General features: G+C 34.8%; 4 protein-coding genes, 1 long non-coding RNA gene and 1 pseudogene across 9 annotated transcripts in view; 2 read left to right on the top strand and 4 right to left on the bottom strand.

Annotated features, from left to right (window-relative positions):
• Positions 1-842: 842 nt before the first annotated feature.
• On the bottom strand, positions 843-11,012 carry LOC114318046 (BEL1-like homeodomain protein 4). The gene is made up of 5 exons (XM_082922138.1): positions 10,699-11,012; positions 9,438-10,583; positions 7,805-8,193; positions 5,599-5,659; positions 843-1,659 (listed from the first exon to the last, which is right to left on the bottom strand). The coding sequence occupies exons 2-5, from the start codon at positions 10,458-10,460 to the stop codon at positions 1,087-1,089; spliced, it is 2,046 nt and encodes a 681-aa protein (XP_082778264.1). The 5' UTR covers positions 10,461-10,583; positions 10,699-11,012; the 3' UTR covers positions 843-1,086.
• A 4,395-nt stretch (positions 11,013-15,407) lies between these two features.
• On the bottom strand, positions 15,408-16,804 carry LOC145822205 (uncharacterized). The gene is made up of 4 exons (XM_082918810.1): positions 16,530-16,804; positions 16,182-16,362; positions 15,780-16,022; positions 15,408-15,683 (listed from the first exon to the last, which is right to left on the bottom strand). The coding sequence occupies exons 1-4, from the start codon at positions 16,802-16,804 to the stop codon at positions 15,408-15,410; spliced, it is 975 nt and encodes a 324-aa protein (XP_082774936.1).
• Positions 16,805-23,618: 6,814 nt separating this feature from the next.
• LOC145821267 (uncharacterized) lies at positions 23,619-24,955 on the bottom strand. The gene is made up of 2 exons (XR_014363292.1): positions 24,793-24,955; positions 23,619-24,503 (listed from the first exon to the last, which is right to left on the bottom strand). It is a non-coding gene; the product is annotated as an uncharacterized LOC145821267 (long non-coding RNA).
• A 1,221-nt stretch (positions 24,956-26,176) lies between these two features.
• LOC114318045 (protein DA1-related 1) lies at positions 26,177-36,089 on the top strand. Of its 4 annotated transcripts, none has more exons than XM_028264902.2 (12): positions 26,177-26,887; positions 27,292-27,449; positions 27,643-27,724; positions 28,364-28,499; positions 29,319-29,439; positions 29,602-29,685; positions 30,113-30,232; positions 30,914-31,126; positions 31,460-31,522; positions 31,647-31,765; positions 35,174-35,232; positions 35,578-36,089. In XM_028264902.2, exons 2-12 carry the CDS (start codon positions 27,333-27,335, stop codon positions 35,895-35,897), a joined length of 1,434 nt encoding a protein of 477 aa, XP_028120703.2. In that variant the 5' UTR covers positions 26,177-26,887; positions 27,292-27,332; the 3' UTR covers positions 35,898-36,089. The 4 variants fall into 4 exon arrangements, with proteins under 4 accessions (XP_028120703.2, XP_028120702.2, XP_028120706.2 ...); XM_028264901.2 differs by having other exon boundaries at positions 26,177-26,654; XM_028264903.2 differs by having other exon boundaries at positions 26,344-26,525.
• A 661-nt stretch (positions 36,090-36,750) lies between these two features.
• On the bottom strand, positions 36,751-39,016 carry LOC114318084 (lysM domain receptor-like kinase 4 pseudogene; annotated as a pseudogene). Its single transcript, XR_014365194.1, has one exon. The product of XR_014365194.1 is annotated as a lysM domain receptor-like kinase 4 pseudogene (transcript).
• A 31,646-nt stretch (positions 39,017-70,662) lies between these two features.
• Positions 70,663-72,089, top strand: part of LOC114318044 (vacuolar lysine transporter YPQ1) — a 6,390-nt gene continuing 4,963 nt past the window's right edge. Inside the window, exons 1-2 of the mRNA XM_028264900.2 lie at positions 70,663-71,052; positions 71,193-71,235. Coding sequence (XP_028120701.2) covers positions 70,823-71,052; positions 71,193-71,235 — 273 coding nt within the window. The 5' untranslated portion in view covers positions 70,663-70,822. The remainder of the gene's footprint in view (positions 71,053-71,192; positions 71,236-72,089) is intronic.

Below are 72,089 nucleotides of genomic sequence, written 5' to 3' on the forward strand. Positions count from 1 at the left end.
ATCTATTTGTCTCTATCTATATTTTTAATTTTATTTCATGTTTTAGTTTCTCTCTCCAAGCTCAAATTGGATCCCTACTTGAGTTTGAGGGGGTGTTAAATATAATAACTATGTATTCTGTCTATCATACATACCATATATATTTTTTTTATCGGTAAAAAAAAACCTTTATTGATGAAACAATAACACATTACATCAAGAAATGAAAAGGGATGGATGCAAAAAGTATCATAGCAAGACATACCAATCCCAATTAGGTTGGCACTAGTACGCCCGCCCAATCCCTTGTTAGCACACCATCCAGAGTTGGCAAGAAGCCAACCAAACACAAGAAAAAACATCAAGCAAGAACAAAAACAGCACACAGCAGCAGTTAACCTCTGATTTCAAAGACCAAGACAAACAAAAACTAATTATATCAAAACACTATCATGCATACCATATTATATTCATTACCATACTTATGATTTCGATATTTAGGTTTTTCTCTTCTTATGGAAAGGAGTCTTATATATATTATTAAATCATTCAAAATAATACATATTTCTGTCTCTTAGATATTGTAACAATATGATTTTTATAGACATCCTTCTTGCTTACAAATACAAAGAAGGAAAGTTTGTGAACAATAGGATCGAGGCAACGAAAAGTAAGTTATAAAAAAAAAGGCGTAGAAATGATATATTTCTTATCTGAATTTTTAATTATTAGACAAAAGGTATGAATCCCATATGTAATTATTAATGTGGATCTTATTATATTTAAGTCCAATAATAAGAAAATTGGATGAAAAATTCATTTATGTAGACTAAAAAAAGTCACACCGAAGTGAAACAGTCATGTAGTAGAAACAAAAACACGCCTCTATTTCAATATATATATATTCATATTGTTTCACAATTTCTGAATCACACAACAACAAAACAAGCAAAATAACCTAATTTACACAATTGAACTTAATAGCTAGTTACAGTGAGTATACCATATTTCATTCATCTCTTTCTCACCAAGAAAAAAAAAAAAAATCATATACCATTATCTTATACATTTTTTTTTTCTTTTCAGTTTGCTAAATCAAATGAAGTTTCAAAGCGGTCCAAAGTTTCTAATCGAGTGCTGGTTCTTCTCCGGTACATTTCCTGTGTGTAGAAGTCCTAGAGTAAGGGACACGTCACCTGCCGGAGTACTACCTAGTCTAGCACCTGCAGTACTAAAGTTTCCCAACTCGACTATGCTCTCATGACGACACATGTCCTCCATGGTAGCACCCCAATTACGTAAGGTGGAATCATGAGTTGAACTAAAACTGTGATAAATACTTGGTATCACATCATGGCATGAAGTGCTAAAGGTGTTGGTGGTGGTGGCGGTGACGGTGGTTGCAGTATCTTGGAACATTACTTCATTTCCCAAGGAATAGTGCCTATGCTTGATGGTGTTCTGTGATCTGTCCTTTCTTGGTGGTGGTGATGGCGGTGGTGTTGTGGTGGTTGCAGTACTATGCATCGGTGTTTGTGCAGAGTTGGTGTTTGGGTGGTCTTCGGAATTGGCTGCATCTTTTGCAACTGTTTCTTGGTCTTCTTCGGCCTCTTTTTGGTACATGTCCTCAACCATGGGCTTCCACAACCGAACCCTCGCATTAATGAACCAGTTCGACACCTGAAACCAAGAATTTAAAGCGATAAAGAAGGAGAATATCAAAGCGGATGAGTAATAAATGGCTACAGAGTGGGTGTGTGTTGTGTTTTGATTCTTCATGTCTGAGGTGCTTCATGTAGCTCATGAAGTGAATTTTGGTGTGGAGAAATGTCAGAAATACATCAGTAAAATTAATCAAAACAGTCCATCCTATTGTAAATTTAACACTTGAATGTTTTGAAACAAAAAAATAAAAATAAAAAGTGCTTCAGTAATTGCTCCAGTTAAATGAATCAAGAAGAAAACTATTCTCTGCATAAACTTCCACCTCTTTTACCTGTAGCAATACTAGTTGGCAAAGATTCTCCCTACACAAATCTCAATTTCTTGTGTCCAATTCACACTTGTCGGATGATACAGTGAAAATCTCAAAATATCATATGCACAGATAACATAGTATGAATCTCAAAGCACAAAAATCTAGTCTTCTTGAATTTTTACATATTGGGTTTATTTAGCCCAATTTTAAAAAATTAGACAAAAATCAATAAGCAAAATAATTTACTCCTATTTACTATTGTCACAGTGATTGAGAGGTTAGTTTTCAATTTGAAATGGTTCCTTTCCTTTTAGAATATGTGTTTAATTTTTCAATAAATGCTATCAGTTGCGCTAAATTGATAAAAGTTAAAAAAAAAAAAATGATACAACTAGAAATACAATAATCAATTGACACAAAGTTTACGTGTATAATTTATCTTAAATTTTGGTATAAACAAGCTTGTTCCATACTAATTTAATGATAAGAGAAATGTTATATATTATCAATTTTTTAAGAAAAATGGTACGAGGAGAAAGTTGATAGGAGTATTTAGAATTTGTTATCTTTTCATGCACTTCCAACGCAAATACTATCATTATAGTTTAGAAATTTATAAATATCATTCTCATATCATTTTGGATTTTTTGGTAAAAAATTCTATTTGTGGAGAATTTTCCCCTAGTTTAATGTATTTGTTGAACAGAAAAGGGAATAAAAGACAGCTTACAAAAAAAAAAAAAAAGAGGTACTTGCAAAAAAAATAAAAATAAATATCAAATCAAATCAATTTCCAAAAGGGTAACTTGGTCTAATGAGGTACATGCAAAAATATTAACTAGTCAATAATGTCAAAATTTCAATGCAAACCGTGTTCTTAGGCTTTTATTTTATTTTTCATATGATGCCAAATAGTCATAAATTTTTTATTCTCTTTTTCCAAGATAAAACTCAAATTAACAAACAGAATATAATGTTATAGAAAGAACAACAATAGTGAGCCAAAATTCAGCTTAAACAAACAATAAGATATAGATGAATTCATTTTTTCATAAATAGTCAGTGTAATAAAATTTGAATCACGCTGCATAAGAATAGAAAGTTGATAAACTTATAGAGTAAATATTCTTTCGTTATTTTGATTCATGGAAAACATTCTTTGAGTTATAAAATTAAGTTTTCGGAGTAAACTTACAATTCACTATTTCAAGGTGTTTGATTTGTTAGTGACAAATTCATGTCACTCAAAATCAATTGGGCATCATGACTCTCCTAAGGTCATGTTTGATTTACAAGATTAATAGTGAATTATTAATAATCCTATTAAATTAGTGTGGTATTCATTATCCAATTGGATTAATAATTACACCCCTACCCCATTACTAATAATCTTACAAATTTCTTAGATTAATTATCTATTGGATTAATAATCCTAAACCAAATCCTAAAACAAACATAGGATAATTGGACCTACGGACTGATAATCTCAATCCCATGTTCTAATCCACCCAATCAAACATGTCATAAGGGTTTAGTGCTTGTTTAGCATGCACTAAAAAAGTACACTTTTTTACATACATACACTTATTTGGGTCACATCAGTCAACATCTCTTCTCTACTTTCTATCAACTTTCTTTACTTTTCTATACATTTTTTTTTTATAAAAAATTAAAAAGTGTACTTGCGCCAAGTTTGGCTATCCTAAATAAGTACGCACTTTTTATCTTTTTTCCATCACATCATCTCTCTACTTTTCTGCACATCTTTTCGTAAAAAGACAAAAAGTGCACTTATTTAGAATATCTCAAACATCTCTTTAGTTTCAAAGGGAAACTCATGAATTCAACTCTATCGAAAAAGGGAATTGAATTAAGAGAGAAACACTTGATACTTTGCAAGTGTGTGGAAACTAACATTCATAAATGCTAATTTAATAACTCACTTTAGCCGATCAAAAATTTTCATATCACTCAAATGTTCTAAATCAAACGTTTGGGACTTTTAAAAAAATATGGGTTGGGTTTGAAGTGATGTGGTAGAGAGGTGATGTGACTTAAATAAGATGATGTAATAGGATAGTGACTTTTTAACTTTTTAACTTTTTTAAAACACTCCAAACAAGACCTTAGATTTATTAAATATAATAATTCTTTCGACATCAAATGCACTAAGCTCATGGATTGGTTAAAATCTTTTTAGATGGAACCTAGACCTCAAATAAGTGCACAAAATGAGACTCGGCGCCAAATGACTCTGAAATTTATAATGACGTGACAATTTTTCTATTAATTTTGAGTTTTGGTAATGTATTTCAATCTTTTGCATTGAACTGAAGATGAGTGCAAGAATTTGAATCAATTTCCTAACTAGAAGGAAACAATGATGCAAACAAAAATGGCACCTAGCTAGCAATAAAAAGAAACACAAGAGGATATAACTCCCAAAAGCACAAAAACAAGAAGAGCAAGAAGACCAGGAGCCAGCCATAGCAATCTTTTCTTGCCAGAATATACAGCATCTCTTTAGACTATGAGAGGGAAAGCCAGTGATTTTTTTTCCAAAAATTGTTCTCTTTCAACTCTCCCATCTTTCCTCACTTCAACTTTACTTTTTTTTTTTTTTTTTTTGAAAAATGATTTTGACTTAGTAATGTGTAAAAGAAATGATTAGTTGATGACAGAAAACACAAGAAACAAAATTATCTTAGATATTTTAATAAATTGTCATATCATTCAGGGGCGGAGGGAGCATGTGACCAGGGGGGTCACGTGCCCCCCCTGGATTTTGGGAATTTTTTTTTTTTTTGCAAACATAAAAAAAAATTAAATAAAAAATTACAAAAATATTATTAGAGTGAAATGTCAATGACATTTTAAAAATTATAAAAACAATAATGGTTGTTTTGATTGAAAATGAAGAGACTATTATAAATAAACCATATTAGCTATGAAATTTTTTGAATGTAACGAAGATGTCATTATTAGTGATGTGCAAATATAAGTAATCTCACTATAAATATATGAAATTTATTAGATTGTTAGTTACATTTAACATGTGAGGTTCACTATTTATGCGTTTATTTACCATTAGTGGGTGATGCTACATACCAGTGATGACGGGGTATTACTATTATATTGAATTTTTAATCAAATTTTGTATCAAAAAATAATTTATCATTATATACTTTATTTTAAGGCTTATATCTATATTTTTTTTTGTATTATCCATGATACACTAGTTACAAATAATATTTTTTTTCTTGATGTTTCCTGAAATCAATCGTAAAAAATTTACGTGAAATATTTTTATAAAAATTATTATAATTAGTAAGTGTCCCGTCTAAATTAATTTTCTAGCTCCGTCACTGATATCATTATGCTTGAAAAATGAATCTAACTTTTAAATTTGAGTAAAACAATTTTTTTTACTTCTTAATACCAAATTAAAGTATGAATCAAATTCAGTGCCCTTCCCTCCAAATAATTTTAGAATAAAAAGGTAAACAAATAAGTGGAGAACAATTGTAAAAGGAAAAGAAATTAAGAGGTGGAGAATGCAGCAGAGGTGAAATGAGATCTCACTTTCAAGAGGGGAAGTGAATAGTCCATTTTTGATATTATAAAAAGACGTAATTGAGTACCTGATTTTTAGATAAACCAGTCTGCCGAGACAACAAATGCTTGTCTGCATCGCTTGGGTACCTGAAAGACACCACAATACAAATATGACATCCTCAGTCTCCATGACCCCAAACCCAAGATACATATCATGATGATGATGAACATGACATTTGAAAAAAATAATGTGTTTGGTTTGAATTTTCTGAATTAAATTTTTTGAAAATTGAATTTTTTAATTTTCGTATTTTTTTGTTTTTAGTTAATATTTTTAAAATTTTAAACATTTTTTTTTTACTTTTTTAGATGCACCTTACTTAGATGTGTCTAAAAAGTAAAAAAATTGTGAAAAAATATTTTAAAAAATTAAGAAAGACATAAAAATACAAACAATATACTAAATTCTTGTATTTTTTTATATTTTTGGTATTTAGTGAATTTTTAAAAGATTTTTTTTATAATTTTTTTACTTTTTAGGTGTATTTATGTTAGGTGTGTCTAAAAAGTAAAAAATTTGTATAAAATATTAAAAAAATTCAGTAAAAACAAAAAAACACGGAAAATAAGAATGTAGAATTTTCTGAAAACTGTTTTTAAAAAATGAGAACCAAGCAAAGTGATGATCTTCTAATTTTTTACTATTCATTATATTATTTAATTTATCAGTCTAATTGTCAATATTATATCAAAATTATGCATTAATAGTGAGATTTATTACATTGATCTAGTGTTGACAAGTTAAGATGATATGATTAATATGAAATAAAAATATAATATATGAAGTGTTATTTATATATATATATATATATTTCTTTGAGGTGGCTAGGGAGGTAATTAGTAAAGAAAAATGAGAATATGCAGTGCACTCACTCTTATAGATTTCTTTTTTAACATTTACCATATCTGGCATATTGCTAACTAACCGCACTGCACTGGAGAGATTTGTCAGGTAGTTAATACTCTATTCATTTTGATATTATATATATTAGATATTTAAAGTGTGTGTTCCGTGTCTATGACAAGACAAGGACAATTCGCACAAGCCTACCAATTTAATTCTGTTTCTATGAAAAATATAAAGATATTTCTCAAAAATTTTGACATATCTTATACTTCGGCCTCGTTTGGAAATGATCGATTTAGTCAAAAAGTCAAAAAATTATTAAAAAAATTAAAAAATTAAAAATTCATACTAAAAAGTCAAAGATCCTCTTTTCTTTCTACTTTTTGTAAATCTTTTTGTAAAAAGTTAAAAAGTCATCACAAACATACTAATTTTTTTTAGCTCATATTTTAGCCAAATAGCCAAAAAATTACTAAATTAGTCAGTTCCCAAACGGGGCCTTAGTACAAATTATGATGGTAATTTTTATATTTTAATTATTGTGTCATTTTAATTTTTATAATTTTAATTAGTTTAATTTTAATCATAAATTTATGATTTTATCTTAATTTGATCCAACTAATTATAACTATTAGCTTTTCTTTATAAAAAATATGTACATAAATATAATGTGTTATATTTTTAAAAGTAAAATTATAAATTTACTCAACTTAATAAATTAATCTCAACCAATTTAGTAATAATTTTCTTTAAAAAACACTAATGATATTATCAATTAGATCAAATTAACACAAAATCTAAAATTAAGAGTTAAAATTGAGTCAATTGAAAATATAGGGACTAAAATGACACAAGAAGTAAATATAGAGACTACTAGTATAACTTATCCTTATACTTGTTTACAATATTAAACAATGTCCATCACAAGACAGAACTTTATAATTGGGAAAAAATAAATAACTAAAAACAGACTCCTATAAGAAAGATTATTAATTTTTACTTTCACGAAAATTGACTCATGATATATCCGTTGAGAGTAAATCATCTAATCCAATTAATTTTATGGACCGGAATTCTTTGTATTCAAAATTTTTGTTCTTTTCTTCTTAATGCACTTTCCATTTACATAATTGTGGTTCAAGATTCACACATTTTAAGATTATCTCACATTTTAGGCAGATAGCGAATTGTTCATGTATATCAATATAATTTAGAATAATATTAGGGATTACGAAAAAAATATCATAAAATACTTTATGAAGATTTTTTATTCTTTGATTAGTGCGTATTATTTTGTTATATGTGTAATCTAATAGTGAAAAATCTTTTATGATAGTTTTTTTCATGTTACTCTATAATTTATGAGAGAGAGAGAGAGAGAGTACGGGTGAAGGAAATGCTCAAACAGCCAGGCTCTCAATATGTTAACAGAACGCTCAGGCAAGCCTCTTTGTGGCCTCCAAGCTTCCAACTCCATCATTCCCATATGCAGTGATTTTTGCTGCCTCAAGTTTTGCTCAATCAACCGAAGCCTCGGTGTCTCTCCTTTCGTCAAACAAGACATCCCACCGGCGGTCACATCTTTCTCACCCAACATCTCACAAGTCAGCTTCAATTGCATTGCTATCCCATTCTTAATGCACTTGAAATGCCGCGACATAGCCTTCTGAGCCATGGCTGTGTATGTCAGTGCAGCTCCAAAACCCATCACTGAATCAAATGAGTTTACCATTGTTTGCATCTTTTCACAGTAATGTCTGTACCTTCCATCCACCTGCCGACAAGAAATTTTATGAAGAAAATCGAATCAAATCCAGTGTGATGTAAACAGTGGGACAAACAAAACGCATATTTTATTTTCTTGGTTTGTTGTACCTGAAATGGAAAACCCTAGTTTAACAACAAACCCCCATATTGTATCTTGCTGAATATATATAAGGGCTCAATGAGATTGAATAAAAAAAGAGAAAGGAGAGAGATTATTATCATAAGTATTCAGTATTCATTTGTTAATCTTGATTTTCATGAATCGTAACAAATATAACGCGTACAGAATTCAATTACAGAATTATAATAACCCTCATATAATAAGGGACTCACACATTTAATGAATCCCAATTTATATAAGAAAATTCTGTCTAATTTTATAATCTAATTTTATGCGACTAAAATGATTGATTATGTATTTGCCGACTTCTCTTTCATTTGACAGGAACCCAAAATAAACTAATGAAGTGAAACCATTATTGGAAAAGCTCGTGTTAATAATTTAATTCCTAATGATAGCTGTAAGTTTGTTAAAATATGAAGAAAGAATAATATAGTAAGAAGGAAAAGAAATGGTCCCCAAGTCAACTAACACAGAAATCATTAGTTTTCTTAGCAGGTGTTGCATTAGATTAGTCTTGTTGGTACGGTCGATCTATTGTGCAGAAACAACCCAATAATAACTACAAACCTAGCTATTATAATTCCTACCTAGGTGTTAGATTCAGTAATTATTAAGTCTAGATCACTGTGACTTCTGTGATAAAAAATTTACAAAAATCATATGCTTGATGTGTGTTGTATTTTTTAATTAATTGAGTATTATATAAATAATATCATATGATATTATGAGATGAATCAACTTTAGATATTTGATAAAAAAAAAAAAAAAAAAAAAGAAGAAAGTTTATAGTATACGAATTAATTGTGTCAGCAGTAAATTGAGTTTGTGAATCAATTATGAATTAATCGATATAAAGCGATTTTCATACTAACAAAACCATGATTACTACCAGTATGTTACGCTTGAAGTAAATCCAAAAAGCACACTCACAAACACAACGAACAGTAACTCAACTTAGAATTAGTTGCTTGTTAAAATATAGGACAGCTGCTCAGTTTAGATAGGAATCTTATATCCTCAGCCACTGATCCATTGTAAGTAGAAAGACAAGAACTTCAACTAAACTTTGCCTGAATTCGAAGAATATGTGTGTATGAGAGAGAGAGAGAGAGAGAGAGGGTACATGCCTCATCAAGCATGGACAATAGCTTCACCTTCTTCCTTTGGTACGCACTCTTGTCAGCAGCTGACAAAGTTGGTTGCTCCTTCATGGAAGAAGAACCACTACGTCTATCTGTGTTGGAATTAGGGTTTATATGATGATGCTTCTTAGGTCTCTGATTCTTAAACCTTAACTCTCCCCTTCCAACACAGCAAATCTCTTCCAACAATTCTTGTGCAGCCTTCACAAACTTTGAATTCCTCAAAACATTCACCATCTCCAAAGATGTTCCAAACCCAACATGTACTTGACCATGCCGATCTACTATCCCTTCCAAGTCCAACAATTGTCGATCGCTTCGCAAATTCTTCGATCCATTAAAATTCAAAGAAGCCCCAACACCTCCTTGATTATTAGAAAAGAAAATTCCACCATTTCCCACCCTTAATTCCTCAAATTTTGCCGCTTCCAACGAAGAACACAACGACAAAGAAAGCCCATGACTCTCCACAGTTCCTCCAATTTTGTTAGTATTATTAGCATCTTCACCGGTATTACCGTGTAGCCAAGTGAACTGAACCGGAGAGTCCTCCTCGCCGCCTTGAACATGAGAATTTGATGGGTTAGAGAACAGCATCTGTAGAGAAGAAGGTGAAGAAAATGGTTTGACACGAGTGTTCATCATGTTCATAGTTGGAAGCTGCAAAGAATTTACTAACTGTGAATTGATGTTCGAAAACTGATCTTGGTTTAAATGCTTCTGTTCTCCCAAACCACCCATCTCCGCCTCGTTTTGTAGCTTCTGTGACCATCTATAATTGGTTTGGATCTGGTTATCGAAGATGGCGGTGGCGGCTGGGGCAAACATTTCAGACAGCATCCCACCACCGGTTTCATACAGCGGTAGCTCACCGGATACTTCTTGTGCCGTTACCACCGGAAGCAGTGGCTCGAAAACTTGCCCTCTGACCATGTGTTTAGTCATGGCGGATCTGTCATACCCATTTGAGAAACTGAAGATTCCTTGGTGGAAATTTTGAGTCGACATCGAATTTTATCGAATTAGGCTTGTAGGGATTGATTTGATAAGTTTTGAGTTGGAGGCGATTGAGTTAACACTACCATCTCAATTTCAATTTCTAGAGCATCCATAAAGTTGAAGCAATTCCTCCTAGTCATACAAGCCAAGAAAAGAAATAAATGAAAATAAAGCAACAAGGTGAGAATACTAAGATTTGAGAGGATTTGATCTAAAAAAAATGATGAAGTGTTGTAACAAATGATACCTGTTGCAGAAGTGATGAGAAATATCATTTTCTATCTTTGTGATAGAAAAAACCCTATCTGATCTCTTTCTGTGTATGTATGCGTTGATCTTTGTTTGCTCTTAGTGTTCCAAAACCTTGTTGAAGACAAACTGGGGACTGATTTCTTAATCAGAAACAAGCAAGGGAGATTGATAACGATAGGAGAAGGGAAAAGGTCGTCCTCTTCCTCTTCAGTTCACTCTCTTCCTCCCTTCACTTTCACTATACTTACTGTATATGTATTGTTTTATGAATTCTCACTTTTTATTTATGACTAGTCTGGTTGTTCTTTCTCAGTCAATTTTTTTTATTTTTTATTTTTTATTTTTTTAAATAGCAATAATTCATGAAATATATGTGGTAACACTATAAATTTAGAAATTTTATCTTGAATTTTACCTAGAAATATCAATTTATAGATTAAATTCATTCCAAACTTTGACTCACACTTCGCCAATTCAATTTACACCGCACAAATAAAACATCCACAAAAATTTGGATGATTTTTCTGAGATGATAGCATTTCTTTTTTTTGATCAGCAACAAGAAATCTTTATTGATGAAATCATAAAACGAGTGCATCAATAAAGAGGAGCTCGGAGCTACATTAAGCTCGGAGCTCCAGTTGGAGAGAATCCAATACAAAGGAAAAACCAAAGAGAAACAGAAACAGAAACAATATACACAGCACGAGAGCAATCTAACAGCATACACCAGAATAAGCAGATTGCACACCCCAACAGGTAGCTCACCACTCAGCACCCAAACCTGAAGCAGAACCAAACTAAATCTGAAAGCTAACTATCGACATTGCAGCTAACCATCAAAAATTGCAACAAACAAACCTTCATCTCCAACCCTTTGCACCACAAAAACTCTTGAGAGCTGAAACAGCAAGACTAGCAAAAAAATAGATTGGGAGTCATCTAAATAGCAGGGGAAATTTATACAGATCAATCAGTAACAATGGTTAAAAGAATTGAATTCCTATAGAGAAGTAAAGCACACATCAACTTCTATCTATCCAACCAACACCAGAACATAAAGACAAGATTGCAAAAACTAAACTTTTTTTTTTTTTTTTTGATTGGCAAAGAAAAATTTCATTAAAAACATGAAATTTACAGGTTCAAGGAAATAATACGCACTGAGAGAGATTCGAAGAGTAAAAATTCACTCTCCTACTACTGCTACTCGCGTTCTTACAACCAACCCCTTAGCCTCACGATTTTAAATTTGAAAAAACAACAAACAAAATAAATTAAAAAACCACACTCATGAGCCCCCACCTAAAACACAGCTACACACCCCAAACCACACTCTGACTCAAGCACTGTTACACACTTGAGCCCCACGCCTGACCCACCCACCCTGCACCAATGACAGACACTCAACCTCCAAACTGCCGGACCCTCAGGCTCCAATGCCGCCGAGCACCCTGCACCACCCGTGACCGAAACTACTCATGCTTCACCATCGAGAACCACCCGAGACCGAAACTACTCTGCTTCACCGCTGAACAACGACAGCCTCTACTTGCTTCACTCTCCTCTACTTCAGTTGCTGCAGCCTCCTCCTTTGGATCTCCTCCGTGACCCAAACAAACTCCTTCGATTGAAACCTCACCAAACAACGCTGGGCAGTCCCCTCTTTGTTTACCCAGCGCCAATCTCCTCAAAACCGAACACGGACACCGACCACCATACGGAAATCACCCCTCAAACTCTCATTCGCACAGGAGCGCCCGAATGGAGATCCTAAACAGCTCTAAATCCTCCACCCCTCAAACTCCTGCTCGCAAAGAAGTGCCCGAATGAAGTTCCTGAACCAACCCACCACTGTTCAACGCTCCCAACCTAAACCAAGACCCACTGCTGAAGCTGAAACACTACGACTGAAGCACCACTACCACCGATCCTTTCCAAACGAGAGAAAAACCCACCAAAATCACCCATCAAAGCTATCTTGGGCACCAAAGGAGGAGGCTACACAAAAACGAAATAACCAAAACAACCTAAGCAAATCTAGAGATTAGATCTGAAAAGGATAAAGAGAAAACTAAAGGGGCTCAAGTTTATTAGGAGAAAACCCAAGAACACAAGAAGAAAAAAGATAAGCCAGCCGATCGCCATGACCAAAGGCGGCGGCCGGCCGGCCAGCGGTGAGGCCTCGAGGTGGAGGTTTTTAGAAAGAGAGTTTTTTGAGAGAGTTTTTTAGAGAGAGTTTTATCTTTGAGCCTAATTTCTTGAGCCCTCGTTGAATCTGCAAAAACTAAACTAATTGAGACTATACTGCACAGATTGAGACAAAACTCTGCTGATTAGCATGCCAACCAAGAGTATTCTGCAGTAGGACTGGTTAGAAAAAATAGGCCTCCTCCTATACTTCACTCTCTGGAACCACCTCCCAAACTGAATCTGATACCTTGTAGATTAAATATGAAATCATGAACTGACAACATATGTTCCTTAAACACTTCCTTAAACCACACAGCCATTTTTAACTTAATCAGATCCGTAATTCCATCCACACTTGGGATAACCTCCTGAAATAAACATTCATTCCGATGTTTCCATAGAGACCACATCACAACAAGAGGAAGGGCATTACACATCATTCTTTCCTTTTTGTTAAGACCCACCCCTGCCCACCATTCAAGCATGTCCTCCACTGAGGTTGGCAGTGCTCCTTGAATCTTCCACTATCTAATCATTTCATACCACACTCTCCAAGCCACTGGACATAATAAAAGCACATGTATGAGAGACTCAACTCCAGATTTACATAGACAACACTCTACAGATGCACCAGCAGGCAGAGCACCAATCCTGTGCATAAACTCAGTCGTCTTTAGTTTTCCTTTCCAAGCAAGCCAACCAAAAAATTGCACTCTAGGTAGGACATGTTTAACCCAAACCCTTTTGCTAGCTGTGCTGCTATTTCTGGATCCCTCAACCAAGAGCATGTACATAGATTTAACTGAAAAAATTCCAGATTCCGAGGCTTTCCAGACAAGAGTATCTTCTGAGAAACACCTAAGATTAGGACCTACCTCAATCTGACTCACCAATCTGCTTAATTCCACTATTTTCTAGTCAAACAGCACCCTTCTAAACTGAAATGACCATTCACCAGCTTCCTCCTTCCTGATCATCATGTCAGATAAAGTCACTCTCATATCAACTACTACCCTGTACAACAGTGGAAATGCATCTTTAAGGCTCAAGTTTTCACACCACTTATTCGTCCAAAACTTGATTCTATGGCCATTATCCACTTTCACCTTACAATTGTCCAGAAAACTTACCACTAAACTGCTACTCTGCACAGATTGTAATAATATATCCTTCCACATTTTAGAACATCTCACATTAGAGATTGCTTGATGGTTCCAACTCCCCTCCTTAATCCTATATTTACTGCTCAAAACTCTCCTCCACAAAGTTTTATTTTCCACTCCAAATCTCCACCACCATTTTAACATAAGGCAACTATTTACTTCCTTCACCCTCCTAACCCCCAAGCCCCCTTAGTCTACAGGCTTCGCCACTTCCTTCCATTTTACTAGATGAACCCTCCTCCTCAATTCGGATCCCCCCCACAGGAAAGAAGCTTGAAGCTTATCCAATTCTCTGGCAATCCCCTGTGGCAACTTAAACAATGACATATAGTATGTAGGTAGCGAGGACATGACAGATTTGATTAAAACAAGCCTCCCAGTAAATGACAACAGTTTCCTTTTCCAGCCAGCTAGTTTGCTTCTGAATTTGTCTAGTATAGGCCGCCAAGTCGCTTTCCTACTTGGGTTAGCCCCCAGCGATAAACCGAGGTATTTGAACGGCAAACATTTAACTTCACAGTTTAGCACTGATGCGTACTCAGACATTTCCTCTTTTAGAATACCCACACCACTAATTACACTTTTATGGTAATTTATCTTCAACCCTGATAACAACTCAAAACACCTCAGAATCTTCTTTACATTCTTTATCTCCATAACATCAGCTTCACACAATAATAAAGAATCATCTGCAAACTGGAGATGAATTCCCATCCGAGCCAATCCTAACCCCCTTTATCAGTCCCAGATCCAAAGCTCTATTGAACAAAATGCTTAGGCACTCTGCAGCTATGATAAATAAAAATGGAGACAATGAATCCCCTTGTCTCAGTCCTCTCTGTGGACTGAACTCCTCAGTAGGAGATCCATTAACAAGCACCGAAAGCCTAGCTGAGGTAATACACACCTTAATCCACTCCACCCATTTTCCCTCAAACCCAAAATTAACCAACATGGATAGTAAGAAATCCCAATTCAATGAATCATAAGCTTTCTGGAAATCTAACTTAATAATCACTCATTTCCTTCTAGATTTCTTCCAACTGTCAACAACCTCGTTGGCCACCAAAACACCATCCAGAATATTCCTCCCTCCAATAAAAGCTGATTGGTTTTCACTTACGATCTAAGGGATCACTGCCTTTAGCCTTGAGGAAAGAACCTTAGACAGAATTTTATACATCGACCCAACCAAACTGATAGGTCTATAATCCGCCAACCCCACTGGATTCTCATTTTTAGGTACCAAGGTGATGAAAGAGCTATTAATTCCTTTGACCAACTTACAATTCTTATGGAAATCAAACACAAAATTCAGCACATCAGACATCATTACCTTCCACAGTTTTTAAATGCAAGCCAAGTTAAAACCATCTAGACGTGGAGCCCTATTCCCATCACAACCCTTGACAGCATCCCATACCTCTGCCTCAATAAACTCTGCCTCCAGCATATCAAAACAAGGACTATCCCTTACTGACTTAAATGGACCTACCAATACAGGCCTATTCTGCCAATCCTTAGCATACTGCTTTCGAAAATAAGCTAGGACCTCAAGCTTGACTCTACACGGATCATCAGCCACCACATCACCAACAGTTAGAGTATTGATTTCATTACGCCCCTGCTTATATTTCACTAACACATAAAAATATCTTGTGTTTTTATCACCATAAAAATTTCAGTTAAGCCTCGATTTTTGGAACCACAACCTTTCCACCATTCTTGTTAAATATCCAGCTTCAACTCTAGCCTCTCTTCTTCTACTTCTTTCTGCCTCTTTAAGCTCTTTTTCCTCTGCTAACAAATCAATCATATGAAGCTCCTCCTCTACCTTCTTCAACTTGATATTTATATTACCGAACACTTCACTATTCCACTTTTTGAGTGCTAATTTCAACTCTTTCAGTTTCTGGAATAAACTAAACCCAGCCCACCCCTCCACCTGATGCTCCCTCCACCACTTTTTCACAAAAGGTAAGAATTTTGGGTGTAACATCCAAGCATTAACAAACCTAAAGGGCCTAGGGCCCCAATCTCTCTCATCTTCCATAAGCAGTAAAGGACTATGATCCGACAAGACTCTAGGAAGTCCTTATAACTTCAAATTAAATGATTCCACCCATCTTGGATCCACCAAAACCCTATCAATTCTGCTCCATTTCTCCCCTTCCCTAGCATTACACCATGTAAACCTGCGACCTAATGAAGGCAAATCGTTCAACTCACTTCTATCCACAAAATCATTCAACTCCTTCATCCCCTTATCCCTCCTAGAGCAGCCATTCCTCTCACCAATCTTTCTAATTTCATTAAAGTCCCCCCTATATATCAGGGCTTAGAATACTCCTCCTTTAACTTTAGAAGACACTCGCACAGTTTACCTCGTTGGCCCACTTCATTTGGTGCATACACATTGATCAAGACACAATCAAAAGAAAAGAATAAGGACCCAAAGAGGAGAACAAACCTTCTATTATAGCAGCAACTTGACATCTGAAAAACTCCTGGATCCCAAATGCATAATAGGCCACCAACAGAGCCCTCAGCATCCACAATCTTATATTCCATTCTATCCCTAGCCCACATCTCTTTGATCTCCATTTCGGACATGGAGGCCTTCTTTGTTTCTTGAAAAAGAGCTATATCAATACCTCTATCCTTCAACAACCTCTTAATTTTACTTCTTTTTTCCTTTCTCCCCAAACCTCTGACATTCCATGTTAGTAGCTTCATCATAACCATTTACACTAAACTCTGACCCCCCAAGATCTAATTAATCTACAGGGACTACATCCCCTCCCCTTCTTGCTCTATCCTTTGCCTCAAGGTCCAAGATTTTGGTCATCACTTCATCTTCTTTACCTTTAAAGTTTATACCCAACAGTTTTCCCATCTGAATAGTTCCTTGAGCCTCTTTAAGCAACGATCTGCTTCTAGCTACTCCACTAGCTGTTGAATCTGTACCTGATGCTGCTGCTGCTGCTGCTCTCCATATAGCTCCTTTGGTTCCCAATTTAGTTGAAGATGCTCCTCTATGATTATGGCTTTTTGGAAGCTTAAGATATCTCTGCTTCATCTCTCTGATTTTCTTCCCACTGGATTTCTTTACTACTCTCTTCCTCCCTCTACTTTTCTGGAGTCTTTTCCTTGAGCTCAATTCATTGCACTGTGATTCAGATAAGTCAGAACATATTATTAAAGGGCTCTTTTCCACCTGAAGCCCTCTTTGAAAACCAGCCTTGGAGCCTTGGCTTGGCGTCTCCCTCCCTGCCCTCATATCCACAAGCCCATTACTTAAGCCCACTCCATTACTCCGACCCAGCACCACCTCTAAATGTACCCCCGGTTTGAGCAAACTAGATCCATTCAAGCTTTTACCAGTACCTTTCATGACACGCTGCTCTTTACTTTTCTGACCTACCAAGTCACAGTCATTGCCTATGCTCCCAGCTACTTTCATAATGCTATCTGCTATACCCTCAATCTCACTACCAGTAGACTCTGGTACCACAGTTTCAGACTGCCTTGGTGACCCCATCTCCACCTCATTGCTACACCTCACTCTTTCTGGCCCAACCCGAATACACACCTCCTTCGATTGGTCCAGCTCCCTAGCTGACTCACCATCCCGATCATCATCTTCTATACCCACCTTCTCACCATTATTTGAACTGCAGACTCCTACCCCTCCATGTTCCATAGAGCTTTCACTCCTCCCAGCCAATATCTGTGGTCCACTAGCTAAATGTTCCCACACTCTCACAGTATGGGAATACCCTTTGCACTCCAAATTGATTACTTTATTAATAGGCTCCATGCACTTTGTTAGAATTTGAATCCTAGCATATTCATACGATTCTGGACTGCATATATCACCTTCAATACCAATAGCCTCCCCCCATACCTTCCCAATTCTATTTAAAGTTGTTCTATTCCATAAACGCCATGGGATCCCAAAATAGTAGACCCACACCTTACGTTCACCTCCACTGTGAACATCAGAATTCCACATCACAATTTCCTCGCACCAATCCCCTATCCATTCCTTCACAGTTCCCACACTATCTTTCATACACTCCTTAAAATTAAATGTTAACAACACATCTCGACCTCCTCCATCCCTCACTACCACATTCTCCATGCCCCTCTGCTGTAATTCATATTTAATATTAACATTGGCGTATTCAACTTTAAGACGAACCACCACACTTTCATATTGCCACCCGTTTCCGACTTCCTCTGCCTGGACAGACACATTTCCACTTTCCATACAATGACTATTCTTAATGACCACTGCATACGTCCGAACACTTGCTACTGGCTTCCACACACCGCCCTCACCCCTTCCACTATATGGAAAACCTGTTGTTTGAGGAGGATATCGGGTTTTGACTTCCATATCTTTCTTGCCGTAATTTGCGTACTTCACGACCAATTTCTTATCATCCACACATATCCCATTAGCCTTCTGCACTACTATTTCTGCTGCCACTTCACAATCATACCGGACAAAAGCAAACCTAGTGTGCCTCACTCTCCTTCTCTTAAGAGGAATGTAGACATCCTTCACCACTCCAAACTTCCTGAATATTTCCCCCAACATCTTCAAGGTCATTGATCTAGGTAGATCATCAACAAAGATCGTGAATAATCTTGCGTTAGCTTCCTTTCTCCAACCTCCTTTACTTCCTCTTTGATTCAATACCGGAATCCATCCTCCTTTCTCCATTCCTCACACAACTCTGTTCAAGCTCAAGCTTTAGACTCAACCACGTTCCATCGCCATGATCGAACACATATAGATCCGAACAGAGTATTTAGAGAGAGAAAAAGATTTGCAGAAAAATTGAAGATAGAAGACGAGAATCGAAGTGTGATAATACTCTGATCTGAGATAAAGAACAGATCAAGATCATTCATGAGATGATAGCATTTTTGAAGCAATAACTCTGCTAACCCAAAAAAACCTAATCTTTTTGAGTGGGTGGTTGTGTGGTATAGATTAAATTTGTATAGTGTGAAATCCATATGTAAAATAAATCTAAGCTACAAAATAATAATTATGGATAATTTCTAAATAGTTAAATCTGAGTTTATAATATTACTATTTATGAAATATAAATTCCAAATTTATCTCTATTTTCTTTATTTAAAAATTTTGTTAGCATCTCTAAATTCATCTTCAAGTAACTAATTTTTAAACTAATCAATAAAGTATATCATTTTACGTTACTAATGAAATTTATAGAGAGAATATTCTATGCGCATTTTTAATTAATTAAAGAAAATTATTAGATATTTTAGAAATATTATTTTATGTGATATTATTTATGTAATACTTTTTATTAATAAAAATTATATTAATTTATCTTTTAATTATTTAACAAAAATAAATCACTTTGTCCTACCCATAATTGGTTTAGAACACATTGGTCCGTTTGTTGTAACTATTAAAACAGATTATAAATTATAACTTAACTGATTAGAGATTATGACTTTAATCAGAAACTGTTAATCTGTTTGGTGTAACTGTTGGATTATAGATTTATGTTGTTGAGTAGTATTTGTTAAATAAACTGTGAAGTAGCCTTTTCAATTAACTTTTATTTTTTGTTATTTACTACTCGTCTACATTTCTGATAAAAAAATAATAATAATAATCTATAGTTCATTTGTGTCTTTTTTTATTTTTAAAAAAATAAAAAATAAAAAATCTAAAAATATAACCGTAAATTAACATATCTACAGCAGAAGCTGATAATCAGAAGTAAGGGGTGAACAACTTCTCAGAATCAGTTTTTTTGAGTTAAAATAAGTTGTTAAAATCAGAAACTGTTTGAAATAAGTTTAACCAAAGAGTCCAAAGTAACTTTTCCAAAGCTAAAAGTTATAAGTTGGCTCAAAAAAATCCAAACAAACACCCCTATGCCAAATGATGTTCCTGGGACTACAATAGTTATCCCTTAATTATTTAAAAAAAATTAAGTACTAATTTTTTTTTTTTTGTATGATAATAAAATTTGAATTTTGGTATGTGCTTTAATAGAGTAATCTCAATATTTCTACACAATTCTTACGTGAATGTGAATCTCATGTGGTGTGAGTTCTACATTCAACTGAGTATTAAATATATTTTTTGAGTCCCTAACATTGTTAAATAACTCTATATTATTGATAAATAAATCTCATATTATCATCGGGTTCAAGACACAAATTTGTGAACCAAAATTTTACTTTTAAAAAAATAAAATAAAATTCACGCAATGTGTCTTTGATTCTAACTGGATTAGTTATACCAACTTTTGCATTATGCAACTAAAATGACATTAATGAGGCTAACGACATGCGAGTTATCCATATATTTTATTAAAGGTTAAAAGTGATGAGATTTTATTGAAAGTATAGTGTTAATGAAACAATTAAAAATAAAAAGATCAAAGTGTAATTTTAGTGAAAATATAAAATGTTAATGAGATGAGAAACGAGTTGATTCTATGTACTAATTTTTGGTAAGAAAGGCACATTACAACTTAATTTAAAATAGAAGAGATTAATTGTAACGGTTAAGAGTTAAAATATCACAGTAAGATTTTGATGAAACCAAAAAAAAGTACTAATAAACCCATTCATTTTAAATTGTAAATCATTCAGCTTGAAAAATTTCTCTAGTGTGTGCACACCACACCATGAGATAAAAAATAAAAATAAAATAAAATCATGTTGGAACCTTTTTGTCAATTTAATCTTGCACAATGAAGTATATATATAAAATATAAATATTCCGTTTTCTTCTTTGTCTGTATTATCGTATCTTCTCTCTGAAAAAATTATTAAAAATTGAAACAATTACATATGAATATATTGAAACCTTCTTGTTCTTATTGTTCTTTAAATAGCCTTATTTTGGAAAAGAAAGATGCTTTAAATTGTGTTCGGATCTTAGATTGATGAAAAATAAAAGAAAAACAAAATATTCTCTATTTAATTTTTTTTTTTTTCTCTTCTTTTTCTGTTTCTTCAACAAATCCAAGGTATAAATACATTCTTAATTTGTTTGGGGAAACTCATAATTTCAATCTGTTGCAGACATTTAAAAAATAAAATAAAATAAAATAAAATAAATAGGGCAAGTCTCTTTTGGTCATCTTGCATAGATTTTAAATTTATGGAAAAATATAGGGAAAAAAAGGGGTAAATTTAATTCATAATTTAAGTTCTCAACTCTTACATGTATATATGGACATAAACATGTACATGAAAGACCATACATAGTGCTTTAGATTAAAAAGGAATCAATACAGGGCAATAAGTAAAATAAAAATAAAAATAAAAAAACCCATAAATCATTCTAGTCTTGAGGTGGGTTCAGTGGATAGGGCACGGCACTAAAATGTTTTTAACCTGTGTTTGAGTCTCTATTGCCTCTCAGTGTGGCACTCTTGTATTCTCTTGTTGCAACTCGCTAATTCTATAATCGAGGAAGCCTTGTTTGGAGTTAGAGTGTGACTAAATCTCAATCACTTCTTTTTTTATTACCAAAAAAAAAAAGCGTGCATACTCAATAAAAAGGTTAAAGTTGGTGGACAATGATCGAAGGGGTGGGTGTAATCTTCGGTCCTCAAATTTCTCTCTTTAACTTATTCTCAAATTGATAAAATATACTTTTTCAACTTTTGATGCAATTGCATGAAAGACCATAACTTTTGATCCTCAAATTTCTCTTTAACTTATTTCAATTAAAGAAAACATTCAATTAAAGAAAAATGTTTGAGGGTTACAATTTTTGTGGCTCAAGTGGTTTAAAATTGTCAAAACGACGTCGTTTTAACAATTTTGAAGTTGTTTTATACTCAAAACGACGTCGTTTTAATTTCGAGCCATTTGAGCCACAAAAATTGTGACCCTCAACCACTGCTGTTCAACTAAAATATCAAATACTATGTAGCACAACAGTATCTCAATTATGATATGAAGAATGAAATTCATCCAATACCTCAATGTTGAGTTGGCATTTGGCTTTAACTCAACAAGTTAAATTTGCCGTACATCATATTAATGTCAAATGTTGAATCCACTCAATAAAATAATTTTATTTTTAAAAATAATATAATAATAGATTTGACATATTGGATGGAAGGTTTTATATGAAATTGACATATGTCAATTTGTCACCTAAGCCTTCAAAAAAAATTTAACACGCCAAATTTTGAAGGTTTGAGTAGAAATACTCTTATCTTGATATGTTTTATTTATATATTTAAAGCATCAATAAAATTTCTCATTTTGCTGATTAAAAAAGTTTCACTATTTTTTTTTTATATAAATATTGAATTATTAAAATTTTTGAAATATGATAGTTTAAGAAATATTATAATTAATATGAATTAAAAATTAAAAAAAAAAAAGATTTGAAGACAAAAAGTGTGTGTAGTTAATTGGCTATGGAGTAATATGAATGGAAGTGTAGTGGAAGGAAAAGGGACCACAGAGCCTCTAATTTTGCTTTGGTGTTATGAGGTGTTTGTTGTGACGAAGATGTTCCAATTCCTCTCTCTCTCACTCTTAAATTATGAGTGCCTTCAAGTGGGGGACTACCCACAAAAAGAGGTGTATTGACAATGACTGCCCTCTCCATTATTTATTGTGGGTTAATGCTTAATTTTTTAATTTTAAAAAAAAAAATCATTGCATCCTTTTTGTTTGAGCTCTGTTTCTCTCCAGTTCGGATATGAATGGAAGCGTTCGGTTGAGTTATGTCAGATCAACATTTTACACGTTACTTATAAATTCAATCTGAATTTTTTAAAAAAAAAAAAAAAAAACTGACCCAATGTTAAATAGGTCAATGGGAAAATAAAATCGGTGGCGTTACCAATTAATATACTAACATTAGTTATGATATTATTATTGATCTTACTCATTATACAAATTGTAAATATTAAAAATATCTTAAATTATACTATATTATCGATTAATATATTAATTAATGCATATAATATTATCCAAAATAAAATTGTAACTTCTATTTTGTAAAATGTGCCAGCGTGCACAATCTGGGTGTTTCTACTGGAATCTCTTGTCCATACCTGAGATAAAGAAGTCATTCCCTTTTTGTTTTTGTCGGGTTCTCATTTCTAATCACCATTAAAACAAACTCTTCTTTGAGTTTTTTCTTTTTAGAGGGCGTAAATAATTTTTTAAAATTGAAAAATATTTGTTTAATGTTTATTTGAGTTAAATTAGTTTTTATTTTTTTGATAAAAAATATTTTTTTGTTTTGTTTTGTTTTTGGTCATGATAATTTACAAATATCATGAAAATTATCTTAAAGTCGCTAACATTGATATATAAGCATGAATTTCAACTACATAATATTTTTCTAAGTCGCTAACATATTTTGTCATTTGGATTAAAAGTCAATTTTTTGGTTGGATTTTTTTTAGTCAAATCATTTCTTTATTTTTTTATACATGTTTTCAAACAAAAAAAAAATTAAAAAAAAAAAACTAAAAAATTAACTTTTTAAAATAAGCTATTATTTTTAAAATAAAAAGTATAAAGTAGAACTAGTCAATTCAACACTCAACCACTATATTAAATTTATCGAAATAACTGTCTCGTCTAATTACAAATTTTGCTGTTAAACAAAACCATCCTCAACATTTGAGGACTCTAGATTTTTTTTTTTCCCTATCTAGAATTAATATTACATAAAACTGTTAAAATAGGACACTGAAAGCAACTTGGATTAAGAAACTTCAACCACAAAAAAGGGGTAGCTAGGCAGCACACACAGAATAAATAACAGAGATTGAAAGCAACTTCCAAATAGTACTTCAAAAAGTTGAGTGGCATGAGGGAAAAGGCAATGTCTATACATGATGGATTTGTGAAACACAAACTATTCCACACACACTCACCCACTAAACATTCAAAAAAAAAAAAAAACTATTATAGGGTTGGGTCATTGGGCCAGGCCCAAATGAGAAGTTTAGCCCAATAATATGGAATCTGGATTCAGGCCCATGAGCAGACCCAAAGCAATTACAAGCTTAGAAATATTTGGACAGTTGAGAATTGAGAGGCTCCCAATTTCATACCAACATGTACATGTTTTTTTTTCCATTTCTGCTAGGTAGCCCAAATGCCCTCTGGCTCGAATGGCTAAAACGACGTCGTTTTGGCACCCACTTTTTTTTTTTTTTTCATAATTGAGAGAAGAACAGAGGAGGAAGAAGATGAAGAAAGAAGAAGAAAAGAAACAGAGACGAACAGAGGAGGAAGAAGAGGAAGAAAGAAGAAAAAAAAAAGATTCTTTATCTTGTTCCCCCAGAAGGACAACACTCTGCCTCCTCCACAAAGTCTTCCCCTTTTCCTTTTCTTATTCCCTTCATTTTCCCAGTCCGTGAATTAATTACTCCTCTCTTTCTCTCAACTTTTACTTTGAGCACAAAAAGATTCATAAACAAACAAGAGGATAACCAATCAATATATTTTGAACATAAGTCATCACAGATGTGTATTTCAAGCAAAACCAATCAAATGTATACAGATGATAACAGATTCAAATGCAAATCTCAAACCTTAACACATCAGAAATTAAAGCCAAATCCCAAACCCTAACACAAATTTCAAGTAAAATCCAAACCCAAACACTCCCAACCGACTAATTTCTATAAACAAAATTGATGCCAAACATAAATCCTAACATGGCTCGATTTCAGGTTTACCTCAGTCGTCCTTTGTACTGCTTCAACAGATAGGTGAGAGAGCCGAGACTGAAGAGATAGCAAGAGACGAGACTGAAGAGATAGAGAGGAGAGAGAGACGAGAGTGGATGAGAGGGATGAGGCGAGAGGCGTGGGTCAAGAAAAGGAGGGAAAAAAAAATGAAACCCAACACGACGTCGTTTTGGGTTTCGAGCCAACAAGATTTCGAGCCCTTAAATATTTTTGTTTTTTTTCCCCGCTCTCTCTTCTTTTTGTGGGTCAATTATGCTAACTTCACTTGATATTTGAAAAAAATATAGTAAGTCTTAAATTTTGGCATAATTATATTTATTATTCATTTAATAAATTTAAAAAGACCAAAATTAATACAAATTGTATAAAAATACAAAGATACATAAGGTATAATATACATTTCAATATAAAAAGAAATGATAACATCATGTTTTTATTAATAAACAAATTTATGATGAAAAGATGGCCAAATTAAAACATTAGAAGAACTTAATTATGTCGAATTTGTATGACTTATTATATTTTTTAAAATTTAATTTACTTATGTTATTTATTTTATTTTTGTCGCATGTACATGGTTTCTAAAATGCAAAGTACCACTTGATTCTTATTTTTAACTTTAGTCCAATCAATTCATCCCCATAACTGAAGCTTACACTCCATTTGGATGGAGGAGTTGGGTGAGGGGAAAAAAACAAAAGAGTAGAAATGATGAGAATTAAAAATCTTTTACTTACTCGGATAGTTGAATAAGACGAGCAGTAATGAAAGAGGGTGAGAAATAGACTCTCACAAAACCTGTGTTTTATTTCTCACCAAAAATGATAGGATTTTATGAGAAAAAATTGAGTTTAATGAGACTTATTTAAAAATATACTAAAACTATAAAAAAACAAAACTTATTAATATGAAATGTTATTTTTATAAAATGAAATAATTATTTTATTTTCATTTCTATTACTTACACTATCCAAATAAAATAAGTAATAAATCACATTTTTTTTCTATTCATCTAAATATAATAATAAAAAATCGTAACCATTTTTATTTTTTTTCTTTTTTCATAGCACCTACTATATGCAACACAAAGCGTAGCATCATGTATTCTTGTTTTTCTTTCTCACGCCTCGTGCGGGAACATGTTTTTTTAGTAATTTTTAAAAATTTTAATTAAAATATAATATAAAAAAATTAGTATATTTAAGATGAATTTTTAATTTTTTACGAGAAGATATATAAAAAAATAAATAAAAAAAGAATCTTTAATTTTTTAATATAAATTTTTAATTTTTTAATTTTTTAATTTTTTTTAACTAAAAAAAATTATTTGCCAAAGGCTCAATTTCACAGATTAGACTCCCTGTCACACTTTATTCGATAAGAGCTTTTGTGGGTCTTTCTGTGAAAGAGGTATAAAGACACCCACATTCCATATGAGCCTCTCAAAAACATTCAAAATCACTGAAAACACCCAATCGGGTTTGATCTTTCTCCGTCAAACCCTTTTGGGTTTAAACCCCGTGAGGTCCAGATTCCCACGTTTTCTCTTTCTTTGACTTTGAATTTGCGTACTAATCAACACATACATACATCACTATTCTTTGCGTTTGCGTTTTTTCCCTGTATTGGAGGCTTCTTTGTTGAGATTTTCAGACTACAAAATCAGTTTTTTAACAATTTTTGGTTTGGTAGATCCTTGTTTGGACTGAAAGAAAAAAAGGGTACGGCTGAGAATATCTTTATTGGATTGTAATTGATATGTGCGATGTTGCTTTTGGGCTGATTGGGTTCTTATCTGATCTGGGTCTTTTCTTCATCCACCATTCCTGCAGATTCTTGGTCTGGTTGAGGTGAATCACTCATCCAATAAAAGGGTTTCTTTATTTTTATTTAATCTGAAAGCATATGTTGGTTGTCATGGATATTGTCGCCACATTGAGCTGGAAGAATCTTTCTTTTTCTTTTTTTGGGTCTATAAATTTCTAACATCAGAGCTGTTAGAGCTTTTGATGACTTTTCAAAGCAATTATTTTGTTTGTTCACTCAAGGGCAACAAGCATCGAAGGCAGCAGCATTATGGTTGGTGCGTCTATTTGGTGTTGTATTGTGTTGATTTGGTCATTAATGAAGAGAATTTTTTTTTAGTTTGGATTATATTTGGATGATCAATTGTTGAATTTGAGATTTGCATGCTCAATTTGTTGATTCTCTACAATTGATTTGCATTCCACAAAATGGTAGTCCTTGCCTTATTTCTACTACCCATTATGTTTTCTTGCATTATGCTTTGAAACCAAATTAAAAGGATTGAGTTTCATGAAATTGTCTTTGTTTTTGCCATCTTTTATTTGTTATGGTAATCTCGGTTGTATCTGTAGCATTAGAGAGATGAGTTATTCCAGCTGAACTGAAATAGCTTGAGCTTCTACAGAGTCTTTCATAGGATACATGATACTTCTTTTGCTTGAATAAATAATTTTTGTGCAGGTACAAGCTTCCTTGATCATGCATAGATAACATCTCAGATTATGGGCTGGCTTAACAAAATTTTCAAGGGCTCGAGCCACAAAGTTTCAGAAGGGCAATATGATTCAGATGGAAGATTTGGAGAAGACACAATTGGGAATGGACCTTCTAGTTCAGGGGTAATTTGGTTGCTGTGTCTTACCATCTACTTATGAGTTATTGTAAAGTTTTATGGCATAATTTTGTAATCTCAAGTTAATTGAAAGAGCCAAGGAGACATGTCAAATAATTCTCTTTATTATGTTTTTGGTCTTTATTTCCTTGGTGGAATATTTGACTCTTGTCGTAACCTACTCTACTGGGGAACTATAGGATGCGTGGTCAGAGATTGAAGATATGGATCTTGCCATTGTGCTATCACTTTCGGAAGAAGATAAGAGGAAAAGTGTTGTTGGTGAGTAATATTCTCCTATGTGATATTCATATTCATGAATACTTCAAAAATATAGGTTGTTTAGCAAACATATGTTAATTAGCTTGATCTGTACTCTGGTTAAGTAATCAATTTTAGAAGTTGACATGGTAGGGTTCAATGATGGAGCCATTACACATGAGCTATTCATTAACAAATTTACAAATGCTCATTATAAAACAAAATTTAACAAACAATAGCCTTAATCTTGCATCCTAAAAATTCTAAAAATAAAAAAGAATGGAAATTTGTTTTTAGACTTCTAGTAGTATTCTATGAATGGCTTTGGTTTGAGGCACACCATCTCTATGGTTTGCTTTCTGTCTGAGATTAATCTTTTTCTTACAGAACCAAACATTCTTGAAGTGTGGGGATGCACAATGCATGACTGGTGTTACTTCCTTACTTTAATCTTAGCTTCCTTACCTTACTGGTGTTAGGATTTCATAAATTTGAATAACTTTGTCTCCATAGCTGGTTTTATGACATTAATTAAACATATTCAGAATGTAGTGATTCAGTTTTTCAGCACTATGCCTTGAGTATCTTTCCTGCTTTGTGTATCCTTACTCTGTAACTTGCCATAGATTGCAATATTAAGTTTCTAATATGACTGGCCAGATAATGAATCCCAATTGAAAGAAGATGAACAACTTGCCAAAGCTATACAAGAAAGCTTGAATGTTGAATCTCCTCCTCGACATGTAAATGGAAATATATATCAACCTATACCTTTCCCCTATTCAACAGGGTTCAGGTACAAGAGTTCTTTCTGTCAATTATACTTTATCTCGAACTTCTGCTTGCTGTTTGTTTAATCTTTTGGTTTCTTTGAGTATCCTATTGCATCACATGTTTCTTTTTCTTTTAATTTCTTCATAAAAAACATATTAGATTTGTTGGAATTCATCACCTGCAGTTGATTGATCTTTATTGGCTGTCAAATACTTTTTCTTGTATTGTGAGGTATTATGACTTACGTGGGGACTATTCATGTAAAGTCTAGGAATGCCCGAAGGTCATGCATGAATATACAATGAATGAGCAACTCAAACTCAACCATGTAAATGGTGTAAAGGATCCCAAAGAAGTTATCTACTCAGCTATTTTTTTCTTCCAGGTTTCACCATATTTGGATGGTATTTGTTGATTCAGTTATATATGGTTCAATTCAAGTCTTAGTGTTTTGTGTCCTGTTTGTATTTGTGGTTACTATTTTGTTTAAGTTTAAGTTTTGAGTAAATGCAGCAGACTACTGCTAGCCTCAACGCACATTGATACACGCATTGTTGTTTCTGAATTGAAAGTAAGAAAAGAGGATGGTTTGGTTTGTTGTTTTTTCTCGTCTTGTTCTCTGCTTTAGTAAATATTTCTCATTGAAGGTATTGATTCCTTAAATTCCATTAATATTTACTTTCTGTTTTTTAGTCTATGCCTCTCAATTGCTATGTAGCCAATGTAGTTTTGGTTCAGTTTTTAGTCTATTCCAGATGTCATTCTTACGATAACTTACCCCTTCGGACTCTTTGACTCATGTACAGGAAAAACATAATCGAACTATGTTTCTTTTTTTTAGGACATGTGCTGGTTGTAACACCGAGATTGGTCATGGAAGATTTTTGAATTGCATGGGTGCAGTTTGGCATCCAGAATGTTTCAGATGCCATGCCTGCCACCAACCAATATGTGATTATGAGGTACAAAAACTACTCCGACTGGGTTGCCAAAATACTATAGTTCTTATCTGATTCTTATCTGGAACCACCAGTCATTTTACTTTTACTAGTGATTAATGGATATGCAATTGTAATTTCAGTGCCATATAGTACTGAGTTTTCCGTATATTGTTTTTCCTGTAGTTTTCTATGTCTGGAAATTACCCTTATCACAAGTCTTGCTACAAGGAGAACTACCACCCTAAATGTGACGTTTGCAAACATTTTGTAAGTATCTTTCAACTATGAAGAAATAACCCCGTTGATTCTTTCTTGTACAATCTGGTTCCATTGCCAATGGAAGCCCGTTGATTTTTCACAGTTGCTAATAAATACCACATTGAAGCTATTTTATGTTTTCATTTTTTTTTCCTTGTGGACTATATCATACTACAAGTTTGGTGGTCACTATAACAAGTAATCATTTAATGTTTATAAACCTGAAGTATATATTGGTGAGTTCAAATGTCTTTTCTGGAGACTATAGAGATCTGGGGAAGCCTTTATTTTATTTTAGTTTATTTGTGGAGAAATTCTGCCACTCCCATATAGCATTTGTAGTTGCAATGGGGTCTTCAATTTTGGAGTTCCCATAATGTATATATTAGGTTTTCTAATGTGAAATCTTACGAATCAGACATGATATTCTTTTCAGATTCCAACAAACGCTGCTGGTCTTATTGAATATAGGGCACATCCTTTCTGGGTCCAGAAATACTGCCCCGTTCATGAGAATGATGGGACTCCTCGGTGCTGTAGCTGTGAGCGAATGGAGGTCAGTTTGAATGAAGCAAAATTGATTTAGCAACCTCTTTGGTGTGTTTGTCGATGTTAAGGGGCATCTCATTCCCAGTCCACCTGATTCCCTTTTTGTTCATGCTATTGATATCAAAGCTCATTTAGGAACTAACAAATAAGTTAATTATTCTAGAACATGAATTATATGTACATTCCAAATATTAAAATTGTATGAAGATAATAAATGAGTATATGAATACTCTTAAAATAAATATTAAAATAATTGTCCTTAATATAGAAGTCTTAAAGTAGCATTTTTCTAGAATTAAATATATATTACTGACTAAAATTCAATGATGTTAGGTTCACATAATGAAAATTTGAATCCATAACCCAAGTAAACAATCCTATGTAGAATATTTTGATGGTTGTCATTTAAAAATTGAATCCATTCCTTCTTTATATATGATTGAACCAAAAACTGGAATAAGAATGAACTCTCCTTCAAAGACATATCATGAAGATGTCCAAACATATGAATAGAACTATATGGTTCCCCAATATTCTTGGACATCTTGTACTTGAGTGTGGATGCTAACTTGTGGATCCGACATACCTAACAACCAAACAAACCCTTCATGTTGTCCACAAAAAATCCATTTGACCATGTTTTTTTGATGAAATGTTGATTATTTGGATCTTTGCTCATCATATGCAGCCAAGGGAAACAAGATATGTTGCCCTTGATGATGGTCGAAAGCTCTGCCTAGAGTGTCTGGACTCTGCAATCATGGATACAAATGAGTGTCAACCCCTTAACATTGATATACGTGAATTTTATGAAGGCTTGAATATGAAAGTGGAGCAGCAGGTTCCATTACTCTTGGTAGAGCGGCAAGCACTGAATGAAGCCATGGATGGAGAAAGGAGTGTAAGACAAATCATTATTGTATGATGATGTATTGTTTTTTGCTTGCTTGTTTGGGGCAACTTCTTATTAGCTGAAAGTTGATAATAAAAAAGCAGAAGTTAAAAGTACCTCTTCCCCAACTTTCCAATAATCAACTTATTTAAGCTATTTCTAACTTATAAGTTGTAAACAAGAAGTTGCATTAAACGCTCCGGCAAAATTTTTATTTTTTTTTTAAAAAAAAAGAAGCTATAAACAGCCCTGGAAGCTGCACCAAATGGTGCCTTTGTCTTTTGTGATTTTTTTTTCTTTTGAAGAGAAGAAATGCTTATGTTAGTTCTTTCTGTTAGCCAGGGCCATCATCACATGCCCGAGACTCGAGGACTCTGTCTTTCTGAGGAACAAACTGTCAGCACTGTAAGGATTTTTTTTTTTTTTTTTTTTTCTAAAATGTCATTTCTGTTTCTTTCTTTTCCTTGAGAATCATTGAGTTTGCTACGATCAATAATCCTCATATCGTATATACCCTGAAAATGACCAGATTTTGAGGCGACCAAGAATTGGGGCAGGAAACAGAATCATGAACATGATAACAGAGCCTTATAAACTCACCCGTCGTTGTGAAGTGACTGCAATTCTAATTTTATATGGCCTTCCTAGGTACTCTCCCTCTCTCTCCCTCTCTCTCTCTCTCTCTGCTGTAACAGTTTATAATAGGACTATGTGGTAGGCAACTTGTCAGTCTACATGGACATGAAAAGGAGTTTATATGATTCGCTATGCCACAACCATCAATTTATGAGTACATTACATAGTTGTACCTGTGTCACTTAGCATCTCAGGGATTGTTTGGGATGATCTAAATAAGTATACTTTTTGACTTTTTACGAAAAAACGTGAAATATGGGTTGGGTTTGAAGTGATGTGGTAAAGAGATGATGTGATTTAAATAAGATGATGTGACTTAAATAGGATAGTGATTTTTTGGCTTTTTGTAGATTATGCCAAACTTGGCCTAAATTCATTTCTAAGACTGGATGCTTAGGTGAATTTAGGTTTAATAATCATGTTTAAATTAAAACCATTCAGTGTGTTTGGTTTGAGCTTTCTGGATTAAGTTTTTTGAAAACATAATTTTTTTATTTTCGTGTTTTTTTATTTTTAGTGAATATTTTTAAAATTTTAAACATTTTTTTTACTTTTTCAGATGCACCTTACTTAGATGTATCTAAAAAGTAAAAAATTTGTGAAAAAATATTTTAAAAAATTAATAAATACATAAAAATACAAAATATGTACTGAATTCTTGTATTTTTTTTGTATTTTTGGTATTTAGTGAATTTTTAAAAGATTTTTTTTACAATTTTTTTACTTTTTAGGTGTATTTATGTTAGGTGTGTCTAAAAAGTAAAAAAATTGCTTAAAATATTAAAAAAATTCAATAAAAACAAAAAATACAAAAAATAAGAAAGTATAATTTTCTGAAAAGTGTTTTTGGAAAAATGGAACCAAGCAAGCTGATTTTACTTTTGGTTGCGTTTGGTAGAGTTTTAGAATTATGATTTGAGAATAGAGTTATATTTTGAGTTTGTGAGTTTTGGAATTATGATTTGAGTGTGGAAAATTTGTATGGTTATGAGTTTTGAAAAGAGTTTTAAATTGAGTTTGAATTGAGTGATGCGACATATGATATTTGATTAAAAATTTTACAACTCATAACCAAATACACAACCTAAAATTTTATTCAAAACTCATAAAAAAATTTAAAAAAATTCTGAAATTATTTTTCACTTAAAATATAAAAATAACAGGTGTCAAAAAAAAAAAACACTGTTCCAATCAACTGGCCGGACTAGAGATGGCAATTTGAACCCGGCCCGACGAGGACCCGATCCCCTGACCCCGACAAGAGCGGGTTTTTCCCGAAAATTATCCCCATAGGGCCGGGGATGGTATTAGAAATTAAATCCCCGACGATTTTCGGGCCGGGGACGGGGATAGGTTTCCCCCCCGGCCCGGCCCGGCCCGCCCCGACTAATTCCCCGAATATTCTCCGAATTTCCCGTGTATATATATATATATGTCTAGCGTTGAGTTAAGTCTCCTCTCTCTCCCACTCCCACTCACACTCACACTCACTTCTCCTCTCCTCTCAGCCTCTACCCCTCTCCCTCTCTCTTTCTCTACTGCAAGTGTTACTCACGGCGTCGACGGCGGCGGCTCATCCGCTGTCCTCTCCCTCTTCCGATCTCGCCGACCTCGCCGATCTCCCGCCTCAAGAACATCACGGCGACACCATCTGTCGGACCTCGCTGATCTGTCGGACCTCGCCGATCTGTCTGATCTCGCCGATCTCGCCTCGCCAATTTGTCTGACCTCGCCAATCACGGCGACACCATCTTTGCCGTCAACGTCATGGCGCTGCCTTTCCCTTCGCTGCCAACACCATCTGTGTGATTTATCTTTTTGAGTTGTATTTCTCAGATCTTACCATCTCTGTATTTTTTATTTTTTTGATTTGTTGTGTAAGATGGTTTTGTTGATTTGTTGTGTAAGTATAGATGATTTGTTTTTGATGTATGATGTTGTTGATCTATTGTTGAATTGATCTATTGTCTGATGGTGTTGTTGATCTGCTGTAATAGGTTTTTTTTTTTTTTTTTTTTTTGTGGACTGGGGAATTATCGGGGTCGGGGATCCTCGATCCCGTTAGGGGACGGGGGGGACGGGGATGGGGACGGTGACAGGTTCCCCGTCGGGGATCAGGATCGAGGACGGAAAAAATTTCACCATCAGGGATCGGGGACGGGGAGGATGATCCCCGGCCCCCCCCCCCCGGCCCGTTGCCATTCCTAGGCCGGACGTCCGGGGGGACATCTGGGAGGATGACCAGGTAGACATGTGCTTCAAAAGTGAGTGTGGAATCAATTTTTGAAATCACTAACCAAACACCGCATTCAAAGGACAGTGTGGAATTATGTTTCAAAAGTTTCACCAAACACAGCCTTTGATTCTCTCAATTAGGGAAAACAATTTCCTAGTGGTGAGCCAACCAGGCAACCACCTCATCTCCAATTTAGTCATTGGGGTTGTGAGGCTAGCCTAAGCGTGGGCGAATAAACCACCAATTGTGTTAGCCTCTCTAGCTAAAGTATTCAACGCTTTAGCTTCAGGCCTTGGTACCACGACTTCACGAGACTAACTCTACATCCTATGATCAGATCTTGTGGTCATTTTTGAAACACGGGTACTCCAAAAATGGTATCGTACGAGTACCAGGTGTTGGTACGTGTACCGGTGCGGCGGTATGCGTACTGGGTACGGCAAATACATTTAGGTACGTCGTGGATATGGCATGAGTACAGCATCGGTATGGCGAGGTTTTCTTTTTCTTTTTCTTTTTCTTGCAGCTGCTAGAATTTATTGCAGCCTTTATTATTTTTCTTTCAATTTTGAAAATATCAAGTAATTTATTTCCAACACCCTTTACTCATGAGTCATGATTTTGCTTTCTTTTGCATCCTGTTTTAGACAATCAAAAAAGAAAAAAAAAAGAATTATATAACTTTTAAGACAAGTTGTTCTTTTTTAGTTTTGATATTGAAATTTTGATTTATATGTTAGATGTTTAGTTATAAATTAAAATTTTTTAAAAAAAAATTTGATGTACCCGTACCCTACGTTTTAAAGAATTTCTCGTATCGGTGTACCCGCATCGTACCCGTACCCGTGCTTCATAGGTCATTATATAGCGGGGGTGAATAATCCAGAAGAATTTGTAGAGCAAGTTTTATGCAAATACTTGCGTACACACACATATATCGTGTGCAGTTTCCTTCTTTCTCAATGAGAATTTGTTAGATTGAATGTTGATAATGAGCATTTCACAGATTTAATGGAGAGAGTTAAACTCTTAAGTCTCATGATGGCAAATTTATCACGGCTTGAATTTGGTCTCTTGGCCTTGCACTGTGACACGTTTGGCAGAAGATGACTGTCTCATCTTTAAAATTTTGGTTCTTGGCTGAGATTTTGTTTTCTATAACTCTTAAAACTATCTTCATACAGGTTGCTGACCGGTTCTATCCTAGCTCATGAGATGATGCACGCATGGCTTCGACTTCAAGGTGCTTCTCCAAACCATGCATTTAACTTTTTAAAGATTTCATTGCAAAGCCAAATAAAATGATATTATCTCATTCATTTTCTTGGCTTTAGAATAACTCCATTTTATTTCTTTACGGCATTGATACCCAAAAAAAAAAAGTCCTTTTTGTTTACACTTTATAAAGAAAATCTCACATTGATCTTAAAAATGATCTCCTTCCTATTAATTGGCATGGCCCCTCCCTACTTACCAGAAATAAAAGAAAAAATAGTTTTTTATTTTTTTTTAATTTTATTTTAAAACTTCACAATGTTTTTAAGTTATATCTGTGGAAGTGCTGATATTATACTTGTTTGTTTGAAAGGTTACCGAACTCTCCCTCAAGATGTTGAAGAAGGTATCTGTCAGGTGCTAGCTCACATGTGGTTAGAATCCCAGATTATGTCCATATCAGGTAACAACATTGCATCAACCTCATCCTCTACATCAGTTTCAAGATCATCAAAGCAAGGGACAAGATCTCCATTTGAGAGGAAACTCGGGGAGTTTTTCAAACACCAGATTGAATCAGACACATCTCCTGTGTATGGTAACGGATTTAGAGCTGGTAACCAGGCAGTCCTCAAATATGGTCTTCGGATGACCCTAGACCATATTAGGTTGACAGGTAGTTTTCCTTATTGAAGTATTGAGCCTGAATTTGAATGGCACTTGTGATTGATTTGTTGAAGTTTGGCCATTTACATTAGAACCTTTGGCCAAGCTATAGAAATTGAATTCAACAGAGTAGTTAGAAAAGTTTTGATTTCTATACCTTGTAGATGAGTCCCTTCTGTATTTAAAATGCAAAATTAATAGAATTATTAATTGTTTTCACTTGTTGGTGTCAGTGTGTTCTCTTATCTCGCAATTTTGCAAGCTTAAACATCAAAATTTGCTGTCAATACCTTGAATAATTTCTTAGTGCAAGCCCAGATGATATTATCTATATGTTAGTTGATTTTCCCCCAGTCATCTCTCTCTTGAGAGACTCCAACCGTCATGAATACATGCTGCAATCATCCTGTGCTGAATCACATTTCAATTTCTTACCAAATGTTCCTATCCTGTTCTGCAAAACCCTGAGTTTTTCATTTCCCTTCCTTCCAAGAAAAATGAAAACAAGTCAAACCCTCAACTGCCTCTTCGACCACTTCTTTGTAAACCAAAACCTCCACCCTCTCACCCACCAAATTTTTGCTCTCAGCCTACTGAATTTTGCATGTTTTCTCCCTAGATCAATGAAGATTTTCCTCTGTTGGAATTTAAGCATCTAATTGACAAGACTTGCCATAAACACAATTTCAACTCCTACCACCCAAAATCCTGATGGTACTACCAAAGCACCATCCACAGCAGAAGCCACACTGAACTTGCAATCAGCTAATGCCCTTGCACAAAAAAAATTCTTCAACAAATTGAAGCATTTCAGACCAAGTTGGTTTTCTCAATTAACAATGGCCATAATTGATGGGTTTTGAGCAGAAAAAACAATCAATATCAGAATATTTGCTTTCAAGTGATTTTAAGTTCTGTTGACACATCTACAACAGTAAATTTACATATCAGTTTGTACTCTACAATTTTGTTCATATACTCTGACACTTTGAGCAGAAACTAAAGTACACATGACTTCTTTTTCCCTTTCTCAATCACTCTCCGAAGGACACTCAGCATACGCTGATTCTGAATTCTTTAAGTCAACTTGAATTTTCATCAGAGCAGACACTACCTCTGCCATGCTCAGTCTGTTTGATGGATCTTGTGTCAAGCACATCAAACTCAACTTCACCACTCGCAATGCATACACCATGCCTCCATTTTCTGCAAGATTAGAATCGATAAACAAACCAAGCCTGGTTTCTGCATTTTCTCCCTCCATAATTGAAGCTATTGCTGTTGAAAGTATCACTTCATGACCTTCCTTCTGAATGACAGCATCTTTTCCTGTGATCAATTCCAACATCACCACTCCAAAAGCATAGACATCGATCTTGGGACTCACTTGCCCTGTCTCTATATACTCAGGTGCCAAATAACCTCTAGTACCCGAAACCAGTGTTGACACAATATTACATTCACTGTTTGTTCCCTTCAATGCTGTTCTCGCAAGACTGAAATTGGCAATCTTTGCCCTTAGATGTCTGTCGAGTAGAACATTGCTGCTCTTCACATCCTTGTGCACGTAGGCAGGCTTGGTAAAACTGTGAAGGTAGTTAAGCCCATTGGCAACATCGAGGGCAATTTGAATCCTTTGAGTCCAGCTTCTTCTCTCGTTTGAACTTTTCTTGTGAAGCCATTCTTTTAGAGAGCCATTGGCCATGTACTCAAAAACTAGGTAGAAACAGCCATGGCATTGGCAGATACCGTGAAGTGTTATCAGATTAAAGTGGTTGATCTTGTTCAACATGTTCACTTCCACGGATACATCGGTACCCATTTTCTTAACAGCTAGAACTTCACCACTGAACGTTCCACGATACACAGAACCCTTTATCTGGCTGTTGGAACTAAAATTGTCTGTACCCTTCTTGAGTTCCTCGAATTCAAACACTCTCAGGTCGTGTTCGATGCTGGCAATTTCCACAAGCAGATCTTTGGGCAATCCCAATTTTCCTTTTTCTTCACAATTAATCTGAGAAACTCTACCTGTTGTGTTTTTTAGCAAAAACATAGCGAATGCAATGGCAATTGAGAGTAGCAGCAGAGAACCTGCTGCAGTTCCCACTCCCGCATAAACCATTCCTTTTGATCCTTTGATCTTGATAGTAGTAGTAGTATTAGTAAGAGGTAGTGGTGTAAGCGAAACAACGGGTTTGTATTGGTGAATTATGGTGTTCAAGCTTGAGGGTTCTGTTGACAGAGGGATCAAAATTGTTGTGAAGGGATAAAGAGTTGGACCTTGTTCTAAAAACCCGTTTGCATCGAGCACGCTCTGTTCACTTGAATCGAACCTGTCAGCAATATCAGGAATATTATCGTCCCAATCCAATGAGTAAGTCAGTAGATACTTGACGCCATTGGCAGCTTGTTTCCTCGTAGGACAAGCACAGCGAAGGGGTATATGCAATCCGAGTCCCTCGTACAATCTATTCTCGCTGTATTGCTGATTCGCGCGCATAAGCGAGTCACATGTAGATAATCCTTGGAATGTGTTGTTTGCTATGGTGAAATATGTATCGTTGGTTAGGATAAAGAAAGTGGTGTTGGCTTGATAGTACTGACATGAAGAAGAACAGTTCACTGGAACAATGACTTCTTTGCCTGTTGGGAAGACTGTGAGCCTAGTGACATTGTTGATTTGAGCGAGGTCTAATGGGTTTGAAGAAGTGAGAGCTGAGATTGATGGGACTGAATCATAAGGAGGTTGGGATTTGAAGATGAGAAAGGCCTGGCAAGATGAGTTTTGGCCATTGTAGGTGTAGAGAAAAGATGGAGATGGGCTTGTTTGGTCACTGTTATTGCAATCCATTACTGAGCTTCCTGAATATTGTTGTTGGGTTTTGATGAGTGGAAAGAGAGAAGAGAAGAGGAGAGAGAGAAGGAACTGTTGTTTCATGGCGATTGATTGAGGTGTTGATGAAGAAGGAATTGGAATAGAAGTTGGGAATGGTGTTGAAGATGGGGACATAGTTGAAATAGGAGATTAAGGAGGTAGGGAATGGACTATAAAATTGCATAATTAAGGTTTTTTATTATTATTGTTTTATTTTATTATTTTGTATTTTGACTTAAGATTGAGAAACAAACCATGGAATTGCGCCAGAAATTCATCCAGGCTATGACAAATGTTGTCTTCTAACCTTCGTCGTCTTGTGCACCTCTGCCAGGGTTTATTCAGGGTTTAATATATTAATTATTACACCTCATGCTATGTTTTGATTTTTGATATTTTAATTGTGTGAATTTATTCATTAACTTATCCCAAGAGAGTTAAAATAGTCACAACTTTGTTGCAGTCTAGATTTTCAATAAACCTAGTTGTCTATAAAAAAAATGACAATAATTTTACTCAAAATTTTGATGTGTGGTTGGGATTGAATTGATGTGTTGTATTAAATTTTATAACGAAAGTTAGAGGTAATAAATGAGTCAAACAGTTTGAACTCGACTCTTTAAAAACTCATTTGAGTTTAATTCGTTAAGTAACACAAGCCAAGTATGAACACATTTTGAAATTCATTAAAATTTTCAAAGTTTGAACAATCAATTACTCATTTGGCTCGGTTTGATAAATTTAAAACTATATAAAAATACTAAACTTCTCAAACTCGACTCAACAAAAATTAGTTTGAGATCAGCTAAAAAGTTTAACAAATAAAGTTTGAACAGTTAATCATTCAGTTTATTCGCCTTATTTATCACCGTTAATGAAAGCCGAGAAGAAAAAAAATTATATTTTGAAAACTAACGGTGTATTTAACTTTTTTTTTAAAAAATTGTTTGTTAATCGTGAAAAAAAAATATAAGACAATTTCTCGATTTTGTATTTAATTAATTTTTAATTCAAAAAAATGAAATCTAGCAATTAATTTTCATTGAGGTATTTTTTTGTTCTTCGGTGCCCTATATATCTTGACTTGACCCGGTTTATAAACTGTACATTCCATATATCGGACAAGTGAAGATTCTTAAATTCCTCACTGGAATTATTTTAGTTGGGCGGTGATTGAGGGCCCGAAAGCCGTGCCCCGAATTGCCCGAAATTTCCATTTCAGGTAAAAAAAAAAAAAAAAAAAAGGAAAAAAGAAAGAAAAAAAGAGAACAGTTTCCAAAACTGGAAATTAGGGGTATTAGGGCCAATTTTTTTAGGGCCACCAATCATTTTCCATTTTAGTTATAATAAGTGCTCGTTTGGTTTTTCTTTTTGGCTAAAAAATCACAAAAGGAAAAAAAAATTAAAAAATCACAAAAAAAAAAAAAATTGTCATTTTAAAATTAAAAAGTCAAAAAATCTAAATAAGAAAACTCAATAACTAAAAAAATCTCAGACTAAAATAATTAAAAAAAAAACAAAAAATCAACTAAAAATGTTATTACCAAACCAGCCTTTAGAATAATCTTCATTACGTTGAAGTGAGCTATCTCACAGAACAGCTTGTTAGCAGAGTTTGTCCATATACAGAAAGATTCTTAAGGAGTCGTGGGTTTTATTAATATCGGCCCGTCTGACCCGGTCGGTCAATGGCTAATTTTAAGTTTGGTAATTAAATATTTTAATTAAAAAATTACTTTAAATTATCATGTAACTCTCTTCATTTTTTTAATTCTTTTTTTTGTAAAAAATAAAATAAAAATTGCTAAAATAAACAAAGCTTTTATCCCCCCACAATGCTGATGTAAGATTTATGCGAATTGGTCCACATAATTTCATTGATTATTTAAGAATATACAAACTAAACACAAGAAAGAAAAAAAAAATCTCATTTAAATTTTACTAATAAACCAAAAAGCTATCTTTAGTTGTAAGGCTTACGAGATTATGGATACCACTATTATATAAAATGAGTACCCATATAAAAGTCTTTTACAAAATCACTTTTCATAGATTCTAATAGGTAAGAGTTTATTTGCTTATTCTGTAACCTATGAAGAATTGCTTTTGTGAGATATTTTTGTGAGGATGGATCACCTTCTTATATAAAATGGACAAATTTCTGGGTATGTACCAATGTTTTAAAAATCAGGCCGATCGATTCGACCAGTTGAATCGTCGACCGATCAGTCTGGATATACTCTCTAACTTATTCTCTCTTGAAAATCGATCATTTTAAATTAAACTGGTACGAACCACATTTAAACCACTAAACCGGACGAACCGGCTCAAGTTGTAGCAACCTAACCGGTTTATTATGTTTGGTCCAATATTAAAAAAATTAATACTAAAAGGATTTGAACCCAACACCTCAAGCTCTAAAGAGCATAAATTTATATTCTGCCACCGTAGTTTCTTATTAATATATAAGAAACATATAATATTAATTGTATTTAAACTAATGTCCTTCAAACACATGTATAATTAATATTTTTACAAACAATATTAATATAAAAATATATATAAACATATATATTTGATGAATATATATATATATATATATATATATATTAAATTATAAAAATATTTATGAAATAATTATGACATCATGATTCGATTTCGGTTCAACTCAACGGTTGAATTTGTCACGACTCTCTCCCTATAGTCAAGGGTTAAGTATCGTGATAGCCAATAACTGAAGTTACCTACAGCTAATTCTTGAACAAATAAATAAGCGCGAGTGGAAAAAATATTTAAGTGAGGGTACCAAAATAATTATTAGAGCTTTTACTACCAAAATAATTGTAACTCAAGGTATAATATAACTCACCTTAAAATTAATATCTCACTTTTTCTTTCCACTACCAAAGACCCTTAGTATTTTCTTCCCATTTTCTTAGTTTCTTTTCTTTGTTCTATTCACAGCACCATCACTTCTTTTAGGGGGATTTGGTGATAGACCTCTCACTGTCTAATTTGTCTTTCAAAAGAGCAAGAATTATATAGGTACTTTCAAAACCTCCTAATATTTTAAAATTTATTTTTTTTACTATATTACCCTTATATCTATCAGCTCTCCTATTAAACCATCTTCATAGTGTATTTTAGAGTAAAATTTTACTTTGAATAATAGTAAATTTTACTTTTACTCAGAGTAAAATTTTATATTGTTAAGCAAATCAAAATGTTTTTAACCAGAGTAAAATTTCAGAGTAAAATTTTACATTGAACCATAGTAAACTTTATTCTGATTCAGAGTAAAACTTTATTCTGAAAGTACAATTTTACTTTGAATTAAAGTAAAATTTTATTCTGAAAGTATAATTTTACTCTGAATCAGAGTAAAATTTGCTATGATTCAAAATAAAATTTTATATCGTTAAGCAAATCAACATATTTTTAACCAAATTTTACTGTTACAACAAATAAAATATATACTAAATAAATGAACCAAAGTCACACTAAGTGTCATGTATTAATAACCTTGCGTGTTTGGTTGCTGAGAAAATTACAGAAACATAACAAGAAAACCAAATATAGTTTGGTTGTTGAGAAAATCAACATGTTTTTAACTAGAATAAAATTTTACTGTTCCAAATCTGTCTCATTTATACATACAATCACAGATATACATACATACGCTCACACACTCACAGATATACATACATACACTCACTCAAAGATATACATACATGCATTCACTTACCGATATATATATATATATACATATACACATACACATGTATGTATGAGTCATATATACATACATATGCGTGTAGACACACACACACACACATATATATATATATATATATATATCCACATATATATACATACCTACATACAGAATGCATGTCTATGTGTATGTATGTATTTATTTATCTTGCGCAACGATTGTTCAGCGCCATCAACGACTAAAGAAGAGCAGAACAGCGGCGGGACCAGATCTATTCACTACGCGACTAGATCTTGTCTGGTAGTGGTTAGATCTCTTCGTCAAAGATTGCAAGGATGGAGGAGGTATGTCATCGTAGCTGCGAACGACGACAAGAAGAGAGATGGAGGAGAGAGAGAGAGAGAGAGAGAGAGAGAGAGAGAGAACAACCACGATATTCGAAGCGGCGGTGGTGGTGTGGCAGAGAAGCTGAGAGGAGAAGCACCACGGCAACGAATGGAGAGAGATCGACGGGTGGCCTCTGACATGGCTATGAAGAGAAGCTGTGTTTAGAGTAGAGAAGATTGAAAGATTTAGTTGAGGGTATAATAGTCTGATAAAATATTTAAATAATAAATTTGGTCCTTTATGCAAGACTTTATAATTATGATGAGGTTTAGAAAATATAATTTTTTTTCTTAGTCCTTTTAACAATGAAAAGAAGATAAAAGCGGTTTATAGCCAAATTTCCTTTCCTTTTATACTAAGTTTCAAGTTTGGGTGACACCTATCCTTTCTAGTTTTGTAGCCATCGTCATGTCCTAGACTTGAAGCTTATCCCTCAAATGGATAAGTTTAGATAAGTTGCCTATTTACACTTTGACCCTTAAATTTCTTACTAATTACATTATTTTACAAAATTACACATAATAATATAAAATAAATCATATATTTTCTCAACTATGATTAAATAATATTAGTATAAATTTTAAAGAATAAGTAAACACCTGGATTGTTACAGAACTAATGACCCATCCACCTAATCTCTTTTCCGGTTCGCTTACCGATCCAATTTTTAAAATATTGGTATGAACACTTTTTGTTAACAAAAATTCCATTCTTATATTAGCCTTATCCAACTGTTTGAGTTTTGAATTTTAAATTTTGATTATATTTTTAATTTACATCATTTTTTTTTTTTGGTCAATTGATAAAAATTTTCCATCTATGTTCAACTGGTAAATTTTGATAATAGCCTGCAATTTATATTAAAAGAAATTCTAATTTGAATAGTAAATAATAAACACAACTAATTCCTTGTTAATCACAAATTAATTTTTTTTAAGATTTGAAAAAAATAGGAAATTTGTGCCCATAAAAATGATAATTCTGAAATAAATAAATTTTAAAACTAAAATTACATAAATTTGAAAATTTGAATAATAGATGTGTAGAATTTGCTTTTTCAAATTGAAATTCAGAATTAAAGTATATAAAGAACCGCCCATTAATAATAATCTAATTCACCAACGCGCTTGTAGTCATGAGTTTTGTTAGCTTTGAATCCAACAAGAGTTTTACAAAGTCTTCGTTTGGGATGCGAGTTGATTTTTTAATTTTTTGACTATTTTAATCTAAGATTAAAAAGTCTTGTTTCAGATAAGTTTTTTGACTTTTTTTATTTTTATGAGAAAAAAACAAAATGATTATAATTTAATGTGATATTTTATCTTATTTAATTAAAATAACTAATTTTATCCCATATAACTATTTTAACCCAAATCAACCTGCCAAACGAATAAAATTTGAAACCCATATCTGCAATATTTTTTTTTGACCAGTGGAATCATAGTTGTTCATGAAAACAAAAATCACTGATTAGGTTGCTGGATAATGATACATTCCACTAAAAGTGGTGCTCTAAAGTACCACTAATGAGCTGGCAAGCATTTTAACCAAAAAAAAAAAAAAACACAAGACACAAACAGTGAGTCCCGTTTACTGCTACATTACTAGTGGTGCTTTTAGAGCACAACTTTTAGTGATCTCAAGCATTATTGTTAGGTTGTTGGGTCAGAGAATAGCAAAGGGTAATAAAATATTGTTTAAAATAAAATTGTAGTAGTTGCCTGTTATGCCAACCAACCCCTACATTAGGCAATACCGTGTGTTGAAAGTGTTGATGTTTATTAGCTGGTTCTACTCACCATTGACGACCACGACAACAAATATATGTCTAATACAAAATCAATTCACTAACTTTTATATATACATCAAGTGCATAATTTTTGTTAATATTTTACAACACCTAACACTGTTAGCTAAGGTATCTATTTGCAAGTCCTAGCTTCCCTAGGCATTTTTCGTTTTCCTTTTCCTTTTTATATTTTATTATCGACAATCTAACATTAACTAGACAAGATAGAGAGATATTACAAACTTATAAAAATATATTCAAAATTTACTCAAAACATCAACATCCGGTTCAAATTCATTCTATACATAGACCTTATAATACATAATTTCAATCTCCATCACACAATCTATTTTTGATCAAAATCTAAGTTCCTAGACTTTTTGGACAAAATATATATAAAAGACATAGCACTTAGGTGTGTTTTATGTAAGACTTTAATCAATATTTGGGGTTGAGTTGTTCCTTGTCTTTTTTTTTTTTTTTCTTTAGTAAATTTTTATTAAAAAAAATGTTTTTTTAAAAATTGGATTCGACTTGACTAAAGTGGTGGACATTTTGGGTATTTTTTTTTCTTTTTTAATTTTTAATTTTTTTTATCTTTAATAAGATTTATGATGTGTGTTGCTCATCTCTTAGTTGGCCTTTTCACTATCAAATGTGGTCCCATTTTTTTCATTTTTTTTCCTTACAAATGCATAGAGGATATCTGTTATATGTACATAAACACTGGATAATAAATTTAAATAAAAATTTGGAAAAGATAAAAACATAAAATAAAATAAAAATTATGAATAAAATATAAATCATTTTTTTTAATCTTTATTCAAATTAATGATCAAAATAACATTTTGAAAATTTGAGGCAATTAAGTCTTTGTTTGGGAAGAACTAAAATAGCCTGACTTTTTGATTTTTTGATTATTTTAGTCTGGCTCTTTTAGCCTCGTTTGATTTTTGTTTTTGACTTTTTTGACTTTTGTAAGAGAAAAAGTATAATGATTATAGTTTAAATGTAATATTTTATCTTATTGCTATCCTGCCGAACTAGTGAAAATTTGGAAAAGATAAAAACATAATAAAATAAAATAAATTATGAATTCTGTTACTTAAAGACATGTGGGGTTCATAATAAATTTCATTTTGATTATTCAAAATTTTCATTTTATAGGACTTTTCACGTAAATTATTCATAAACAAAATTAAATCAATCTGATAATCATAATATTTTTTAAAAATAAATTATCCATTTTTTTAGAAATAATTAGACTGAAATCAACATGTAAAATAGTCAATTCACTCTCAAAGTAATCAAAGGGCTAGAGTCCAATTTGAATTTGTCCATTTCTTTTTTAATAAGCTATTTTGTATTTGATTTTTATCAAATTTCTTAAGTTAATATATTTTTTTGTTAATATTTCCTTACTTTGTTTGAATTGGTATTCTCTCTCCTGTCTCAATTTATCAGTAATCATTGAATATGTCTTAAAAAAAAATTATATTATCCAATAATTGTAAATTGTTTTAGAATAAAGGAACAGATATATTGGAGACACAGAGGATCGTCGATTTTATTTTATTAAAAAAATTTCCATGTACTATGCATTGCATTCAAGATCAAAGGCTAGTACTGCATTAAATGTCGGCTAGGTCCAATTTTGTCTATTTGAATAATGTTAAGAATTATACTAAAGTTATTATTAAATGTCTCACATGTATGTAAAATTTTCAAATGTAATTTTCATATGAATCATACAGTCCCATGAAATATTTGATAAAAATTTTAACGTCTCCAACATTTTTGTGTCTGTGTAAATTGGACAGGCTTGCATTCGATTTACACGGCCCAATAAATACTCACCATTCTCTCTGATCCGAGCTAGTTTAAGCCAAATTGCTTTATTATGCTATCAATTTTGCATTTTTATTTTTGATTATAAAGTTTTTTGGTTAGCAATTACTTTTTGTATGAGTCACCATTTTTTATGACACTTGTTATGGCAGATTTTTATTACATTTTAGTATCAAATTTTGTTTTAACTCAATTTTTTTATTATATAATTTTCTATTGAATAAATTACACTTTTCATCTTTTCACTTTTACTTGAATTTCACGTCAGTCCCTCATTTTTTTTATTGCAACACTTAAGTAGACTTCTACCCCAGTTTCAATGTAATCTCATCACTCTACTATTTTAATTTTAAGTAATAAGCTGGAGGGTTAAAAGTACAATTTTTTTTTTTGAATAATTTTTCTATTTTTTTAGCCGTGAGTTGGAGGACTAAATTGAACTAAGGGTTGAAATCTAACAATTTAATTGTTACAATTGGAAGACAAGAGACTAAAGTGAAATTAGAACAAAAATTGGTGGGTGAAGAGTATAATTTACTCCATGTCAATCATGGGTCACAAAATAGAAAAAATTTAACGCAAAATATAAATATATATATATATATATATATATATATATATATATATATATATATATATATTTACGGATTGGAATACATAAAGAAGAAAGTTTGGATGGACAAAAAAATTTCAACAATGCTACAGACCACTAAATTTCTACCACTAATACCACTACTAATGATGTGACAAGTAAAAAAAAAAAACAAAAATAAAAACTAAGGCACAAAACACATGTGGTAGTGGATGAGACCCACTGCCACATCCCTAGTGCAATCACTAATTAGTGGTCTTCATCATTTTTCAAAAGGTTTACAAAATGAACCACAAAAGAGAGAAAGGGATGGCGCCACCTCTTGTCTTACTTTTATAATTCTGTTTTTTTTTTTTTAGGGACTCTGGAAAGGATAATTCATTCAGCATAAATTCATCGTTTAATTCTCTTGTTTGATTCATTATGTAAAAAAAAATTATATTCATCTACCACAACTAAAATGTTAAGTATTATTTTTTGTCACCATTTTGTACGATCACTTACTTAAATACTCACAATTGATTTATATTTTAGAAATAATCATGAATGAAAGGGTTGAATGTGAAATGGGTCGGGTCCAAGTCTTGGGCCGGTCCAATCTACTTAAGCCCAAACCCAAGTGGGTTAGGTGAGTATACGGGCAAGCTAATTGAGCCCAACTTCATGATCGACAGTCAACCCAAGTTCTCAAGCACTTGGGCCTAACCCGCGGGGAAAATGCCAGTCCAGCTGTGGTGTTGGGCTGGGCCGAGCTGCGAGACTGAATCTATGGGCCGAACAAAAGTGAGCGGAGCCCACACAAAGATGTCCGAATGGATCGGCTTATCCCAATAGAAATTTGGTCTAAGGCCGAACTGAAGTACTAAGGTACCGAGCAGAAGGAACCTCACAGAGAAATGTGGAAGTAGTGAGCATGTGCATGTGCAAGCTGCCATCTCAGCTGGTCCCCCACACCTAGGATCACGGAAGTTGTTGAACCAGAGGAATGTGGTTTGTTATCTGCATGACTACAATGAGTATATGCATTCAATGATAACTATCAGGTGATCCCCTACCTTGAACAATGCAAAAAGGACACTTGGCAGCATCCAAACTCCATGAAACCATCTTGAGAAGCAAGCAAGGAACCCTATATATACCATATGAACTTCACATTGAATGTAACTGAACTATTCCAAGCAAAATCACGTCTAGATATAAACTCAACTCTATATACACTTCTGCTCCAATCACTAATTCCCACACCGGAGGAGTTATCCGGCCAACCCCGGTCGGGCAGCTCTCACGGTGCTTCTTGTGGCAGGAACCTCAGTCCCTGGATAGTCCAACCAAGTGCGGAGCCCCGATCCACTTTCATCTAGTGCGGAATCCAGTACGCACAATTGGTGCGGTGAGCGTGGAACACTTCATCTCTAAGCTCTGCACTTAGTTCCGGCGATGGGGATTGAGGACATTCCGCCTTCGACACATACTCCACAGACGGAGAAGACGAAAGAAAAAGGCTTGGCACTCCCAACAATTTTGAAAGAGCAAACTGGAAACAATAACCGGACCCCTGAATCCGTCGAGCATCGATTACCCTTCGCTAGAGGTTCTTCTCATCACTTTCTTCTAGAAAAGGATTATAGAGATTGAATCATAGACTCCATGGGGATGGAGATACAGGAGCTGAAAGCCCAACTTAAGAGGGTGCTGAGTGATCCAACGGAAAAGAAGACTGAAGCAGAGCCCTCTCGTTTGCGACGAAGGAGCTCATCCACAGAGCCACTAGTGAAGAAGTACCCCAGAAATCAGTCTAGGAAACAAAGTTAGCCTATCCCGGCACAGAGTAAGGCGACGAGCAGTCACACCCGTAGATCATGCCGGAGAAGGACTAAGAGGCAAAAGACGGTTAGTCAACAAACTGAATACCCCCTCAAGACCTTCGTACTTGGCTGATCGGCAACAAGCAGAGCAAACAACATCGGGATCATCTGAATCGTACTGTTCACCAGAGAGAACATCGAGCGCTGGATAGGCTCGTTTCTTCACCATTCTCCCCGAAAATTGAGGCCATGAGACCTCCAAAGAAATTCACCCCACCAAAGTTCACTTCGCACGATAGGAAGTCGGACCCGCTGACACATATTAGCCATTACAAACAAATGATGTCTCTATGGAGCCGAGATGAGGCACGGATGTGCAAAGTCTTCCCATCTAGCTTGGGAGAAATCGGACTTCGATGGTTCGACCGACTCCCCGCTGGATCGATCCATGGCTGGAAGTAGCTCTTCGAAGAGTTCCTAGCCAGTTTTGTCTTCAATACTAAGATTCCGAAAGAGCCGGATACACTATTCGGCCTTCGAAAGGAGTAGGAAGAAACGCTGCGTAGTTATGCTAGGAGGTACTGGAAAGAATACAATGATCTGGAGAAAAATGTATATAGTGAACAGATGGCCGTCGTGTCTTTCAAACATGGTCTGCGCCCGGAAAGTAAGTTGAGACAGTCACTTACCAAGCGCCCGACCACAACATTGAAAGGTTTGCGTGCTAGGATTGAGCAGTACGCTCACCTCGAAGATGATCAGATCCCCATCGAGGAAACGTCAATAGAACAAACAGCGCGGCACAAGAAGAGAACAGATCGAGGAGAACACAGAGGGATCGCAGTGAACGAAGTGGATAAGTCCAAATCCCACGAAGCCGTCGTGACTGTATTCAAAGAGCCGATCTATCGAATCCTAAAAAAGATCAAGAGAGAGCCCTTCATTGTCTGGCCACCAAAAATGTTGGGAGATCCGGCTCGGCGCAACCAGAAGCTCAGATGCACCTACCACCAAGATAGGAAGCATATGACTCAGAACTGCAGGGCATTGAAACAACACTCGGAGGACTTGGTAGCAACTAGGCACCCCCGGGATTACATTGATTAGAATAAGGAAGTGACCGAATCGGGGAACCCACTACGAGAACCAAATATTGAGCATCCACCTCAGCTGATAATAAATGTGATCCATGGGAGAGTGTAATAACCCTCATCACTGCTTACCGATAAACATTGATTACCGTCAAACTGAACTGATTATGACTGATAATTGAACTGATTAAAGTACTGAACTGACTGACTGAAAACTGGAACTAAATTGACTGAGTCTATCTGTTTAATTGTGCATCTATCTGTTTGATTGATTATTTGATCTGTTCGTGTTTTAGTGTTTAAACTGCTAATTGAAGGCCTTATCGGCGGCCGAACCGGGAATTGATTGATGTTTTATGATCATCATAATTAATGTGATTTTATGGTATAATTACCTGAAAACTGATTAGGTATGATTAAATTAGATTAAAATGAGTTAAATTGCAATGGTTGCCGTAATTACACAAATGCCACTCTAGTGGCCCATTACTTGGACCTTCTTGAGACTTGATTTCACTTAGGAGCAACATTTGATCAGCCTTTTCCTTGAGTTCCACCGAGTAGAGAGAGAGATGAGAGCTTTAAGAGAGAATTGAGTTTATGTTTGTGAATTGGCTTGAGAGACTTGAAGGAAATTGAAGTGTATTTTCATATTTGAGCTCCCTCACTCCTAATTCTACACCTAAGGTAGATCATTCATCTTCTTAATTGTGTCTTTGAGTTGTTCTTGCATGGTTCATGTCTAATTGTAGAGCTAAGTCATGAATTGGTTCATTAATGGTGAATTGAAGCTCACTTCATGCATGCATGTTTGAATTAATGAGTTTTCGAGTTGAATTCATGGTAAAATGGTGCATGCATGTTCATAATTTTGTAATGGTCCATGTTTTCAACTTGTTTTGGGATCAAGTGGCTCCTTAGAACATCAAATTGGAGCTTCAAAATGATTTGAATTCATGCATGTTTGCATGTTCATATTGTTCATGAAATTGGTTTGAAATTGAGTTTGAATTAAACACCCTTGGGCTTTGATTTCTCAAAATTGAGCTTTGAACCGTGTTATTCTATATGTTTACAAGTGTTTTCTGGAAATTCAGCCCAAGAGGATCGGTTTTGATGCTTTTGAACCTGGGTTTTGGCTTGGAGGTGCAATCTGGAATTCCCAGATTTTGCACTTCCGCTCGATTGGGGGAAGTTCCGCTCGAGCGTGGAATCCGAGCATCCAGTATCTCTGCACTGTTTTACAGTCCGCTCGAGCGGAGGATTGGGCGCTCGAGCGGAGTCATGTGTCTCAAGTTCGAGCGGGCGTCGAGCGTCTGTCGAGCGGAGATTTTATCCATCCAGTACTTTTACAGTATGCTCGAGCGGGAAAGTTAACGCTCGAGCGTGTACCTTTGTTGTATGTCCGCTCGAGCGGGTAAACCTACGCTCGAGCGGGAAGCTGTTTTTCTGAAAATTCCGAAACTGTTTTCTGATCACATCTTTGCATCCTCATCCCATTCTAGGCATTCTTAGGCATAGTTTAAGGCATATTGTTGAGGATATAGATGTAGAACACACCGGGGCATTAGGGATTAAATTATGATATTTCCCAATTGTGTAGCTTAGTGTGTGTTCAACCTGTGAACTGTGTAGGGTTGGCGACTGGGGAGACATGCTCTAGCACACTGTAGCCCAAACACTGTGAGTAACAATTGTGTAAAGATATGTTCAACTGAGAATGTTTTCTGACTGTTTAACGAAACTGTTTTCTGAAATACTTATTGTTAATTATTGAATGTATGTCCTATATTCCGAAATGTATTGTGGCATCCTTAGCAACTGTTGTATACTGTTACTGTTACTGTTACAAAGATCTCTGTCGGTTCCCTCGCGGAACCACTACTGTTTACTGACTGATGGCCATCATTACTGTTTGGTCTTTAAGACTTACTGTTTACTGCTATGCTAATGGATATACCACATATGATTGAATAACTGTTCTGACTGAAAGACTGAAGTATTGTTGAATGAACTGTTTTCATTACTGTAAGGACATTTCATTCTTAACCTCTTTACGCATTATGTTATTCACTGGGCTTTAGCTCACTGTTTATATATATGTGTTGGTGCTTAGCCACCAGATCGGAGCTAGGAGCGCGGGTTAGACTTCAGTTTTGTCAAGCCAGCCTGTGTGCCTCAATGTAAGGTTCCGAGTCGCCATGCTATGGCTTTGGGGTGCTCTGTTTTCTCCTCCCCCCCCCCCCCCGTGGTCACTGTTTGACTACTGTATAGACTGTCAGCTACTAACTGTACTGTTACCAAGGGATTAGGTCCCTGTACTGTGTAACTGTAAATTTTGTATAGACTGTACTGCTTGTATATGTGAATGCATGAAAAATCTTTTTGGCATACAGACTGTCACAGCTCAATGGACATTATTTATTTACTGTATTGGCTTCCGCCAGGCCCTGTACTCTGTTTTACTGTGTTACTGTTCTGCAGGCCTTCGGTAATCTCGGATTACTGGCCGGTTACGGTGCTAAACCCATAGGGCCGGGTTTGGGTTGTGACAGACAACGACTCAGGAACCTGAGGAGACACTGAGAGAAGAGATTGCTAAGGCTGTGCAAATTTAGCAAGTCATGTCAGTGGAACCTGCATCGAAAAAAGTACGCGCGGCATCCAAATCCCCCCTTGTGCACTGTTTCATTTATTAGAAAGCATATAGAGGGCATACATCACCCACATACGGATGCACTGATTATAACCGTAGGAATTGGGAAACGATTTGATGTAAAACGAGTCCTGGTAGATCAAGGTAGTGCAGCAGACATATTGTATTATGACTGTTTAGAAAGCTTGATCTCTCCGAGCAGCACCTCACTCCAGCGGCAGCCCCGTTGGTCGGCTTCAATTCACAGCCAGAATGGCCACTTGGCAGAATAGAGTTGCCAGTCGTGGCAGGAACAAAAACCCTCTAGATAGAGTTCTTAGTTATTAATACACCATCTCCTTACAACGCCATACTTGGTCGTCCATGGATTCATCAAATAGAGGCAGTCCCTTCAACCTACCACCAGTTCATCCGTTTCCCAAAGGAACACGGAGTAGAGCAGATCTCAGGAGATTAAGTTGCGTCCAAACATTGCTTCATGACAGCATTAAAGGTGAAGCAGCTCTGCAATCGGGTAAAAACAGTAGAAGTGGCTGGACAGCCAGTCTTGGAAAATGTAAGGGGAGTCCCAAAGGAAAAGATAGTAGAAGATTTGGAAAGAGTCCTGGTAAAAGAGAATGATCCAGAAAAGTACTTCCTTATCGGTACCTCGTTAGGCGCTAATGAGAAACTTCAGTTGCCGGAAATGCTGAGGAAAAATATGGAGGTATTCACATGGTCAACATATGATACTCCAGGGTTGGACCCAGAATTTGCTTGCCACAAGCTCAACATCAACCCTTCAGCTCGGCTCGTTGTGCAGAAAAGTCGTAGATCCTCAGTTGAGCACATCGAAGTAGTAATTGCTGAAGTCGAAAAACTCCTGGCATCAGGAGCAATCAGAGAAGTTCAGTACCCGCAATGGCTGTCCAACATAGTTGTAGTCAAGAAGAATAATGGAAAATGAAGAGTTTGCGTTGACTTCACTTGCTTGAACAAAAGCCTGCCCTAAAGATAGCTTTCCGCTGTCTCGTATTGATCAACTAGTAGACTCAACAGCAGGGCATAAGCGCATGAGCTTTCTGGACGCTTATAGCGGCTATCATCAGATACCACTGTTCAGTTCAGATCAAGAAAAGACAGCATTTATCACTCCGAAATGAACTTACTGCTACAAAGTGATGTCGTTCGGCCTCAAGAACGTTAGAGCAACCTACCAGCGGATGATCACTCGAATGTTCAAAGACCAACTCGGGAAAACCATGGAAGCTGATATAGATAATATGGTAGTAAAGAGAAAGTTCGCTACAGACCATCTTACAGACTTGAGAGAAGTCTTTGGCATCCTAAAAAATCATCAGCTTCGCCTCAATGCCTCGAAATGCGCTTTCGGGGTAGGAACAAGGAAGTTCTTAGGATATATGGTCACTCACAGAGGAATAAAGGCGAATCCGGACCAAATAAAAGCAATACAAGATCTTGAAGCACCAACAAAGGCTAAAGAGCTGCAGAAACTGGCAGGAATGGCGGCCGCACTGAATCGGTTCATCAGCAAATCTTCGGATCGAATGAAGCCCTTCTTTCAACTTTTGAGGAAAAGGGCATCGTTTGAATTGAGTTGCGAGTGTACTGAAGCACTACAAAGTCTCAAAAGGTACCTCAGCATGTCACCTCTTCTATCCACTCCAAATCTAGGAGAGGAGTTGTACCTCTATCTAGCAGTCTCAGATCATGCCGTAAGCACAGTATTAGTTCAGAAAGTGAACAAGGAACAGAGGCCAGTGTATTATGTCAGCAAGACCTTACTAGATACCGAGACACGGTATCTACCATTGAAAAAGTTAGCTTACGCGCTGCTTATCACCTCCAGAAAGTTACAACACTACTTCTAGGGGCATACCATCAATGTCCTCATTGAAATTCCCCCTCAGATCTATATGCAGCCGAGCTGGTTTTTCTGGTCGAATAGCAAAATGAGTGGTGGAACTTGGTGAGTTTGACATTTAGTATCAACCCAGGACTACAATCCAGGCCCAGGTCTTAGCAGATTTCGTCGCAGAATTTGCTCTTACCCAGAGTACCAAGCCGGGGAATCCGAGTTCGGCGCAGGTGCCACGCACCACCGAACAGGGAAAACCCTGTGCTTCGAAAGCATGGAAACTCTTTATTGGAAATATCTGGCAATTTTATGTTGTCGAGTCGTCCAATAACCGAGGCTCGGGAGCAGGAGTAGTACTCATCTCACCAGAAGGATTTATCTGGGAACAGGCTCTCAGGCTCAGTTGGATGGCTTCAAACAACAAGGCAAAGTACGAAGCGTTATTGGCTGGCTTACGTAGTGTCGAACACTTCAATGAAGAATAACTTCTTGTTTTTAGCGATTCACAACTAGTAGTAAACCAGCTTTCTAGGGTCTATGAAACGCGGGATGAAAGAATGGCTATGTACGCAGGCAAGGCCAAAGACCTACTCAAAAAGTTTCAATCCATACGAGTGGAACGAATTAGTTGGGATAACAACAGCCATGCTGATGCTCTGGCTTGTCTCGGCTCATCAGTCGATACCAAAGATGCCAGAAAAGTTTGGGTTGAGTTCGTGCCAGAACCAAGCATTGCATCTCCAGTCCTCTGCAGCGGCGTAGAGCCGAGCTGGATGGATCCAATACTTGCTTTTCTAAAATCTGGTACTCTCCCCGAAGACAAAAAGGAAGCCAACAAAGTCAGACATAAGTCTGCTCGATTTTGGATCTCATCATCTGGGAGGCTGTACAGACGCTTCTATCTTGGCCCTTATCTTCTGTGTGTACATCAAAATCTGGTCCAGAATGTTCTCTACGAAATTCACGATGAGATTTGTGGATGCCATGTTGGTGGAAGGTCACTAGCGCACCGAGCCCTTACTCATGGGTATTGGTGCCCATGGATGCAACAAGATGCGCAGCAGTACGTACAGAAGTGTGATAAATGTCAGAGGTTTGCTCCGTTCATCCATCAGCCAGCCAAAACTCTTACTCCACTCACCAGTCCATGGATTTTTGCCCAATGGGGTCTGGATATTGTCAGACCATTGGCGCGAGGCACTGGGAATAGACGATTCTTCATTGCTGCAACCGACTATTTTACTAAGTGGGTTGAAGTCGAGGCATTGGCAAGTATCAAAGAAATGGATACAAAGCGGTTTGTCATGAGAAACGTGGTGGTGCGTTTCGGCATCCCTTGAGTACTGATTGCTGATAATGGAACGTAGTTCGATGGTAAGATCTTCAGAAGATTTGTGCCGACCTCAGAATCGAGTATAGGAACTCTTCTCCAGGGTACCCGCAAAGTAATGGACAGGCAGAAGCGTCAAACAAAACCATCATCAACGTAGTAAAGAAACGGCTAGAGCTTGCCAAAGGAAAACGGGTTGAAGAGTTACCCCACGTGATATGGGCATACCGAACCATAGCACGACGCTCAACGGGGGAAACACTTTACTCCCTAACTTATAGAATGGAGGCCGTCATCCCACTCGAAGTAGGTCTCCCAACCCTTCGGTCTGAATTGTTGAGAGCACCAGTAATGAGGAAGCTATTGCACAAGCACTGGATATGGTAGAGGGCCGAAGAGAAGCAGCACTGATCAGACTTGTAACATACCAGCAACAGCTCATCAAGAGTTTCAACCAAAAAGTTTTCCCAAGGCAATTTACACCAGGAGAACTGGTTTTGAGGAAAGTTATAGATCACAAAAGGGTGCCTGGCGAGGGCAAAATTGGGCCTAATTGGGAGGGTTCGTACAAAGTTACAGTTGTTGTTGGAAATGGAGCTTACTACCTAGAGGATCTGAAAGACAAAGCTAGACCTCGGCCCTGGAATGTAGCAAATCTCAAGAAATACTATCAGTAGAATTATCCCCCAACTTCTCTATCAGAATGTAAAGGCATTTATCTATTGACCAATGCAAATGCTTCCTCACTTCTCTCAAATTTATCAAATTCTTGTAATTAGCTTTGATGTTTATCAAACGGAATTAGCTTTGGTTCTCACCAAACAGAATTAGCTTTGATGTTTATCAAACGGAATTAGCTTTAGTTCTCACCAAATAAAATTAGCTTTGATGTTTATTAAACGGAATTAGCTTTGGTCCTTACCAAATGGAATTAGCTTTGATGTTTATCAAACGGAGTTAACTTTGGTCTTAACCCAAATAGACTCAGTTCCAGAATGACTGGATGGGATTTAAATTTGGTTAGCACTCAAACATGCTAAGTGGTATTGCTTGGTGGAATAATATTTGGCAACTAAATTGGACTTTAGCCAAGTGGAATTGCTTGGTAGAAACTACACTAACATATCTTAAGTAAACATCTTTGAATCCACAGAATTCCTTAAGTACCAACGCGTCAACACTTCAGTACTGATTCAAACAAACAGAGTTGGAACAAACGTGACCAGGCTCTGTCAGGAGCAAACTTCCAGCATTAGTTTTACTCAACTCCAAGTGGGGGCAAACAATTGTTTTTTCAAACCAATCTGGACCTGAGTAAGACACCTCTTTATGCCTTTATCTCATTCAAATGCATCTGCGCTGCAACAGACTTAAGTAATTCTATCTTAGAGCACAATCTTCAGTACCAATCTTATTTAGCTCCAGGTGGGGCAAACAATTGTTTTTTTTTTTTTTTTTTAAACCAACTTGGACCTAAGTAAAACCCACTTACGAACTCAAGCATAGCCATACCACATATCCGTTAGCCACACCAAGCATCAGTTCGGCCCCGAGGTCCCAACAGTGCTCGGTCGGGGGCAAGCAGTACAGAATTAGACACAACATCTATTTAAAAACAGTGCAGAACCAGATCGAGCATCTATTCGGCCTCGAGGCTCCAACAGTGCTCGGCCGGGGGCAAGCAGTATAGAAAACATTCAAACATAAAAGCCAAACAACATCAGATTGCAAATTCAAAGAGAAAATTCTATCACCCAACAGAAGGCACAGATGGCCTCATAACCAGCAACGAAGAAAAGAGAGAAGAAAAATTGTCTTGGCAAGTGCAGAAAGAAAGCTCATTATGGAGACCGAGCAACAATACATCAAAACAGAAAAGCAAAAAGTTCAAATCCTTTCAACTTCAACTTTCATTAACAGAGAGAACCTCAGGAGCAGCATCCACAATCTTGTCCAGGCCGTCTTGGGGAGGAAAAGTAAAGGCAGCTCCAACTTCCTGAGAAGAAGAAGCCTCCTTAACCACATCTCATGCGGTTTCGGTCTCCAAGGTTTCAACCCCTTCAACATCCACCGTTTCAGCAGCAACATTACTGTCCGGGGTCTTGTTTGCAGAATCAACTTCTAGGGAAACTTCGGCTGGAAGAATAGCAGGGGTGGAGACAGTCTTTGAACCCAAGGATCTTGAAGGAACTGGGACATCCTGAAACAGGGAAGAGCCTTTAGGAACCAGTACAGCAGCTAAAGCACTTGTCCAACCTTTTAGAAAGAGCTTGTCTCGCAGCACTAGCACCTTCTCCTTATAGGCAGCCCCAGCCTCATCCCAACCTTGTTGCTAGTGCTTGGCCTCCAACGCAGAACGCTCGGCATCCATCAAGGCGATAACGGCCTCCAGTTCGGCCACTTTTCCCTTGAGTTGAGCCTGTGTCCCAATAACAGCCTCCTTTGATTTTTCAGCTGAAGCGACAATCTTGTTCAAACGAAATGCTTCCCTCTCCACAGTTCGGCGTCCTTCTTTCTCTATCTCCAAGCTTACTGTTAGTCTCTCAGCGTTAATTGTGGCCTCCAGCACGGCCCTTTCTAGCTCTTCAGCACGGGTGATAGACAAATGCATCCTCTGGATACACTGCAAAGGACAACAAAATGGATCCTTTTCCGATGGGGACCCGACCCCCAACCCCGATTGGAACGGGTTTTCCCTGAAAGTTATCTCGATAGGGCTGGGGATGGTATTGAAAATCAAATTCCCGATGGTTTTCAGGCCGAGGACGGGGATAAGTCCCCCAACCCCGGCCCCGACCCGACTATCCCCTACTAATCCCCGTATATATATAGGACTAATCCCCGTATATATATATATATATATATATTATATGTTTAGGTTATTTTGTGTTCTATTCTCTCAGTCTCTTTCTCTCACTCACATTACACTCACTTCTCTCAGCCTCTCTCTCTCTCTCTCTCTGTTGTGTATTTCTTGTGATGAAGATCAATGGCGGACGTGCAGATGGGTGAAACAGAGACCTTCGCTTTCCTTCCAAGCCGAGATCTTCACCAGATCTATAGAGTCCCTTCTCCTCCGCCGTGAGAGCTCTTTCCCCAACATAGCGCCGTCAACGGTCCAAACGAACCAGACCCTCCGACGATGACGACGAGCGCCACTGCACCACCTCCTCTTCCTTTTCCTCCTCCGACGAGATCGATCAAGCATGGTGCAGATTTGCTCAAGATCTTGGCTGCTGCATGATCGATCGATTACCAGATCTAGTTTCTCTCTCTCTCTCTCTCTCCCTCCCTCCTCCGTCGTCCTCTCAGATCTGTGTTTTATTCTATCAATTTTTTTTTTTTTTTTTTTTTTTGTGTAGTTGATCTGTTGTTAATGATTTGTTGTTGATGTTGAAAATGTATGTGTGTCTCTATGTTGTCGTTGATTTGTTTGATGATATTGATGATTTTGTGCGTCTCTCAAATCTGTGTTGTTGTTGTTGTTGAAAATGTATGCGTAATGTTGTTATTGATGATGTTGAAACAAATTTAGGCCGGGTAATTTTTGGGGTCGGGAAAACCCGATCCCCGATCAGGTACGGGGACAGGGAGAGTAATAGGTTCCCTGTCGGGGATCAGGGCCGGGGACGGGAGGGTGATCCTCGGCCCTGCCCCGTCCAGTTGCCATTTCTAAATTAAAAGTAAAATCTTGTGAAGCAACAACTGAATCAGAAGTGGAAATGGGCCTACCTTTATGCGACACTAGCGGCTCTCATTTCTCAAATGCCTTATCCTCAGCAGGATCCTCAGAAGCTTCCCCCACCACTGCTTTGCCAGCCTCTCTTCTTCTCTTTTTTGCTCGCGTAGCGACCGAAACTGAAGGCTCGGTAGCAGTCGCAGGGGTCCCAGAAGCTCCCACCTCAATTTTCACTTCTATGAGGCTCTTCGCCTCGGTCTTTTCCAGAGGAGTTTCCAAAACATCGGAGGCACCGAAAGCCTCGGCCTCTAAATCCACCAACACCCTTCTCTTCGCTACAAACTCGCTCCCTGCGAAACTGGGAGCAGGAGAGGGCGTTCTTTCAGAAAGTGCACCCTGACTCCTGCGACGATTCGTAACCAAACGAGTGAGAGATACGTCGGTCTCGGTATCAGAGTCTAGGAGGGAAGCAGCGAGCCTCGCCTTCTTTGGAATGGTGGAGCGGCAAGTTGATTGGTAATCCAATAACTCGGGTGCAAATCTCTTTTTATATCTCAAGGTAGCTTTTATGGCTTTAGCGTTTTCCCAATTCGGTCTTCGTTGGAAACGAGAGGCCTCTGCAAAAAACAAGTGACCCATTAGAGCGACATCCAAAATAAAGTAAGAAATACAAAAGACATTAGAAGGAAAGGCCCGAACCTGGGTAGCCGTCCTTTTGAGGCATCCGCTCAGACTGTAATTCAGTTTCGACGGGGAATTTCCAATTGTCACCAACTTGCAGGAAATCATCGTTGTGTTTATCCGAATCTGGCAACCCAGTCACCAAATGGCAATCGAACGAGCGAACACGCAAGTAATACGTGTTGTGGTCTTTGTTGTGTGAAAGAGTGTAACAGCCTAAAATATCCCATATGTCAAGGTTCAAACCCAACCATCTGTTGAGGGCGGATACGCCGCAGACACACAGAAGAGGTTCACAGACATTTGCATCGGGGTTAACTGGACTTGATGCAGAAACCGACGCACCAACAGGTCAAGGGGAAACCAAACCCCTCCTTCAACAATGGCTGCGATCGGAAAAGTGACGGTATTCCTCGTGCCCATACGCTTGGCGTCTACTTTCGCCAACGAAAGGGTAACGTCGTTGGGAATATTATAGTCCAGACGGAACATAGCCATGGCCTTGGGGGTATCAACTAGAGAGCGGAACGTCCCCATCTAACAAACCTAATGGGGTAGAGGAAGAACTCAGATAACAGAGTGTGGAACACAGACAGCGGGAGGGCCAGACAAGATGATTAAGACAGAAAAAGGTAAGAGAAGAAAAATCACAAGAGGACTTACAGAGATTAGAGTAGTGGCAGCAAAGCAAGATCAGCGGCGAAAAAAGTCTGAACAGAGCACCAACGAGACTGGTTCAGAGGAACGGGGAGAGCCCTTCTTCTCTCTTTGAAACTCTTTAAAAGAACGAAATAGCAGAAGAGGGAATTTGTATTGACAGCCAGAGCATTAATTGCACCAGCCGGTGCACAGGTACATGAAGCACGACCTTCGGTATGGAGTTGATGCACTATCTCTGCACACCTATCCGATGACGCCACGTGTCGCCATGAAAGGACGCATGCAGGGATTGTGTGTCAGGATTGAACCGTCACCAAGGCCAAACTAGGGGAAAACTGAAACGATGCGACGCTTGGAAAGCAGAACAATAGCTCCCCCCAATGGGAACCTTAGCGCGAGCTAGGGGGCAAATGAAATGGCTGAATGTGAAATGGGTCGGGTCCAAGCCTTGGGCCAATCCAATCTACTGAAGCCCAAACTCGAGTGGGTTAGGTGAGTATACGAGCAAGCCAATTGAGCCCAACTTCATGATCGACAGTCAACCCAAGTTCTCAAGCACTTGGGCCTAACCCGCAGGGGAAAAGCCAGTCCAGCCGTGGTGCTGGGCTGGGCCGAGCAGGGAGATTGAATCTATGGGCCGAACATAAAGTGAGTCGAGCCCACACAAAGATGTCTGAATGGACCAGCTTATCCCAACAGAAATCTGGTCTAAGGCCGAACTGAGGTACTAAGGTACCGAGCAGAAGGAACCTCACAGAGAAACGTGGAAGTAGTGAGCATGTGCATGTGCAAGCTGTCACCTCAGCTGGTCCCCCATACCTAGGATCACGGAAGTTGTTGAACCAGAGGAATGTGGTTTGTTATCTGCATGACTACAATGAGTATATGCATTCAATGATAACTACCAGGTGGTCCCCCACCTTGAGCAATGCAAAAAGGACACTTGACATCATCCAAACTCCATGAAACCATCTTGAAAAGCAAGTAAGGAACCCTATATATACCATATGAACTTCACATTGAAGGTAACTGAGTTATTCCAAGCAAAATCACGTCTAGATATAAACTCAACTCTATATACACCTCTGCTCCGATCACTAATTCCCACACAGGAGGGGTTATTCGGCCAACCCCGGCTGAGCAGCTCTCACGGTACTTCTTGTGGCAGGAACTTCAGTCCTTGAATAGTCCAACCGAGTGCGGAGCCCCGATTCACTTTCATCTAGTGCGGAATCTAGTACGCACAATGAAGTAAAAAAAAAATAGTGATATACAACATTGCTTAGAAAAAGTAAATACTAAAATTTTCAAACTAAAAATGGTGCTTATTGGGAAAGTTCTTTTGGTTGAAGTTGGATAGAGGTTAATTATCTGAATCAATTTTCAACTACAGGAAAAAATAATTTACGTTTGTTGCATGCCCTATCATGTTTGGTAATGAATTAGGCAAGCCTAACTTCTTCTTTTTTTTCAAAATTTTAGGGTTCGTTTGGTTTGAATTTCCCAAAAATTTTTGGGAAAATTTCTCTACAAATGAGTTTTCAGAAAAACTCAAACCAAACAAATTTTCCCAAAACTTGTAAACCAAACAAGTTTTCCAAACAAATCTCTCTCTCATACACATCAAATCAATCACTTTTTCCAAAACTCTCTCTCAAAAATAATTTTCCAAAACATCTTTCCAAAAAAACCAAACCAAACAACTTTTCGTACTTTTTATCTCCCAAACTCATCTCCTAAAATCAAACCAAACAAGCCCTTAATTTTTTGGGAGTGTAAATACCATCAAAAGTTTTATAAGACATGTCTTCTCACTACTACTAGAAAATTAATTGTGTTTTCTGTGAGAAATTTCACAATGTTCTTTTATTTATGTTGATAAGGACTCCATAATACTGTACCGGTAGAATAATTTCTCACAAAAGAGAAATATTTTGAAAAGAGTTACAAAAATTTCTTTTTCTAAATTATAAAAAGGAGAAAAATTTGAAACTTAAAATATAAGGGTAAATTACCAATAGGTCCTATTAAACTTATTTTTTTTACATAAGTCATTAAAAATTGACAATTAATGATTTTTTTTTAGCCGTAATTTTTATAAATTGTCACTAAATCTTATAATTAGTAACTTTTTTATGAATTTTTTTTTTCCATAGGTTCTATTAGACAATAAATCTACTTATTAAGACTTATACATAAATATCCAAAATATAAAATTTAAATAATTATCAAAGCTCACCTGAATCCAAACAAAACATGACTTAGTACAATGTATCTGATTACTAATTTTTTATTTGAATGTAGTTGGATAATGTGGGTATATGTGACAGGCTTATCTCCTAATCTTAATTGGATTGGAGAGTTATTGTTAGTTTTATTGAGCTCATTTTTAAATTATATTTTAAGGTTTGAACGGTTTACATATTAAGATTTGTGGAATATATTATTTTTGTAAAAAGTTAAATTGGTTGAATAACAGAAATCATGTATTCGGATAAATTTTATATGAAAAAAAAATAAATAATGAGAAAATAAATGATTTATAAAAAAATGATCTGAATACGTGACTGTCATTATCTAATCAATTTAATTTTTTATAAAAATAATATATTTAATAAATTTTAAAATATACATAATTCAGATCATCAAAATAGAAATAAAAAATAAACTAAAATAAATGTTACTTTTTTATTTTTCATAAAAAGATATACAAAAAATTAAAAAAATAATATAACCCAAAAAAATAAAAAATGCACTTATATAACACATCCAAACAATTAATAAGTATTTTTGGCATAAAAAGAAATTTTTGGCTGGTATGTCGAAGAAATCTATGTTGTCAAGGAGAGGAGGGGTACATAGGCCTTGTTTGGTAAGACTTTATTTCCAGTTTATTTCAGCTTTTAGCTTAATTTAAGATATTTTGATGTGTTTGGTTCAGCTTAACAATACAACTTATAGCTTTTTGTAAGTAAAAAATCAACTTATTCTTTGAGTGGGAGAGGAGAAGCTTAATTTATAAGTTAAAAATCAGCTTATGTTCACAGCTATAAGCTATAAACTGTTAGGGTATAAGTTATAATCACTTTCCCACAGCTCTACCAAACGGGACCATACTACTCCAGACTAGGGGTGTGCGCGGCGCGGGTCGGTGCGGTTTGAGAGAAAAATAGAAACCGTATGGCGGGTGGCGGATTGATAAATGTGTCACTAGAATTTGTCATTTTCCTTATCAAAAATCGGCGGTTTAGTTGGCAAATAATGGCAGATTTGCCTTGGCGGTTCGGGCGGATTGACGGTTTATAAAAAATATAATTCAAATTACAAAACTTAAATCAAAGAGTGAAAAAAAGACGAGAGATACCGTGATGTTAAGCATCTTGCGAAAGTTTCTTCTGATACAACAAGTGTAGCAACATGGCCAAAAAAAAAAAAAAAGATTGAAAAGTGAATTGGAATCCAACTTTATTTTGGATTACTGACATCTTGAATTCCCCTCGAGCAGTAAAGTAATACTATATTCTAAGGCATAGAATAACAAGCAAACTTAAGTAAAAAAGAATTTTTACAATCTTATAAAACATGATTTAGTAGCGGTGCAGGTCGGTGCGGTTTGGAAGAAAAATAGAAATCGACGGATTGATAAAAGTGTCACTAGAATTTGTCATTTTTCTTACTAAAAATCGACGGTTCGATTGGCAAATAATAACGAATTTGTCTTGATGGTGCGGTTCGGTACGATTTTGATAGTTTCGGCAGTATTATGCACACCCCTACTCCAGACAAAGCCTAATAGCGGTCCACATAATTGTAATAATCCGACGGTCATAGAGAAGGCGGTGCATGGAAAATGATGGAACATTGGATGCACAACATCATTACTCAGGAGTCGACGAGGCGCACCGATAGCGTACGCTTTGTCTTTATCGGCATCATTGCTAAAAGATAAGACCCGAGTACTGATTTCATGTGCGCCACATCTCTCAGCTACCTTATAGACTATTTATTTTATTTTATTTTTTTAAGGAAAAGTTCTATTAAATTTGGAGCATGCACGATCCACATTATTTGTTTAGAAATATATATATATTTTTAAATGTTGTGAGAAATGTGTAACCTTTTCAATTTTCTTTTTTGGCTAGGAAGTTGTTTGAATAATTTCAAGCAACTAGTGGCACATGATTCTATAGGCATGCTTGGTGCTCTTTCTTGAAAATTAAAAATTAATAATCAAAAAATAAATTTTAAAAAAATGTCTTCTGCTTTTTAATAATTAATTTTTTAATTTATTTAAATTATTATTCTTGATAATTTGTAAGTAAAAATTGCACAAAACACTCTAATATAAATTTTTACAATAAAAAAAAATTCATAAACTAAATATATTTTGAATAATGCTATATGCACAAATTAGTGCACTAATTAATGATGTGACATAATTTAAGAGATTTTTAATTTTTATAATTTATATCATAAGTTTGGTCAATAATAATATCATAATTAATGTTGGTATACTAATTAGTACACTAATTAATGCATGTAATACCACCGATATATTTTTGGTTAAAAGGTACTGAATTAAAATTAAATGAATCTGTGTTCCCAAAAACATTTACGTCTATATTTCATCTACTTGTCTCCACTATCAAATCGAATAGAAGGACAAAAATATTAAACTCGGTTCGGTTATTATTTTGGAATTAAAAAAAGTACAAAATAACAAAATATATTAAATAAGTTAATAAGACAAAATATCACATTCAATCTATAATCATTACATTTTTTTTCACAAAAATCAAAAAAACTAAAAAATTTAAACCAAACGAAGCTAAAAAGTAATGCTAAAAAAGTCCCAATATAAAAAAGTTGATTGTATTAGTCAATGCCAAACGAAACTTAAAAAATATCATTCTGTAATATTTTTTTTTTTCAACCATAATAAGTTGCATGTATAATATACATATATATATATATATATATATATATATATATATATATATATATAGCATAGAATGTCGTCACATGTCAACATTATTTGATCTATGTCGTGTTTTTAATTTGGTCCTAGTTTTTTTATAGGAACAATTACTAATTAGTATAAATTTTTAAAAATAATTTCATATAGTGTTAAAATTTATGTACATTAATAATTAAACTCTTAAGATTTTTTACATTTTAAAATTATTTTGTACAACCATTATTGAAATGTAATTTCTCCTATATATATAGTTTAGTTCCAAAAAAAAAAAAATCCCTATTATGCTATTCCAAATTAAAAAATATCTTTCACAAAATTATTTTAATTTTCATTATTAAAATTTGAGAGCATAATATTTTACTCTCCACCTCAATGTCACCATCCCAAATTCATTTATGGCGACACTTGTGATAATGAAAGCATCATTAATTGTAAATAGGGTGAGACTTCTCTTCAGTTTGGTTTCAGGTTGGATCATATGGTTGGATCTCTGTGGGCTCATCATGGAGCTCACATCGATGATCCGAATCGTTCAATATATAGGGCTTGTCGAGTATTTCATCATTGCAAAAAAATAATGTTGATCGGATATCCATTGCAACTTGATCAGATCATATTTTTGTTAATACTTTTTTTTTAAATTATATTGAACGTTGACAGAAATATGATCTAATCAAGTGACTATCAACATCTGATCAATATAATTTTTTTTAAAATGAAATACTCAATAAATTCTACATGTTGAACAATTCAAATTATCAATGTAGATTTTGTAATGAACCCACAAGACCCGACAGGATTATCCAGTCCGATTATCGACTAGACAAAGCCACACCCTTGTAAATATATGGCTAAGAAAAATGTTTGGGGGCCCTAATTCTGTGGCTCAAATGTGGTTCAAATGGCCAAAACGACGTCGTTTTGGCCATTTTGATGTTGTTTTGTACTCAAAACGACGTCGTTTTGGCCATTTGAGCCACATTTGAGCCACAGAATTTGGGCCCTCTACCATTGCTCTATGGCTAATGAATATCCAAACAAGCTGCAGTGAAAAGCTGTGAGTGGAACAAGCGTTTGGATCTTGTCCTGGTACTGCACCCTTACATTCCTTCAAGAGCCACGTCTACTAAAAGATAAACTACGCCTAATTAAGTAGGCGTTTGGGTAGTGAGTTTTTTTTTTTAATTTTTTAATTGTAAGATATTATTGAAGATTTTTTTTTTTTGTATTTGGGAAAATAGTTGGATTTTTTTGTAATTAAATGTGATGTTTGTGAGAGAAAAAATAAAATGATTATGGGATTTGATGTGATATTTTGTTTGGATTTGTTTTTTTTGAATTTTGTAACTAATTTGTCTTTTAGTGAAAAAAAACTAAAAAAAATCATTCCCAAACACCGCCTTATAGTCCGGACTAAGGGTGTTTGCATATTGTTTTTTATTTTTATTTTTTTATAAAAAAATTATGTTAAAAAAATAAAAAAAATAATGTGATAATTTATAGCCACTTTGTTTTTTTTTTTTTTTTTGACTTCTTATGAAGTCTCCAAATTTAGGAGTGGTTTGGGATGATCTAAATAAGTGTACTTTTTAACTTTTTATGAAATATAAGTTAAGTATGAGTTAGATTTGAAATGATGTGATAAAAATGTGACGTGACTTAAATAAAATAATATAATTTAAATAGAATAATGACTTTTTAACTTTTTAATTTTTTTAGATCATGATAAAAAAAACCTTAGCCTAGGAGTCATTTTAACATAAAATGAACTTGATAGTTGAATTGAATAAGCTATATTATCTAGTGCAGAGAGAGGAAAGAGAATGCAATAATTGTACTGTGGGATGTAGAAAGAGCATCTACAAGGAGAATATGCGGAGAAGTTATTAATTGATTTTGAATACCGTCACGTGATATTTCAAAGATATTGTAATTGATAAAGAGGACGTTATTTATGAATTTATGTTAATTGATTAAAAAATATAAAGGAATATAGTAAATTAGAATTAGCGTAAGATATGATATTGTAATATCCAAAACCAACTAATAATTTTTCAAATGTGACAGCAAACACCTGCTGCTTGTTTTTTTGGACTGGCACAAGTTTTTGAAAGAGAGCAAAAATATGTATATCCTAAAGTGGTTCAACCTTCACTACGAATATCCAATGGATGTTTGGTCTTATCCTACTTGTTCAATTACTATAATGTTTCCCCTTGGTATTATTTATTTTGAATATTGTTAAATTTGACACAAATTTTTTTATTATCATTGTTTTGTATAGTTTGTAATTTAAATACGCATGATTAGTTCCTTATTTCGAAATAATCATAAAACAAAAAATAAAAGAGTGTAGAGCATATTTTTGTTATTTACGCTAATGATATAAAATAGTGAAAACAGATAACTACTGATATACATATGGCAGTACTTATTTTAATATATTAGTAATGGGTGCAGACACTACATCTATTTATATTTATATTTTAATTTTAAAAAATTAATTAGCAGTTCTGACATATTTATTTATTTAATTAGCAATTTTATGAACATCTTTAAAATTCAAAATTACGTGACAAAACTTCTCAAAGCTATTCAACATCTCCATTGATTTTGCCATGTTATAATTTCAAACCAAGCGATAATGGTTTAAATACCCTTCCATTTTTTGCCCCCACATTGTCAAATAAAAATGTTATTTGGTGAGTTCCATCATGAACGAGGTCGAAAAGAAACCCTTCTTTTAAAAAATAAATAAATAAATAAATAAAAATTCAGATTTGACCCTAAAGATGTGTCTGTTTGATGTTATTTCTTTCCAACCAAGCACTCGTTTAGGAAGAAGGATTGAGTTGGATTTGGAGTTATTTTAGTTACAAAAAGATAAAATAAATTTTTTAATTTAATAAGATAAAATATCACATCTAACTCATAATAGCCAAAAAGTTAAAAAGTCAACCTACTTTCCAAACGAACTCTAACTTATTTGCTTCTCAATAATCATTTTTTAAAGGTAAATTATACTAGTGATTCTTACATTTTCTTCATTATGTCATTTCAATTCTTACATTTTTAATTGACTCAAATTTGACCATTAATTTTAAATTTTATATCAATTCGGTTTAATTGATAATGCTAATTGTATTTTTGATGAAAAATTAACACTAAATTGATTGAGATTAACTCACTAAGTTAAGTAAATTTATAATTTTGTTTTTAAAATATGACACATGTTACGTATGTGCTTATTTATTTTTATAAAAAATGTTAAGATTTGTAATCAATTGGACCAAATTGATAAATTTATAATCAAAATTGAGCCAGTTAAAATTATAGGGACTAAAATTGACACAAGTACTAAAATATAAGGACTATCGTTGTAATTTATCTTTTTTTAATTTATATAAATTATGAAAATGTTATGAACTCACCCTTATAAACCCATAATCTACCCTGAATGGGTTTGTACGGTGGAAATTGAATTGATGAAGTGTGAGATTCATAAATAAAATGAATTTGAACTATTGATTTTTTTTTTTCTGAATAAATTCTAGGTTGGTAAGGGTGGGTTTGCAGTATTGTTGATAAACTATTGTTGCCTAAGCTATAAGTATAAATTAAGTTTTCGTTTGGGAAGAGTTAAAATAGTATGACTTTTTTAGCCTCGCTTGATTTTTGTTTTTTTTTCTTTATTTTTGTAAGAGAAAAAATGTAATGATTATGGTTTGAATGTGACATTTTATCTTATTGATTTATATAGTCAATTTTATCTTTTGTGCTTTTTTAGCCAAAAAACCAAAACCAAACATAAATATTTTGGACTGAAGGGCACTGCTTGGCCAGTGGAACCTACCACGGGTCCCCTTTAAATGATCCAAACCGTTCATTTTATCATAGACTTCATATATTTCATCAACACAAAAAATTGGATCGATCCGATAATTGTAACTTGTTCAATTTATTACATTTTTAACTAAAAAAATTATAATTTATTTTAAAAAATAAATTTTTTTGTTTGTGTTAAAATATGTAATAAATTGAATAAATTATAATTATTAAATCTATTGAATTAATCTAATTTTTTGTGTAAGTAAAATACATAAAATACCTAATAAAGCCTAAGTTTGGGAAGTAGGTTGGTTTTTTGACTTTTTTAGCCTGGAGCTAAAAATCCTGATTTGGGAAGGGCTTTTTGACTTTTTTTGTGAGAGAGGAGTGTAATGATTATGGGTTAGATTTGATGTTTTGTTTTTTGTGACTAAAATAGCCTATTTTATTTTTTGTGGTTATTTTAGCCCTAACCCACCAAAACCAACTTCCCAAACTATGCCAAAATAAGCCATTCGAATTATTATAAAAATTTTATAAAATAAACCATTCATAATGCGTCCCGTTAGTCCAAAGAGAGTCTTTCAATCCAATCCTTCGCCAACTATTTTTATAAAATTTTAAGATAAATTACAAATACACCCTTTAAAATTTACTTAAAATATGAATTGCTCCTATAGTTTGGAAAATTATAAATATTTCCCGGTCAAATTTTTTTATTTAACAGAATTAATTAAAAAAGTGAAATTTCGAACTGTTCACCCATTCAATAATAAAATTATTTGATTGATTAATTAAAATAAAATTTTAACATTATTAAAAACTGTTAATTAACTTGATGATTTATTAATAAAATAACCTATTTATTATGAAATTAGAAATTTTAGGAGGCATAATGTAATTTTTAAAATTACATGAGTTAATTTGTAATTTAAGTAAATTTTAGGGAACGTATTTGTAATTTATCCAAATTTTTAAAATAAAATAAAATAAAAAATTATATGTATAACTGGCTCCAAAGAAGCGCATTAGAGCAAAATGTTCCTGGGCGCGTCGTATTCACCTCTCTCCCTCTCTCGGCTATAAAAGTCTGAAAGATCCGTCACACTTATCATGGCATATATTTGCAAAGAGTCCAAAGTGACAGATCGAGAGAGAGAGAGAGAGAGAGAGAGAGATGAAGCCATTGAAATTTTCAGACTGTGAAAAAGAGAAGGGTTGTGTTAAATGGGTTGAGAAGTACTTCAAGGACTGTCTCTGCAACCTCAACGACCAACTCTCATTCGGTATTGGTTTAGCAAGTCTGGTTTGTTGGGGTGTTGCTGAAATCCCTCAAATCATCACCAACTTCCACAACAAGTCCGGCCATGGCCTGTCTCTCTCATTTCTCTGCACTTGGATTGTTGGGTATTTCTCTCTTTTTTCTTTTTCTTTTTTAATTTTTAATTTTTTTATTTTTTTTTTTGTGGCGAGCAATGCATAAATATACATTATTGTTTCATAATTTGATCTTAAAACTAACTTGAAAAACTTGATGGTGGGTGCAGTGACATCTTCAACCTAGTGGGTTGCTTTCTCGAGCCTGCCACGGTATATCAATAGTGACTTACCAAAAAATAATGGGCAATTATTTATCCGTGATTCTTACAACAATGCTAAGTGATCTGAAATTTATTGATTCGAATGGTTCGAATATCTCAAAACGACATCGTTTTGAGACATTTGAACTATTTGAACAACATAAATTCAGAGTACCAAATATTTTTCTAATTCTTAAATTTGGTGTGCGCGTGTGTGTGAATTTAAGTCTTTACGGTTTGGATTTCATGATTTATTTTTTATTTTTTATTTTTATGTTGGGTTAATTAGTCTCTTAATATTATTTTGAAACAAAAGAGTAGGGCCCATTAAAGTAGTCGTTTTTATAATTTGGACTTGTGTCACTTTAGTACTTGATTTTTTAATTATGACACATTTAATCTTACATTTTGAATCTTATTCTATTAGTTTGATTTTGATATTTAATTTTAGGTTTGTGTCGATTTGGTAATTGATGATGTTGATTAAGATTTTTGAAGAAAAATGATTGCTGAGTTGATTAGGATTAACTCAATGAGTTGAACAAATATATATATATATTTATAAAAGTATAACACATGTTGTTCATGTGCGTATTTTCGATAAAGAAAACACTAACAATTGTAAATTGAGACAAAATTATAAATTTATGATCAAAATTGAGCCAATTGAAATTACAAGAATCAAAATAACATAAGAATCAAAATATAAGGACTACAAATGTAATTTATCCAAAAAAATTAAGTTAAATTGCTAAATTAAAACTATAATAACTAAATTAACACAAGAGACAAATTACAAAAGTTAGGATAATTTGCCCAAAAATAATTGAAATAAGGCTCCATTTGTTTATATATACTACATGC

This window comes from Camellia sinensis, chromosome 3 (assembly GCF_055761805.1).
Source record: "Camellia sinensis isolate YWXY chromosome 3, ASM5576180v1, whole genome shotgun sequence".
Lineage (NCBI taxonomy): Eukaryota > Viridiplantae > Streptophyta > Magnoliopsida > Ericales > Theaceae > Camellia > Camellia sinensis.

Bases quoted from the DNA above. Each gene is read 5' to 3' on its own strand.
- LOC114318046 (XM_082922138.1), bottom strand. From the start codon at position 10,460: ATGTCGACTCAAAATTTCCACCAAGGAATCTTCAGTTTCTCAAATGGG. The intron at 8,194-9,437 runs GCATGTACCCTC...TCTTGTCGGCAG, and splicing joins TATTGTCCATGCTTGATGAG to GTGGATGGAAGGTACAGACA. The intron at 1,660-5,598 runs GTACTCAATTAC...TCTTGGTTTCAG, and splicing joins CTGGTTTATCTAAAAATCAG to GTGTCGAACTGGTTCATTAA.
- LOC114318045 (XM_028264902.2), top strand. From the start codon at position 27,333: ATGGGCTGGCTTAACAAAATTTTCAAGGGCTCGAGCCACAAAGTTTCA. The intron at 27,725-28,363 runs GTGAGTAATATT...ATGACTGGCCAG, and splicing joins TAAGAGGAAAAGTGTTGTTG to ATAATGAATCCCAATTGAAA. The intron at 31,127-31,459 runs GTAAGACAAATC...TCTGTTAGCCAG, and splicing joins CCATGGATGGAGAAAGGAGT to GGCCATCATCACATGCCCGA.
- LOC145822205 (XM_082918810.1), bottom strand. From the start codon at position 16,804: ATGGTTATGATGAAGCTACTAACATGGAATGTCAGAGGTTTGGGGAGA. The intron at 16,023-16,181 runs GTGGAATCATTT...TTTGTGAAAAAG, and splicing joins TTTTGGTGGATCCAAGATGG to TGGTGGAGGGAGCATCAGGT. The intron at 15,684-15,779 runs GTGGAAAGGTTG...AAATATAAGCAG, and splicing joins CTGGATATTTAACAAGAATG to GGGCGTAATGAAATCAATAC.